Genomic DNA, 72,089 nt, shown 5'->3' with positions numbered 1-72,089 from the left:
TGATCTTCAGCCGGTTTTGCGTGAATACATAGGCTCAGCATTTGTTGTAGGACTGTCATGCCTCAGTTTGCTAATTTTAATTACAAAGAAGTAATTAAAGTGATTGCCGATATCAAGTGTTGTTTTTTAATGAATGAGCTGTCTGCCCGAAATGCGATGAGGAGGTGACATAGCATTTTGTTTTGCCTTGGTACTCCAGAGCTGGATTTTTTCATGCTGTATATTGTATATTTCCAACTTATATTTCCCTTTTAGTTTATTTTCTGTACTTTTGTTTGGTCAGACATATTTGTTTTTTGCTTTGGCACATTTCTTTCAGCCATACCAATTTTGTGGTGAGTAGAATGTCTATAAATTGAATGGGTTGATATGTACTGAGTCAATAGGCATAATGGATTACATAGGAAGTCTGTAGACTAAAGGTTTGTGAGAAGAGAATATATGGGTTATGTAGTGACACTATAGACTGAATGGGTCATGTAGTGACACTATAGACTGAATGGGTTATGTAGTGAGTCTATAGATTGAATGGGTTATGTAGTGATACTATAGACTGAATGGGTTATGTAGTGAGTCTATAGACTGAATAGGTTATGTAGTGATACTATAGACTGAATGGGTTATGTAGTGACACTATAGACTGAATGGGTTATGTAGTGACACTATAGACTGAATGGGTTATGTAGTGAGTCTATAGATTGAATGGGTTATGAAGTGATACTATAGACTGAATGGGTTATGTAGTGAGTCTATAGACTGAATAGGTTATGTAGTGATACTATAGACTGAATGGGTTATGTAGGGACACTATAGACTGAATGGGTTATGTAGTGACACTATAGACTGAATGGGTTATGTAGTCATGCTTTTGATAAATTGAGGAATATTGATGGATTAATGGATAATAGTATGTAGTAAGTATATCGACTGAATAGCTTATATAGTAAGTCTGATGACTGAATGGGTTATATAGTGAGTCTATAGACTGAATGGGTTATTTAGTGAGTCTATGGAACATTAGATATGTTAAGAACTAATTGTAATCCAGGACCGTGGACACAGCTGAATGTGTTAGGGATTATAACGCACAATAATGGATTATTCATGAGAATCCAAAACAACCTTCCGATAGCATCCTAAATGGCACATCACTCATGTACTAATGTACTCATGTACTCATGTAGTCTAAATGGCACATCACTCATGTACTAATGTACTCATGTACTCATGTAGTCTAAATGGCACATCACTCATGTACTAATGTACTCATGTACTCATGTAGTCTAAATGGCACATCACTCATGTACTAATGTACTCATGTACTCATGTAGTCTAAATGGCACATCACTCATGTACTAATGTACTCATGTACTCATGTAGTCTAAATGGCACATCACTCATGTACTCATGTACTCATGTACTCATGTAGTCTAAATGGCACATCACTCATGTACTAATGTACTCATGTACTCATGTAGTCTAAATGGCACATCACTCATGTACTAATGTACTCATGTACTCATGTAGTCTAAATGGCACATTACTCATGTACTCATGTACTCATGTACTCATGTACTCATTTAGTTCAATTTTCTGACCAGGGTCCCTTTGAAGAAGCGCTCTATAAAATATTTAACCATTTGGAACACAGGTCATTGAGATTAAAACAAAATCACTTGGATTTTTGCCAAGCACACATGACGAACATTTAGATGCGCTGCCAGCTTTCCTGGCTTTGGAGCAAAGGGGGACTAGAGCTGCTTCACTCCGCTATCAAACAAAAGCCCCAATAACCACAGGGCAGCTTGCTAATGCTGACAAACCTAGACACACATACACACACATACACACACACACACACACACACACTCACACAAACACACACACACACACACACACTGTATCACACACACACACACACTTGTTTTCATATCCTTGGATGAACCTGTTATTTGACCATAACCCAAAAATTCCTTCTCTATTTCCTCACTCTAGTTCAACACCTAACACTTAACCCTAACCCAGATTATAGGATGAACCCTTAACCTCTAACCCAGATTATAGGATGAACCCTTAACCCTAACCCAGATTATAGGATAAACCGTTAACCCTAACCCAGATTATAGGATGAACCCTTAACCTCTAACCCAGATTATAGGATGAACCCTTAACCTCTAACCCAGATTATAGGATGAACCCTTAACCCTAACCCAGATTATAGGATGAACCCTTAACCCTAACCCAGATTATAGGATGAACCCTTAACCCCTAACCCAGATTATAGGATGAACCCTTAACCCCTAACCCAGATTATTGGATGAAGGAGAGTTGAAGGAGACTACACAGCTGAATAAGCAAAATTAGTTGTTACACACATACATCATCACCAGAACAACAATCGAGTACGAAGAGTTGAGGAAAAAGAGAGAGAAAATACAGAGTAAGAGATGGAGACAGAGAGAGAGACAAAGAAAGAAAGAAGGGGAAGGAGGAAGACCAGGAGAGTGGGAAATGGATATAAAGATTTGTATATTTTTGTTTCGTATCTTCGTTATTGTAGCTTTTTTGTTTTTTTTGTTATTTGAGTTATCATAGCTTTTTTTTTTTTCAATCCAAATAAAGCCTTTAAAATGAAATGGAATGAAGGACAGCATTCACATCTTCATGCTTTGAAGGACAGCACATAGTATAAGTCTGTTACTCAAAGTCCTCTGTAGTAGTGAGTGAGCTACCACAGTAAAGTCAAGACCGATGCTTGGGTGTAGCTGGGGAAAGATGGGGTGGGTGGTGCTGGAGGGACGGGGTGGGTGGTGCTGGAGGGACAGAAATATTGTACCCCATCCCTTCTCCTCAGTAATTGTTTCAGTTCCGTAATTAATGTCACCTTGGCCCTTCTTGAATCTCCACTTGTCTCAACACACACACATGCACATACATACACACACACATACATACACACACATCAACACACATTTCTCATCACATACGTCAACACACACATATATATATACATACACGCAAGATAGACTCCATATATTTCTTCACTGGCAAGATAGATGCCATAAGATATGGCATCTTACCTCCAGATCACAAACCATCTGATTTAGCCACATGTTCTGCGCTTTTAACCAGTTTGAACCTATATCTCTTTCACATGTGACTGACATAGTCTCACACATGAAGCCTATTACCTGCCCCCTGGACACATTTCCCTCACGCCTTTTTAAAGAAGTGCTGGACACTATTTGTCCCAGTATATTGTCCATAATAAATAGCTGCCTCATCAATGGCACTGTCTCGTCATGTTTTAAACATGCAGTGGTCCAACCCCTTATTAAAAAACCTCATCTTGATTTAACTGTCCTTAATCATTTACGTCCCATTTCAAAATTGCCATTCCTATCAAAAGTAATTTTTTCCCCAGCTTTCCTCCTTTTTAAATGAAAATCATATTCTGCATAAATTCCAGTCAGGTTTTAGGGCACACCATGGCATTATTGTTGTTTAGGGACAATGGAAACTGTGCTACTTTAATTCTTCTTTATCTTAGTGCTGCTTTTGACACGATTGATCATGCCATCCTTCTAGACCGTCTTAAACTAGAAGTTGGTATTCAGGGTACTACTCTAAATCTATTTACATTTTCTGTAAATATTGGAAACGTCTTATCCTTTTCTGCATCAATCACCTGTGGGGTACCTCAAGGCTCTGTCCTAGGCCCTATCTTATTCTCGTTATATATGCTTCCCTTGGGCTCCATCTTTCAGAAATATAACATATCTTACCATTGCTATGCTGATAACACTCAGTTGTACCTTACCCTGAAAATTGATGAAAATAAATCCCTGAAATCACTCTCTGATTGTCTTAGAGGTGTTAAATACTGGCTAGCTAAAAACTTTCTTGAATTAAATATTACAAAAACAGAAGTTATTGTATTTGGCCCCACAGATTCCACCAAGGTTTTTGTTAATAACTTAGGGCCTCTCTCCACTGGCTAATATAGGATTGATTTTAAGGTTCTTTTATTTGTTTTTATGGCCCTACATGGATCAGAACCCTCCTATATGTCAGACCTCCTTAGCCAGCACTCTTCCTCAAGGACCCTTAGGTCTCTGACCTCCTTAGCCAGCACTTTTCCTCAAGGACCCTTAGGTCGTCCAACAAACTGATTTTGCATTCCACGGTCACGTTTGAAGTTTAAAGGAGATTGTGCCTTTTCCAAAGTTGTGGAACAGCCTACCTTTATATATTAGGTCCTCTGCTAGTAGCAACGTTTTTAAATCCCACCTTAAGACCTATATTTTTTCTTTAGCATTTGAGTCTGCAGATGGGTAGGACGTTCTGATTATGTTTGTCATGTCCTATAAATATGTTTAGTTGGCTATATGTTTTGACTGTACAGCACTTTGGTCGACATAAGTTGTTTTCAGGTCAGGAGTTTTTAAATGTGCTTTATAAATACATTTGACTTTGACAACAACCTATAACTTCTACAAACGATAACCACTACAACCTCTGACCACTACAACCTATAACCACAACAACCTATAACTACTACAACCTATAACCACAACAACCTATAACTACTACAACCTATAACCACAACAACCTATAACTACTACAACCTATAACCACAACAACCTATAACTACTACAACCTATAACCACAACAACCTAGAACCACAACAACCTATAACCACAACAACCTATAACTACTACAAACGATAACCACTACAACCTATAACTACTACAACCTGAGATGGATGCCTTTCCTGAAATTCAGCAGCACCTTTACTGTGTTGTCTGTGTTTAGTTACCGGGCGTTTTGATTGCAGCAGCCAGTCCACATCTGTGTACATGGATTGGTCCTGCGCAGTACATGCATTCCTGGGAGTCAGTATTGAAAACCCTGAATGCATTCTATCATGCAGCTTTGTGTCTCAAGACTAGAACAAACGTTTTGCACAGGTGATTGTCTTTTAAACACTTCTGATGGCTTGGACTTTGAAAGGCCAGTCATTGGTTAATGTTTGTATATGAAGCTGTAAACTGCAGAAACCTCGGTACAGTCTTATCCAAAAAATAAAAAGTAGAAACAGCAGTTATCAAATGTGCCTTCGAGACTGGCCAAGCCTAGAGTTGCAGCAGGTTAATTCAGAGTCAGGTAAACCTGCTTTTGTCTTGCTATGCCAGACATTGTGGTATTCAAATGTTTGAGGAAAACAACGCTTTTCAGTGTTCGCTGTGATTGCTTTTCTCAATGTGTTATAAATAGTCACACGTTGGTAAATGTTTCTTATTGCTAAAATACTGGACTCAGCTGTGAAAGAGACCTAGAGACAGATGACAGATTAAAGGAATAAAAGGGCATTCATATAAAGTGCCCCTGTAAGCTGTCAGGACACCGTCCACCAGAGCTAGTGTTTGCTAAGCCCCATCCCAGACCCATCCCGACTGGACAGTAGCTTACACATCACCTACAGGAAAGGAGCTTGAAAAGCTTAGGTGTGATTAAGGGTTGGATCAAATGCCTTCATGCCCAGTGATCCAGACAGCACATGTATTTTATGCAGCAGCCTAACATAGCAGTTATTCCACTTAGCGCGACAAGGTCGAGTGAAATACTTGCCACTATGTTTCAGCAGGTGATCTTTTTTAAAAAGCCTCTTCACTTACCCCAAATGAAAGAGGAATAAATAAAGGAGGAGCACATGGAAATAATTATACAGGAATAATCAGTAAACATTTTCACTGAAAAAGGGTGGCTTGCCCGCTTCAGGTTGGTGGAGAGTGCCTGCCTCAAGTGGAGGAGTTTAAGTATCTAGGGGTCTTGTTCACGAGTGAGGGAAGGATGGAACGGGAGATTGACAGACGGATCGGTGCAGCTTCTGCAGTAATGCAGTCGATGTATCGGTCTGTCGTGGTGAAGAAAGAGCTGAGCCGCAAGGCGAAGCTCTCGATTTACCAGTCAATCTACGTTCCTACTCTCACCTATGGTCATGAGCTTTGGGTCATGACCGAAAGGACAAGATCCCGGATACAGGCGGCCGAAATGAGCTTTCTCCGCAGGGTGGCCGGGCGATCCCTTAGAGATAGGGTGAGAAGCTCAGTCACCCGGGAGGAGCTCAGAGTAGAGCCGCTGCTCCTCCACATCGAGAGGGGTCAGCTGAGGTGGCTTGGGCATCTTTTTCGGATGCCTCCGGAACGCCTTCCTGGGAAGGTGTTCCGGTCCCGTCCCACCGGGAGGAGACCCCGGGGAAGACCTAGGACACGCTGGAGGGACTATGTCTCCCGGCTGGCCTGGGAACGCCTCGGTGTCCCCCCGGAAGAGCTAGAGGAAGTGTCTGGGGAGAGGGAAGTCTGGGCATCCCTGCTTAGACTGCTGCCCCCGCGACCCGGCCCCGGATAAGCGGAAGAAGATGGTATGGTATGGTATGGCATTTTCACTGAGTAATATCACTGATAAAGCGGTCCTTGATTCATTGCTACCTATAGACACTAATAATATCTCAGGGTTGCATTGTTTGATCCAGGCTTATTGGTTGGTGATCCTTCATTTCAGGGTTCATCTCTAAAGTTTGGACAACCACTCATGTTCTCCCGCTGCATAATCGTATGATCCTTGATTACTATTGTCTAAATCTGGGCCGGCACAGGACATTCTGCCGCCCTAGGCAAGACAGAATCTGAACCATCTGAACCCCCTACCCACACACACACACATTTCTCAGTGTCTTGTTTGCAACGCTGTATCAGTGATATCCATGTGAAATCCAAGCATCAACTATGGCACTTACAGAAGTTAACTGGTCAACCCGACTCAGGTTCTGCTGATGCAGAAACATTTACGCTTCAACTTCTGGCTACTCATTCGTTATATAATAAATAACCCAACAACAGACGGGTTCCCTGAAAGCTGCCTGGTTTAAACAAACATCTTATATTTTCAGAACGAGACAAGCTCAAATTAATAGGGACAGAATATTCCCATTAATAATATAATCTGATCTCCTCCAATATTATTGGCTGCAGCTCAGCTTGAGTATATCATGTAGAGGAATCAATAGATCCCATATGCATCAGTGTCAGGTTATTCACAGGCATTTTAGAGCTTGTTAGATCCCCTTTTGCCCTTTTTTTTAACAATGGGAATGTGATATCCTCACTCAATTCATCCCCTGGATTCAACCAAACACACCAAGCCTTTCTCATCCACTGAGGTATCAGTGCGTCAGAACATATTGGAGTATCGGTCTATACTGACATCTATGAACATCATCATTGTGTCTGTCAAACAGGTAGGCGAACCACTTATTTTTTTGTAATAGAAAGACATATGCTCCAATTTTGGCCTCTAGCTACCAAGACAGCGGGAGTGAATTACAGGAGGAGCGAGGATGAGGTGACGGTGGGAACTGAAGCCACGCAACAAGCTGGTGTCCGGGGTGCTGTTGATCAGGGGTGCTGTTGATCAGGGGTGCTGTTGATCAGGGGTGCGGTTGAACAGGGGTGTGGTTGATCAGGGGTGCTGTTGATCAGGGGTGCGGTTGAACAGGGGTGTGGTTGATCAGGGGTGTGGTTGATCAGGGGTGCTGTTGATCAGGGGTGCTGTTGATCAGGGGTGCTGTTGATCAGGGGTGTGGTTGATCAGGGGTGCTGTTGATCAGGGGTGTGGTTGATCAGGGGTGTGGTTGATCAGGGGTGTGGTTGATCAGGGGTGTGGTTGATCAGGGGTGCTGTTGATCAGGGGTGCAGTTGATCAGGGGTGCTGGAGGGAAGCAGCCAAATGTCAAGATGCTGCCTCAAATTCCAGTGCTGCCCTAGGCGGCTGCCTAACAATGGGAGGGCCGTCCTTGGTCATGCCTTGCTAAAATCCTGGAGGCTTTGATAAATCAACAGCTATATTCCTTATTATCGGACATTTGCATTTTGAACAGATTTCAATCTGATTTTCGACCTGGGCACAGTACTATCACAGAAACTGCACTGGTTGTAAATTATATTATCAAAGCTTTGGAGGACAAGCTGTGTTGCTATGTTTGTTCACCTGTCAAAGGCGTAGAATACAATGGATCAGTCAATGTACATCACATGGTCTCAGTTCCCCAGGGGGATCTGGCTGGCAGTGTGGCCAACCCCTTTAATGCTGTATACTTGGTCTAGGATTGTATCATACAGTGTAGGACATTTCACCAGTTGTTTGTATCAGGGAGTATCAGGCAAAGAAAGAAGCAATATGATAAGAGAGTGTTAGAGAAAGAGATAGAGAGATGAGGATTAGATAAGAAGAGAGGAGAAGAGAGAGACTAAGCAAGCTAGAAGTTAAACCAGATCTGTCATTCTCCTGTAGCAGCTGTTAGAGGGGGAAGAGAGATAGAGGGAGAGGTGGGATGGAGGGATGGAGGGAGAGGTGGATGGAGGAATGGAGGGAGAGGTGGAGAGAGAAATGGAGGGAGAGGTGGATGGAGGGATGGAGGGAGAGGTGGGATGGAGGGATGGAGGGAGAGGTGGATGGAGGGATGGAGGGAGAGGTGGATGGAGGGATGGAGGGAGAGGTGGATGGAGGGATGGAGGGAGAGGTGGGATGGAGGGATGGAGGGAGAGGTGGATGGAGGGATGGAGGGAGAGGTGGAGAGAGAAATGGAGGGAGAGGTGGATGGAGGGATGGAGGGAGAGGTGGGATGGAGGGATGGAGGGAGAGGTGGATGGAGGGATGGAGGGAGAGGTGGATGGAGGGATGGAGGGAGAGGTGGATGGAGGGATGGAGGGAGAGGTGGATGGAGGGATGGAGGGAGAGGTGGATGGAGGGATGGAGGGAGAGGTGGGATGGAGGGATGGAGGGAGAGGTGGATGGAGGGATGGAGGGAGAGGTGGATGGAGGGATGGGAAAGGAGAAGCAGAGCAGCAGGAGCAGGAGCTATAGATTATATAGTACATATAATTCAACAGAGATATGCTGTTAGACTGCAGAGAAATACTATTTAAAAAAAACTAGATAAACTGCTAAACAATAGAGAGAAACTACTAAAGCCATCGAGATGTTCTGTGCTATAGAGACTAAACAGTAGCTATACAGCTAAGGGTGACCTGGTGAAGGACAAACAGAACGCTGTGAAAACAGGACGGCAACAAGGACTAACAAACTGATTCAACTTTCAGTTGTTGGTTTCGAAGCTAGCCTTCGTGGCTGAAATGGTTTGAAAACGTTGGGCATTGTTAACGTGTCAGTTTCCATTTCCGCTGTCAGGGAAATTGTCAGCCATGTCACACACCCGCCAACACACACACACACACACACACATATGAACATACACAAACACATTTTAACCCTAACCCCAATCCTGTTTTCCCTAACTATAACCATAACACCAAAAACCTCAACTTATTCCCAAACCTAACCTGTCCGTTTTTTAACTAACCCTAATTTTATCTTCAAGCCCTAATTGTAACTTTTTCCCATTAACCTAACCTCCAAGGGGACAGGTGAAATATTCCCTGTAAGGTCAAACTGTCCTTGTCTTACTTTCCTTGAGGGGATTTATGGCTTCAACCATAACAGTAAAAATACAAGCACACATAACTAGCTAGTACCCTGATCCCCTGATCCCATTCACACAGCTCTGCCTTTCAACACAGCAGGGGAATGGCTGAGTGCAGAGCTCTGCCTTTAAACCCAGCAAGAGACCTTGAAGCTTAGAAAAACAGAGTTTTAAAAGAGAGGCATCCATGATTTTCCAAAACACAGCCTCGCTACTGTTTTCTAAACCGAGGCACTGAAGAACAAAACAAAACCTTTTTTTTATAAGGAAACAACAGATACAAGACTGAACAGCTTCAAACACAGGATAGCTTGCAAATCCTTCTGGGAACAAATGTATGAGAGCTCAGTGATATGTGCTATGTCGTTGCTGTAAATGAGAAAAAGTGGTACATTGAAAAGCTTAAAGAAACGCTCCGTATGAGATAACACAGAGAAGAATGCCGAGACGAGAATATAATTAAAGTCCCCAGAAGAAGGAAAAAGAAGAAAATAGTCACGGTTGAGTATAAATGTCCTTTGTTGTAGTTCTCTTCTCTCCGTGTCATATTTTACTTAACACAGAACAGATAAAGATACATGTATTAATGTCTTGGTTTACGGCACCTGAAGCTGCCTAGTTATTATTAGTGCATTTTTGTAATCTATTTACAGTTCTGGATTACTGATGATTTTAAAGTATCTGTCCATGTGAAAATCTCACTTAAAATGAATAGTAGGTAATTAACCACTATTACTTGTACTACTGCTAATACTAATACTGCTAATGCTAATACTAATACTGCTATTACTAATACTGCTATTACTAATGCTAATACTAATACTGCTATTACTAATGCTAATACTAATACTGCTATTACTAATGCTAATAATAATACTGCTATTACTACTGCTAATACTAATACTCTCCACAAATTTTCGCTGCACCGCTCGTTAACGAGATTGCCTCTTAATTTTTAGCAGGTTTAAATAATCCTGTTAGCTTTTAATATGCTTAAACAATTCCTTCTCATCGATTGTCCGTTTGTCTTTTTTATTTTGTTTTTGAGCAATGCTCACAAACTTTTTCCTTTCTGACATTTTGACCTAGCCAGCCATAACTTCTCACTAGCATTATACGGTACCATGACAACGGCCTAATGCTAACGTATGGTATGGTAACGTAGCGTCATTGGTCACGTCAAAATTGGATCAATCAGCAGCCAGAATCATGAATATCAAGTGATGGACAGAAAATTTGACTACAAAATGTGATTTTTTATTGGCTCACGATAGGCCCCTCATCTCCATGGGCCCCTGGGCTTAAGCCCCGGTAAGTCCGTGCATTAAGGCGGCCCTGGTTACACTGATGAGCCAAAACATTATGACCACTCAAAGGTGAAGCAACTAGCATTGATCATCTCCGAACAAGGGTAGATCACAGCCTGGGTAGATCACAGCCTGAGTAGATCACAGCCTGGGTAGATCACAGCCTGGGTAGATCACAGCCTAAGTAGATCACAGCCTGAGTAGATCACAGCCTGGGTAGATCACAGCCTGGGTAGATCACAGCCTGAGTAGATCACAGCCTGGGTAGATCACAGCCTGGGTAGATCACAGCCTGAGTAGATCACAGCCTGAGTAGATCACAGCCTGGGTAGATCACAGCCTGAGTAGATCACAGCCTGAGTAGATCACAGCCTGGGTAGATCACAGCCTGAGTAGATCACAGCCTGGGTAGATCACAGCCTGAGTAGATCACAGCCTGGGTAGATCACAGCCTGAGTAGATCACAGCCTGGGTAGATCACAGCCTGGGTAGATCACAGCCTGAGTAGATCACAGCCTGAGTAGATCACAGCCTGGGTAGATCACAGCCTGAGTAGATCACAGCCTGGGTAGATTACAGCCTGGGTAGATCACAGCCTGGGTAGATCACAGCCTGAGGACATCACAGGCTGGGTAGATCACAGCCTGGGTAGATCACAGCCTGGGTAGATCACAGCCTGAGTAGATCACAGCCTGGGTAGATCACAGCCTGGGTAGATCACAGCCTGGGTAGATCACAGCCTGGGTAGATCACAGCCTGAGTAGATCACAGCCTGAGTAGATCACAGCCTGGGTAGATCACAGCCTGAGTAGATCACAGCCTGGGTAGATCACAGCCTGGGTAGATCACAGCCTGAGTAGATCACAGCCTGAGTAGATCACAGCCTGAGTAGATCACAGCCTGGGTAGATCACAGCCTGGGTAGATCACAGCCTGGGTAGATCAGATGGAATGTGAACAATCAATTCTCGTAGTCAATGGAAGGTGTCACACCACACAGTACATCACACCCTGCTGTGTTTAGGGCTGTGTAGCCACAGACCGGTCAGAGTACATCACACCCTGCTGTGTTTAGGGCTGTGTAGCCACAGACCGGTCAGAGTACATCACACCCTGCTGTGTTTAGGGCTGTGTAGCCACAGACCGGTCAGAGTACATCACACCCTGCTGTGTTTAGGGCTGTGTAGCCACAGACCGGTCAGAGTACATCACACCCTGCTGTGTTTAGGGCTGTGTAGCCACAGACCGGTCAGAGTACATCACACCCTGCTGTGTTTAGGGCTGTTTAGCCACAGACCGGTCAGAGTACATCACACCCTGCTGTGTTTAGGGCTGTGTAGCCACAGACCGGTCAGAGTACATCACACCCTGCTGTGTTTAGGGCTGTTTAGCCACAGACCGGTCAGAGTACATCACACCCTGCTGTGTTTAGGGCTGTTTAGCCACAGACCGGTCAGAGTACATCACACCCTGCTGTGTTTAGGGCTCTGTAGCCACACACCGGTCAGAGTACATCACACCCTGCTGTGTTTAGGGCTCTGTAGCCACACACCGGTCAGAGTACATCACACCCTGCTGTGTTTAGGGCTCTGTAGCCACACACCGGTCAGAGTACATCACACCCTGCTGTGTATAGGGCTGTTTAGCCACAGACCGGTCAGAGTACATCACACCCTGCTGTGTTTAGGGCTGTTTAGCCACAGACCGGTCAGAGTACATCACACCCTGCTGTGTTTAGGGCTGTGTAGCCACAGACCGGTCAGAGTACATCACACCCTGCTGTGTTTAGGGCTGTTTAGCCACAGACCGGTCAGAGTACATCACACCCTGCTGTGTATAGGGCTGTTTAGCCACAGACCGGTCAGAGTACATCACACCCTGCTGTGTATAGGGCTGTTTAGCCACAGACCGGTCAGAGTACATCACACCCTGCTGTGTTTAGGGCTGTTTAGCCACAGACCGGTCAGAGTGCTCTTCATGACCCCCTGTCATCGTTGGGCCTGCCAGTGTCAGAACTGGACTTCGGAGCAATGGAAGAAGGTCGCCTGGGCCGATGAGTCCTGTTTGTTTTACTATCGTCACCTTTCTTGATAGTTATTGTATCAATGTCATTCATGATTGAAAGAAAACAATACGTTCTTATGCCATGAAATTAAATAGCTTTGGCAGATTCATTAGCAATTGCTCAATTCTTATGACTATTCCAGTAAGTTAGTAGATACTGGTAAAGCCTATTACTGGCTAATAAGCTGTTCAAACGGCCAGTGGCAAAAGCTAACAGTTCATAGACGCTATTTTTGGTGGAGGTAAACTTAGCTTTAACTCAATATCATTCACGAATGGCCAATTAGTTGTTAAAACGGCCAGTGGTAAAAGAGGATTTGTTCATAGACACAAGAGGCTATACTGACACCCATTGAACATAGAGTTCTGTGATATTATGGTTAGCGACGTAGCCTTTCATGTGGGCGACTGGGGTTTGAATCTCAAGAGGACAATACTTTCTATTGTGGTCCGGCTGAACTAGGCTTGCCTGAAAAGCCTGCAATATGTTTCCAGTGATATGTATTATTTATTCATGTGGATGTCAATATGACATGTGCCACCTATTTAACATCATTGCAGACCAGGTACACCCCATCATGGTAATGGAATTCCTTGATGGCAGTGGCCTCATTCAGGAGGATAATGTGACCTGCCACACTGCACTTATTGTTCAGGAATGGTTTGAGGAACAAGATGAAGAGTTCACACTTTTGACCTGGACTCCAAATTCCCCAGATCTCAATCCAATCGAGCATCTGTGGGATGTGCTGGACCAACAGGTCCGATCCATGGAAGCCCCACCTCGCAACTGGCAGGACTTAAAGGACCTGCTGCTAACATCTTGGTGCCAGATACCACTGGACACCTTCAGGTCCGGAGCTACTCCTAAAAGAACGGGGCTACTCCTAAAAGACCAGAGCTACTTCTAAAAATGTGGGGCTACTCCTAAAAGTTTGGGCTACTCCTAAAAGTTTGGGGCTACTCCTAAAAGGCTGGGGCTACTCCTAAAAGATTGGAGCTGCTCCTAAAACGCCGGAGCTACTCCTAAAAGGCAGAGGCTACTCCTAAAAGACCGGGGCTACTCCGAAAAGACCTGGGTGGCCTGGCCACCCCCCTGCTCCATCATCAGGTCACCATCATTTCTGTGTATCCCATTATATGTTTGTGTGTTTGTGTGTGTTTGTGTGTGTGTCATGCTGTGTCCCCTCTACTGGCTACACAATGGCCCAGGCTAATGATCTGTTATGTACTGTAAATACAATGCTTCATCATATGCTTCTTCTTTGCTCATCTTGTCTCTCCTTTTCAGACAACATCTCTTCTGTCTCCTCTTCTCCTCCCTGTCTTCTCTCCTCATCTTGTCCCTGCTCACACAAGTGTGGTTTTTCCAGACCCAAAATGTAAAAAAACTGTTTATTTGAACTCCCTCACTCATGACTCCTGTCAATGCAGGAAAGGGCAGTTATACAACAAGTGCCTATTGTAGTCCACCATGATACTCAGGTAGGTATTCTATCACCATCTTGCTCTGGACACACTTCTCTTTAGCTTTCTCATTACAATTAAATGAATAATAACAAAAGTCCCAGTTTGTGAATTCTTGCTTGGAAGCAGAACCCCAATCTTCATAACCATAGAGACTGTGACTGGAGTACGATAAGCACGGTCCTGATTGGGGAGTCCAGCTACTGTAGATGTTCGTATGTGTAGTGTAGAAGGGACTTGTCTCTCAGGTCAGTCACAGCGTTGTTGAAGTAAGCTGTGGTGTTGATGTTCAGGCTGAGGTAGGTGTCTTTGCTCCAGGGCAATGGCATGTAGGTAGAATTTCTCTCTATCTTTCCTCATCCCTCTCTCTCCCTATGCTTTCCCTCTTTTTCTATTCATCTCTGTTGTTTTCACTCACTCTTTCTACTCTCCATCTTTCTTTCAGCCTTTCTCTTCTCTTTGTGCACGAACCTCTTCCTCTATCTTAAATGTCCTTTTCCAACACAGTTCATTGTACAAGCATGACGACCAGTGTTCTGCTTTAATATTCAGTATCAGTTCATAGCAACTTAACATTTTATTTACACACTGAGACTCATTCGCTCTGTCTGTTGCTGTATATGATACATAATTACTGAATACAGAACTGCATAACAGAGTCAGTGGCTTAACACAGACTTACAGACACTCACAATGTTGCAAAGCATTGTGACGGTTTCCTATTGGAGTGCCTGGGCCAGAGACTTTACATGAGACATAAATATTTCTCCTTGGTAACAGAGATTATGTCCAAGCTTATGTGACATGCAGGGTTCTAGTGGGTTTTACTGAATGTAAAGTTGGAGAAGCAGAATGACCCCCGTGTCGGTCCCAGCGGTTCATTCATTATGGAGGAGCAACACTCCGACTCAGGCAAGTTCTGTGAGGCGTCGAGGCGGAAGGCTGTCAAAGTGGCTTACTGAAGCCTTGCGTCCTCTCTCCTTGTCTCCTACGCACATCCTCTTTTCTCCTTAAAACCCACGGGAGGAAAAGGTCAGACTGGACTCTAACTTTCTCATCCAGGGGATTTTAGAAAGGAGGAAGGAGAGAGAACTGCATTTGACAGCTTCACTAGTGTTCACCATTTAATGCTACATTTAATGCTACAGAAACCTACAAACCCGATTCCAAAAAAGTTGGGACACTGTACAAATTGTGAGTAAAAAAGGAATGGAATGATTTACAAATCTCATAAACGTATATTTAATTCACAATAGAATATAGATAACATATCGAATGTTGAAAGTGAGACATTTTGTAATGTCATGCCAAATATTGGCTCATTTTGGATATCATGAGAGCTACACATTCCAAAAAAGTTGGGCGAGGTAGTAATAAGAGGCCAGAAAAGTTAAATGTACAGATAAGGAACAGCTGGAGGACCAATTTGCAACTTATTATGTCAATTGGCAACATGATTGGGTATAAAAAGAGCCTCTCAGAGTGGCAGTGTCTCTCAGAAGTCAATATGAGCAGAGGATCACCAATTCCCCAATGCTACAGCGAAAAATAGTGGAGCAATATCAGAAAGGAGTTTCTCAGAGAAAAATTTCAGAGTTTGAAGTTATCATCATCTACAGTGCATAATATCATCCAAAGATTCAGAGAATCTGGAAAAATCTCTGTGCGTAAGGGTCAAGGCCGGAAAACCATACTGGATGCCCGTGATCTTCGGGCCCTCAGACGGCACTGCATCACATACAGGAATGATACTGTAATGGAAATCACAACATGGGCTCAGGAATACTTCCAGAAAACATTGTCGGTGAACACAATCCACCGTGTCATTCGCCGTTGCCGGCTAAAACTCTATAGGTCAAAAAGAAGCCGTATCTAAACAGGATCCAGAAGCGCAGGAGTTTTCTCTGGGCCAAGGATCATTTAAAATGGACTATGGCAAAGTGGAAAAGTGTTCTGTGGTCAGACGAATCATAATGTGAAGTTCATTTTGGAAAACTGGGACGCCATGTCATCTGGAGTAAAGAGGACAAGGACAACCCAAGTTGTTATCAGCACTCAGTTCTCTCACTTGTACATACATTATACATACAGTTTTTCCCGATTGCTTACAAGTATCGAACAGATACAGAAGCTACAGTAACAAAACTCTTCACACAGTCAGCAAAACGGAAGTGTATGTGAACCAAAATGTGAATCATTTCTCATTGCTTTTACACAAAATGCATTCAATGAAGACATTCCCCAAAATCCATGAACTCATTTCTCATTCAAACTCAACCACCTACAAAACAATAGATTCCCAGCACATGTTTTCTCAAATGCTTGCACACTGTTCTCAGAACTATTACAGTTTTTTCAATTGCTAAAACCCAATTTTGTTAACTATGCTGGTTTTATCAAAATACTTAACACAATTCACAAAACCACATACCCAAACTGCCTCATATATCCTGCAAAATGAAGCACTGCAATCAAAACTACATATAGCATTTTCAAAATCTAACTTTTGCACGAAATGGCACACACATCCCTGAATCACCCCCACATTAATCTCGTCACATGCCTTTTCCATAGCCTTCACAAGATGCATGCGCACAAAGGGCTGCCGGTCCTGTACATTCCATCACCATGCCGAAAGGAACTCTTCTCTGGGATTCAGAAATGGTGAGTATGGTGGGAGGTATTACACGAGAAATGGTAGGTGGTCAGCAAACCAGTTTTGGACTGGGGCTGCACGATGAAAGCCCACGTTGTCCCATACTACAACATACCGGTTTCTTTGAAGGTCTGCATCATTCATACACTGGTGGTATGAGAATGTTGTGGAGTCTGTCCAGAAATGTGAGAATATGGGCTGTGTTGTATGGTGAATATGGGCTGTGTTGTATGGTGAATGTGGGCTGTGTTGTATGGTGAATATGGGCTGTGGTGTATGGTGAATATGGGCTGTGTTGTATGGTGAATATGGGCTGTGTTGTATGGTGAATATGGGCTGTGTTGTATGGTGAATATGGGCTGTGTTGTATGGTGAATATGGGCTGTGTTGTTTGGTGAATATGGGCTGTGTTGTATGGTGAATATGGGCTGTGTTGTATGGTGAATATGGGCTGTGTTGTATGGTGAATATTGGCTGTGTTGTATGGTGAATATGGGCTGTGTTGTATGGTGAATATGGGCTGTGTTGTATGGTGAATATGGGCTGTGTTGTATGGTGAATATGGGCTGTGTTGTATGGTGAATATTGGCTGTGTTGTATGGTGAATATGGGCTGTGTTGTATGGTGAATATGGGCTGTGTTGTATGGTGAATATGGGCTGTGTTGTATGGTGAATATGGGCTGTGTTGTAGGGTCCAAGGTTGGCATGACGGTGGAGGACACCATGCGTATTGGAGATGACAGCACACATTGTGATGTTCCCACCACATTGGCCAGGAACATCTATAATGGCTCTGTGGCCAATGATGTTTCTGGGTTGAACCCAGCCTCTTCTATAAAGATGAACTCATGTGGGATTGCATGAGCATCCATTTCCAGTACTCCCTGAAAACAATGAACAAAAGTCAGTCAATATGGTGTTATCCAGTACACTGGGAAACAATGTTGTGTGTAGTGTACTGCAGTCAATATGGTGTTATCCAGTACACTGGGAAACAGTGGTGCGTGTAGTGTACTGCAGTCAATATGGTGTTGTTTCAAAGTTGTTTCATTCTGATTTGGTTTCGCTTGAGAATGCGAGCCAATGTGGACAGACTGATTCATTGAGTGTTGTTGAATATGGTGTTGTCTTGGATAATGTGGCCTTGAATTTCTCGTAATCTGATTTCATTATTTTCCAAAACCAAGTTTACAATGGCAGTTTCCTGTACCCCGGTGAATATTTGGCCCCTTCTTCCACCATGGTTGCATCTCTCAGTCCTTTAGAAAAACTCAAATATTGGGCTTGGACAATGCAGCCTAAAGATATTTCCCCCACAGTAGAGTACATTGTACAGGAAACTTGTACAGTTAGTGTATGACATCAGCCATTCCTGAAGTAAACAGGTGTCACCCAACTGATACACTATGACATGTGGTGTACTACATAGTGTGAAAGACATGTTGGTTACATACCTGTACTCCAGTCTAAATGTCCGGATGACACAAGCGACAGTAAAACGGCTCATGTTGGGCTGCACTTCCTGTCCAGCCTCTGGCATTGTCAGCCCATGGTTGATGACATGATCAACTAAGGTTGCTCTGATTTCATTTGAAAGTGGTTGTCTTCTTTGGCCATGAACTCCTCTGCCAGCTCTACCCCTACCTCTCACTCTTCATCCCCCTCTCATTCTACCCCTACCTCTCAGTCTTCATCCCCCTCTCATTCTCCCCCTACCTCTCACTCTTCATCCCCCTCTCATTCTCCCCCTCCCTCTTCATCTTCCTCTCACTCTTCCTCTCTCTGCAACAAATGAATTTCAAAATGTGTGTAAAGCAGAACATGTGTTTAGACTTTTGGACACTTGAGAAGAGGTTTTGCTCTCTGTGTATCAGTTTAAATAGTTGTGATGTGCATGTCATTTTAGTGTGTTAGCAACTGGAAAAAACTGGAAAAACACATTCAAAACAGAATGATGGCAACCGGTGTGCATTTGTGCAGTAACCAGATTGAAATAAAAAGAAAATGTTTGATATTTGTTAGACATTTTTTATTATGTTAGAATATTTTTTAAATCCAAACACAGTTGGTTGCAGATTCAACTGAAAACCGACCCAAGTGTTGTACACTGTGTCCTTTGAGAGAAACGGCGAATGTGTGAAAGAACTCCAGTATCAATATATCCAGGTAAGATGTCTGTTCAATAACCAAACAGGATATATAGACATTTACACATAATCTTTGTGGATGAAGCTGGATTCAACCTGGCAAAAACACATCACAGGGGAAGAAATGTGATTGGACAGAGAGCCACCATGGATGTCACAGGCCAGAGAGGAGCTAACATCCCAATGTGTGCAGCACTGTCCAATGATGGTTCACTGTTACACAAACCACTCATTGGCCCCTACAATACACGAAGTGCTGAAACCCTATTGTTATTGTACAGATTTTTATTATTATTCTTCTGCCGTAAAACGCATCGTGCAGCCCAAACCGTAAGAGCTGGAGCTTTGAAACTTTGGCATATGGTAGTACAAAAATCGAGGAGAGGTTATCAAAATATGAGCCCGATTGGCCCATAGGTGGCGCTATAGCGACCAAAAAGCGCGAAAGTGGTCATGACTCCTATGTCGTAGACTCAAGTGTCTTATATCCCTGTAATCCTTGGCTCAAGACGAACAAAACGTACATCTCCGATTTCATTTCCGCCATGATATATTTTCCGCCATTTTGAATTTTGTCAAAAACCTACTTTTGCAAACTAGTCCCTGGATTTTCGCCCGATCGGAACCAAACCAGTGTAGAAATGTTCTATTGAGTCTGAAAATCAATAATTATCAAAAAAAAGTTTAAATTTCGATTCATGGTCGCTAGGGGGTGCAAAATTTAAGTTGTGGGAGGAGCCTATTTTACTAAAAAGGCTATAACTCAAGAAGTAGTTAAGTAAACTTCACCAACCTTGGTATACATGTGTTAGAAGTCAGTCTGAGGTCACAGTAAAAAAACTGCGTCGATTGGCCACATGGTGGCGCTATAATATGAAAAATAATACGAAAAACGTATAGACACCTGACCGTTTGTCCAAATTACTTGAAATTTGGTATGCAGTGTCTTTGCCCAAGGGGCCATGTATGCCTAAGAGGATATTGGCGTATCTCAAAAAACATGGCCGCCATTGGCCAATGAGATTTGAGCACCTATTAAACCAGGTTGACATACTCTGATCAGAACGAAACTTGGTGGGCATGTTTGGCACAAGGTCCTAGAGGTCTGTAAGAATTTTGAAAGAAATCGGCCACTAGTTGGCGCTAACGAGTTTTAAGGCTCTCTAATCACGTGTTGTTACAAATTTCGTCAAAAAATGCATATCACTTGATAGATCTCCTCATGCTGAAAAACTTTGCCTCAAGAACCACTACTGTCAATCAAACTGTTCATTTAATATTCGCGAATATGTTAAAAACCTACTTTCGCAAACTAGTACCTGGACTTTCGGCCTTTCGGAACCAATTCGGTCTACGATGATTCTCTGGACTCTCTAGATCGATTTTTTCCATTTGCCTTGCTGTAACAGGATCATTTATTCAAGTGGCAGGACAAAATACACTCAAAAGCCAATAAATCCCATAGAAAAACCCCAAACTTCACAAAAATAGATGAGCATATGTGTCATAACATAGTGAAGAAGCATGCAGAGTTTTGTGGAGATCAGACAATAGGTGCAACTATAACTGTCAAAAAGCTTTGAAAAACGTACATTTCGAATGCTACAATGCCTGTATTGGCTGTGAATGGACTTTTCCATTTATTATTTCAGTGGTTAAATGCTTGCTAAATAAAATGTAATGTCTTTTGATGTTTGGGTGCTTAAAGGCCTTAACAGCTTGAACCCCGATAAATGCTGCTTGCAGCTTTAATACTATACTTGTTGATGTTTGTTTGTTTTTGTTGCAGCCCTGGAATTTGGGTAAATTCGTTTTTTGTTTGAACCTGTAATTTTTCCAAAGTAAGATTTACTATATGCAAAGATGTAGAAAAAATAAAGGATATTCCTTAAAATTGCTGTGTTTGTGATTCATTCTTGTTCCATATACTTTAGTAAAGTCATTAAAGTGAGGTGTTTTTCTTATTCTATGATCAAATACTGATTTATGTGAAATATACAATACCTACAAGATAAAACTCGGTATTGACTTCAATGACAATAATGTTGAATCTAATCTAAATTGTCCCTGTTGCCTGTGCATTATCGCCCATCTATGATCAGTCAGATGAATTCACAAACAGCTGTATGTCTACAGAAGGTGTCAACCGACTTCTGGATGATCTGTGAGAAAAAACTGTTTGTCTGCATCTCAAATGGCAGCCGATCTATGGTACTATGTAGGGAATCTGTGGTTGTGCTCTTCCCCGTGAGTTTATCCCTCCTGCTCTGTAAGCAACTCTGGGTAACAACCTAGCTAAATGACTGAGAAGTTTAACTAACCTGACGGAAATTCATCCCAAGACATACTTGTCTTCAAGTAAAATAAATCATTTGGTATTTGTTTGTTTTGACTTCCGTGAGTAATGCCGCATGTTAATTAGATGTGTGTGTGTGTGTTCCTGTTTTACTATGCTAGTGACATCCTTTATGACAGAAACATCTAACCAAATTAAAATTGAGGATATTTGGCCGGTTTTCACTTGGAAATACGTTTTATCTAACTTGGTTTTATGTTTAAGCAATAAGGATTTGAATAAGGCTCAGAATAACGTTTTGACTTAAGTTTGGCATTGCATGTGTTATGGTTAGGTTAAGTCTAAAAGGTTAAGTTGTTGAGGTTAATTTTAGGGTTATGGTTAGGTTTAGAGTTAGGTGTTAGGGATATTTTTATGATTTTCAATTGCCAGTTCTCAATTTGACAAGCAAAACTTGTGTGTGTGTGTGTGTGTGTGCGTAACTCTCTATGCAGTGCCGTCATCCACTGTGAATCAGACTACTCAAACAAACTAGATTAGACCTGGGAGTAAGGCTGTTTAATTTCAATCATCATGTTTATCCTCCTGCATCCTGTAAAGCTAAACAAGGTCCGCCCTGGTCGGTCCCAGGATGGAAGACAGACGCTGCTGGAAGTGTTGTTGGACACAAATAGGGGGCACTCTTAGCGCTGGTCCAAAGATCAAATCCCAATGACCCAAGGAAGGGAATGGGATTATGGTCTGTGTAGGATGGTGTCTTTCAGGTGGAATGTTAAAAAGGTGTCCTGGCTGTTTGGTCTTTTGTTGGAAGAGAAAGTGTATTAGTAGTGTCCTGTTTACAAGATCAATCTTGGCCCACGTATTAACATGTCTGTCTAATCATCTCTAAATTATAATAATAAATCCTGGGTTTAGTTGGGTATTCTGTCCTTGACCAAGACAGTGGTCCCAAGTTGACTATATTGTCAAAGCTTTTGTAGGAATATGTAAGTGTTCACAGTGATCTGCCACATAAATGCAAATACATGAAACCTAGGAAGAACAATGACTCAGAGTAAAGACATTTGGCACACATGCTCAAGGACAGAAGCATCGATAACCTTTAAAGAATGGTTTAGTTTGGCTGCATGGCACTTTTGGACAGGTGAAGGTGTATGCAATATCATTGATCTGTTGTTGATTGATCAAGAGTATATAAAAATAGGTTCTACATACTGTACCAGATTTGGTGCCCGTATTGCGGTTCTGAAATGTTTAAAATTGGTTTGGCTAATACAAGATTCTTAAACTAATCTTTCTTTCCTCATTGACCACAGTATGCTGGACTTTTACATTTAGTGTCCAAGGACTTTTTTGACAATAACAGAATATCAGTATAGTCTACAGATCAAGTAATCATGTCCCAAACAAGTTTGACAACCATTAAAAGACTATGAAGACGTGCAAACCTCAGTTACTAATCCCATTAAACGTGTTTCAACTACAAAGGTGCCCATCTGTCACACCCCTACACTCTCTGTCCTTGACCAATCAGTTTCATGTAGAGGGGAGTGACAACTGTTCATTCTTTGTGACTGAACAATAATTTGGTAGAACTACATTATTTACTAATCATTTACCTGAATTCATCTCCCTTCATAGCTTGTCACAGGATCACGTCACAGCCCTTGCATTTGGATGCATAATTGTCATAGTTATTTGTTAAAATAAACAGCTAATCCCTGGAATATTCTATATAGTTATAATTCAATAGATTGATTCCTGCCTCTGAAACAGGGATACCAAGCCTGGTAGCTGTGACATTAGTATGTGTGTGTGTAATTATCTCTAGAACATAATATAATTACTCTACATTGGAGTTTATTGAATCAAAGAGATAATATAAATGACAAGGAATGCGTTGTCTCAATATTTCAAAGTAATTCAATTTATTCCCGCTAAGAAGCAGTGAAGTTCACATTTGTCACACAGGGTTTACATACATGGTAGTAATCAGTTCCAACCAAAGTAATACAAAGAAGCACATCAATGGCTAAAGGTGGGAAAACAGATTCTGTAAAGGATTTTCTGTCTCTTCCTATTTCAAGTAAACCATTAAATGTCCCCTTAACATCACATTTACATGAATGTCCCCTTAACATCACGTTTACATGAATGTCCCCTTAAAATCACATTTACATGAATGTCTCCTTAACATCACATTTACATGAATGTCCCCTTAACATCACATTTACATGAATGTCCCCTAACATCACATTTACATAAATGTCCCCTTAACATCACATTTACATAAATGTCCCCTTAACATCACATTTACATGACATCACCTGGATCAGAACGATGAAAACAAAACTGGACGAAGGCCAGCAACTGCCACAGATACATCACTTCAATGCAGGTTTGGTCCTGCTGATCATCTGGTGTACTGCTGTAGCCACAGTAGACATCGTTCTACATTATCCATGTAACCAGGGGTTATGTTGGAGCCCTAGGAGGAGTTAACGCCTGTACTCCCATTTAACATTTTAGATATACAACTGGAATGAAGAAAGTAGGACTCCCCAACTTCCCAAATCCCAATTTAACCCCTGCATGTAACGTTTGAACCACAACCCATACAGTAAAATAAACATATCGGCATATGTGAGAAACTGGGGAACTCTAAAAACAGTTAAAACCCCACAGTATAATTTGTTTAGCCTTCCCAGATTTCAGTGTGCTCCACCTTGCCTGAGGGTGGGGGCTTCCTGTCAGGGGACCAGGTGTTGTCCAGTCTGACTAAAAGGCAAACGTCTCTGATGGTGTGATTGTAACCTGATTAACGTTAAATTAGTTCTGTTGGAAGGTAGCTGGTACCAGACATGAACGCCGCCCCAAATCTCATTACATCTACCCCTCTCCTTTTATTAAACCTGTCTGCCTTGGCTCATATCTTTGAACAGGCTTGTATTGTTTAGTGCTTCTTTCATCCGTGTGAGGTGCTTCTGGAGAGATCCATCCTCCGTGGGTGTGGAGAGTGCTGATTTTGCCATGTTGATAAGAGAGCCATTATAACAGCACTTCTGAAATGCTCTCGTTCTCCAGATGATTCATTCCTCAAAGAGCAACTGCATCCGCAGTAAAGTTTACTTGGCGACCATGACATGCAGCCAAACAAGACTTGTCTTGGAGGTGTGGTTTACTGTGGGTGTGTCTTGGAGGAGTGGTTTGCTGTGGGCGTGTCTTGGAGGTGTGGTGTACTGTGGGTGTGTTTACATCCCAGTCATGAAAAAAATATGGATATTGCCTTTGTCGTTTTGATGCTTTGTTGGCTTTGTCTTCCTAGTTAGAATCAATCAACGTTTTTGCTCTCAATAGGCCAGAAGGTCTGTGAAGTCATGTAGCACTTGCCTTGTTTTTGGCAGAGTTTGCTTTGTCAAGTCCCTCAGGTCATTTGGCACTGGCCTCATAACTACACCGTGACCTGGAACAACAGATAGCTTTAAGTTGAGCCTTTGAAATAGCCCGTCAGACAACCTGGGCAAGGCCAAAGCTGTTCACACACTTTTCAGCTTTGCTTTGCTAGGTTGCTTTTAATGATTTAGTCGTTAAGTTCTTTTAACTCGTCACTTTTGTTCTTTACCCAACTGTTTTTGAGTCTGATAGTCATGGCACAGAAGCCTCTCATAAGTCAAACATATCCTGAGGCGCTGTGTGCTAATGAACCCATTGGGTAGTTCGGCTGTCTGTGAAGTAAATTGGGTGGGTTTATTTTGCTTCTATGATTAGATAGCGAGCAGCTGTGATACGCTGCAGCATATTTCCAAACATGCTTCTGTGATTTGTCCGCAGCCCTGCAGCTGCCCTTTGTCAGCGGCTGTAACAGGGTTGGCCAGGCTTCCACTTGCCACGTGTGGCGTTTTGTGATTGGTTGGTCAATTTAAGATTTCAATAAGGTGTGGTGTTATTGGCTACACCTGCAGATGGGGGAGATCAAAAGGTCAATTCTTCCTACTATGACAACTACACAGGAGGGATGGGCCACTTTCCTCTCTCATATTTTTATATATGTACAAACATGTATCTTTTGATTGTTTGATATGTACATAAACTATTTGTTTGTATACCGCATGTGAATCGCAGGGGTACTCATCAATCTAGAGCCTGAAGCCAGTTCCAATCCATCTATTCACTTCGACCCCTAATCAGGGACTAATTTAGTCCCGGGACACCAGGTGGTAGCAACTAATGAGGAGGTAGAACAGAAACCCAGCAGGATCTGGGCCTCAAAGTGTATGGGTTGAAAAGCCCTGTGTACAGCAACCATCAGTTACTAGGGACTTCATATGACGTGCCTTAGCATGTGTTACACACTTGAATTATTACATCAATTTCCATACATGGTTTAGGTTCCTTATTACATTAACGAAAACAACATCTGATTACTGCATTTTATTTGTCTCAAACTCAATGTCTCCTTCTAACTGATGCAACACCAGCACATTCAACCTGAGGAGCTTTAAGTTGACCCCAAACCTGTCTGAGTAACATAGCCATCTACACATGCATATTTGGTAACACTTTACTTGAAGGGGTGTGCATAAGAGTGACATGACATTGTCACGATACTGTCATAGCCAAGAATCATTATGAACGTTTATGTATGTTGTCATTAGGTGTCTTTCGGTTGATTATGTCATTTCTTTATGCAAGGTTGACATTGTTTGGGATGTCTTTGTTATGACATCTTGACACTAATTGAGTCAGCACAACCTGTCAAAGTCTTTGTTATAACAACTTGACATTAACTAAGACTCTCTTCCCTCTCTCTCCCCTCTCTCACCCACTCTTTCTCCTCTCTCTCCTCTCTCTCTCCCCTCTCACCCCTCTCTCCTCTCTCTCTCCCCTCTCTTCCCTCTCTCACCCCTCTCTCCTCTCTCTCCTCTCTCTTCCCTCTCTCTCCCCTCTCTCACCCACTCTTTCTCCCCTCTCTTCCCTCTCTCTCCTCTCTCTCTCCCCTCTCTTCCCTCTCTCTCCTCTCTCTCTCTCCCCTCTCTTCCCTCTCTCTCCCCTCTCTCTCCCCTCTCTCTCTCCCCTCTCTTCCCCCTCTCTCTCCTCTCTCTCCTCTCTCCTCTCTCTCCCCTCTCACCCCTCTCTCCTCTCTCTCCCCTCTCACCCCTCTCTCCTCTCTCTCTCTCCTCTCTCTCTCCTCTCTCTCTCTCCTCTCTCTCTCTCCTCTCTCCTCTCTCTCTCTCGCCTCTCTCTCTCCCCTCTCTCCTCTCTCCCCCTCTTAAAAAGCATACTTTCACACAGTCCCTTTCTCTCTCACAATTAAATTCTATTCAGTTCTAATAGTATCGTCATTGGCAGGAAAATATATTAACACTGCTAAAATGTATCTATCTCTCTGCCTGTCCCTTTCTCTCAATGTACCCTGCCTATTCATCCCCTCTCTAACTATTTCCTCTTTATCTATCCCTCTATCCCTCTATCCCTCTATCCCTCTCTATCCCTCTATCCCTATATCCCTCTATCCCTCTCTATCCCTCTATCCCTCTATCCCTCTATCCCTCTCTATCCCTCTATCCCTCTCTATCCCTCTCTATCCCTCTCTATCCCTCTCTATCCCTCTATCCCTCTCTATCCCTCTATCCCTCTCTATCCCTCTCTATCCCTCTATCCCTCTATCCCTCTATCCCTCTATCCCTCTCAATCCCTCTATCCCTCTATCCCTTTCTATCCCTCTATCCCTTTCTATCCCTCTCTATCCCTCTATCCCTCTCTATCCCTCTATCCCTCTCTATCCCTCTATCCCTCTCTATCCCTCTATCCCTCTCTATCCCTCTCTATCCCTCTATCCCTCTATCCCTCTCTACCTCCCATCCACCCAGATTCTTATTGGGGGTTAAGCTTCTTTTTTTTTATGGCCAGATTAATTTACAATCTCTCTATCTCCTCTACATCCCCACTCTCCACATTCCCTCTATCCATCCACTTTCAACATCCCTCCTATCTACATCCTCTCTATCCATCCCCTCTATCCATCCCCTCTATCCATCCCCTCTATCCATCCCCTCTATCCATCCCCTCTATCCACCCCCTCTATCCATCTCCTCTATCCATCCCTTCAATCCTTGCCCTCTCACTATTTCCTCTTGCTCTCTTCTGTCAGCAGTGTTTTTCTCTCGTCCTCCCCTCCTCCTGGACCTCCAGGCGTGGTACCAGCTGTATTGTCTTCAGCCACCCTTTGACTTTCTCATAAATAATCACAGTGAGTGTATTTAAATATAAATCCTCAGTGGGCCTACACCTGCGGTATGTTGGGTGTGGGGGTTGGGCGGGGTTTTGTGTGTGTGCAATACATTACTCAGCCGTCATCATGGAAGAGATCTTCTCATCGTTCAGTCAGTGTGTTAATATTTAGCTAATTCTTTTATTTTGTGAATAACATGGCGACCCTGGTAATGTGCTGAATGGGACCATCACCAGGTGGTAGAACACCCCCTGTCTCAGTCCCAAGGTCTTACGCTGCTATACTATTGTGCTGGGGGATTGGATCAGTTCTCCTTCCCCACAAAGTTCTCCTTCTCCACTATAAATCGTAGTTGATTTGAGGAATGCATTTTCTGAATTTTCCCAGTCTTCTCCCGTTTTAAACTTTAGGAGGACATGAGGTCCTGGTCCAAACTTGCAGAGTACCTGGTTTGGGGGGCCCATTGCTGTCCCTGTCCTTGTCCATCTGGTCATACTTCTGACCTAGTCTAATTTTAATCTGGATTTGGCCCAGATACATTTATTAATTATTCCAATTGGACTCTTAATATCTCACCCGGCCAGAAGAGGACTGGTCACCCTTCTGAGCCTGGGTCCTCTCTAGGTTTCTTCCTAAAATTCTGCCTTCTTAGGGTTTTTCTTAGCCACTGAAATTAGCACTACTGTTGTTTGCTCCTTGGGGTTTAAGGCCGGGTGTCTCTGTAAAAGCACTTTGTGACAACTGCTGTTGTAAAAAGGGCTTTATAAATACACTTGATTGATTGACCAGTCTGATTCTATCAAGATGGAATGGGGGGGCGAGAGGGAGTTATGACAGTGGGGAGAGGGAAAAAGAAAGAGAGAAAGGGAGGAAGACAGTTATGATGGAAGGAGGGAGAGTGGTATGGAGAAGAGAGAGAAAGAAAAAAAGAGAGAGGGACTGTGCAAATTGTTTTGATCCAATATAACCTGATTTCAGGCCAATTTGAAGGGTTTGTTAGTGTGTTGTGTGAGTGCGTGTGTGTGTGTGTGTGTGAGTGTGTGTCTGTGAGTGTGTGTGTGAGTGTGTGTGTGAGTGTGAGTATATGCAGGATTTGTGTGCTTGAAGATACAGCTCTGTTCTACCACCTAGGAAATGAATGGTCTGTTGCTGTCCAATTTGTGTCAGCGTTTTGTCTAATTTAGAACTCATTACAACTGAACGCCTTCCTCTCATTTGTTAATTTTGGCAGAAAACCAGCCTAAACAGAAGTGACAACCTGAACTGAAGTGACAGTAATTATCTGTTTTCTGTTATTTGTTTTTATTATATCTTTACCTGTTTGATCTGCTGCAGGCTTGTTTCTGAAGTCCAGTTCAGATCACAAGACCAGATGTTGCTTGAAGATAATCGTGAACTGCCACTAGGGAGCAGTCTTCCTTCCGGTCTAAAAGGGTCAAATCCCAGGGCAGTATAAGGGACATTGCCCTGAGTAAGGAGAGGTTTTTTGGATGGGACCTTCAACAAGTGTCTTGACTCTCTGTGGTCGCTAAAGATCCCAAGGCACTGAAAGCAAAAGAGGGGTGGTAACCCAGGTGAAAAAAATTCAAAGCCCTGATACAAACACCATCAATAGTCACTGAAATACTAACTTATATGGAATGAATCAGTCTTTATCAATAATACTGAAAATAATGTTTTAAACAAATATTTACAATTATTACTAACAATTAAGACTACTAAACCTGTGGGAAACAAAAGCCTTGTCAAGCCCCCAATTTGTTACGTTCCCAAATAACAAACCAGATAAGGAACAGAAAAGAAACAGAAATCACTGACAACCGAAACAAATCAGATAAGAGTTCTGAAGTGGGAATTTAGTAATTAGCAAAAACCAACCAGCAACAACTAAAGTTCCAATTCGGTTGGTCAACCTGACCACAAATTTTATCTCATCTGTATTGGCCAAACAGGTGTGAAGCAGTCCTTGGTTTCAGCAGGAGGGGATGTCAGCAGCCTGCATGATCTGTAGCCCTGGAAGACCACTGGTCCCTGACGCTCGTGGGTGGGTTGCCTTAGAGGAGAGGGATTGATTTTCAGTGGGGAGAACAAGTATTTGATACACTGCTGATTTTGCAGGTTTCTCTACTTACAAAGCATGTAGAGGTCTGTTATTTTTATCATAGGTACACTTTAACTGTGAGAGACAAAAATCCATAAAATCATATTGTATGATATTTTTATAATTAATATGCATTTTATTGCATGACATAAGTATTTCATCACCTACAGACCAGTAAGAATTCCGGCTCTCACAGACCTGTTAGTTTTTCTTTAAGAAGACCTCCTGTTCTCCTGTAGACCTGCACAAGGTTGGGATGGGCTACAGGACAATAGGCAAGCAGCTTGGTGAGAAGGCAACAACTGTTGGCGCAATTATTAGAAAATGGAAGAAGTTCAAGATGACGCTCAATCTCCCTCGGTCTGGGGCTCCATGCAAGATCTCACCTTGTGGTGCATCGATGATCATGAGGAAGGTGAGGGATCAGCCCAGAACTACATGGCAGGACCTGGTCAATGAACTGAAGAGAGCTGAGACCACAGTCTCAAAGAAAACCATTAGTAACACATTACACCATCATGGATTAAAATCATGTCCAGGCCAGTCTGAAGTTTGCCAATGACCATCTGGATGATCCAAAGATGGAATGGGAGATGGAATGGGAGTCATGTGGTCTGATGAGACAAAATAGAGCTTTTTGGTCTAAACTCCACTCGCCGTGTTTGGAGGAAGAAGTACAACCCCAAGAACACCATCCCAACTGTGAAGCATGGAGGTGGAAACATCATTCTTTGGGGATGCTTTTCTGCAAAGGGGACTGGACGACTGCACCGTATTGAGGGGAGGATGGATGGGGCCATATATCGCGAGATCTTGGCCAACAACCTCCTTCCCTCAGTAAGAGGATTGAAGATGGGTCGTAGCTGGGTCTTCCAGCAATGCAACGACCCGAAACACACAGCCTGGGCAACTAAGGAGTGGCTCCGTAAGAAGCATCTCAAGGTCCTGGAGTGGCCTAGCCAGTCTTCAGACCTGAACCCAATAGAAAATCTTTGGAGGGAGCTGAAAGTCTGTATTGCCCAGCAACAGCCCGGAAACCTGAAGGATCTGGAGAAGGTCTGTATGGAGGAGTGGGCCAAAATCCCTGCTTCAGTGTGTGCAAACCTGGTCAAAAGCTACAGGAAACGTATGATCTCTGAAATTGCAAACAAAGGTTTCTGTACCAAATATTAAGTTTTGCTATTCTGATGTATCAAATACTTATGTCATGCAAAAGAATGCAAATTCATTACTTAAAAATCATACAATGTGATTTTCTGGATTTTTGTTTTAGATTCCGTCACTCACAGTTGAAGTGTACCTATGATAAGCTTTTTAGGTAGGAAAACCTGCAAAATCGGCAGTGTATCAAATACTTGTTCTCCCCACTGTATGTCCTAGACATGTCGCATCAAGCAACCCATCGAACGGGACGTGGGTGGACCCCAAGCCACTCCAGTGGCAGTGAGGGCAGACCTGAATCGGGGTGACCAAGTGTGAGCTGGGTACTTATACCCTGACAGGTGGTACATCCCAGCTGGCTTGACATGTGTTTGGCGTTAAAGGCGTGATCATGACCTTGAACACCTGATCATGCTGTGCGTTGGCACCTCCCCTAAATGTGTGGTCACCCATACCCTCCCTCAGGGACCCGAGGTTACACTCACAAACAAGCTCTGTGCTCGCTGCTTGTGAATATCAGCTGGTCCAGAAGAGCTGAAAGACATCCACACTAATGAGGACACCAACAGAGCTGAAACCCACTGTGTTTTAATCAACCGAGCAAATCTAACTAACAGTTATCTTGAGGACTCCGCTAGCAAAAAAGTACCTACCAATTACCAATGTGGAAAAATCCATGACCTTTATGTTTGTGTGTTGGTGTGTGCGTACAGGTGTGTACGCGAGCACAAGTACTGTGGGCGTGTCAACGTGGGCGAACCTCGTGTGGGATCTTCCTCTCGTCATTATAGCTTACGTCCAAAATGTAATGGCTTGACCTCCGAGCTACGAAGAGACACCTTTTGGCTGAATAGAGATCATGAAGATCTTGTCAAGGTGTCTGGAATGAGGGCAGATGATGATAGGAGACCTTACAGTCAACAGTCCTTGACAGCCTGACAATGTGAAACGGGAACCTAATTGAGAAGGTCAAGGGTGCAAGGTCAAGGGTGCAAGGTCAAGCGTGCAACGTTAGCGCACTATGATTGGAATAGGGTGTCATTTCAGACACGGCATGGGGGAGGTGGGGCTTAAAGTTAGCGGTCCATGACTGTTACCTGAAACTTTTCATGATGAGACACTGGGTGAGGTAGAGAGAGGGTGGGATTGAGAGAGCGAGGGAGGAAAGAGGGAGAGAGGAAAGGAGAGATGAGAAGCGTGGCGGGAGAGTGCAGAGTGGAAAAAGGGAGAGGCCTGGGGGTTAGTGAAGAGAAAAGTTAAAGTCTCAGCAAATTAGTTTTGTTTACGCCAATTCACGAAATATGTGTGCCAATTTGGTCTTGCAAGATGTTATTGTACCATGGCACATTTTACCTGCCTGACAGATAGGCTTTGCCACTTTCGCTGACCATATCATAGTGACCCCCCCACAGTGTGAAATTAAGCAGTTGGAACTCTCACCATGAACCAATCAGTGTTCATGCCTTTGACCAATCAGCGTTGATACCGTAAACCAATCAGCGTTCACACCTTTAGTCAACGTTCTTACTGTAAACCAATCAGTGCTCTCAACACCTTTCAAACAGATCCAGTGTTTTGCCGTCTCTTCCTGAGATGATGATGATACTGGTGACAGTGACAAAGAAGAGGAAAATATACATTTTGCTGGTACAGGAAGTGTTGATTATGAGCTTTGTCTTCTCTGTTTCAGGTGCATAAGGTGCAGTAATGAGGTCACATGATTGAAAACTCCCTCTCATCCTACATCCCTCCTCCTTTAGCCCTCCCTCCCTTCCTATCTCTGACACTTTGTCCTTTATCACTAACTCATGTGATTTCTCCATGGGCGTCTAAATACTGTACTTTACAAGCCCAAAGTCTCAGCTGGCCAGTCTGAGTTTGGTCCTGGACCCCCTCCTTTCTAAACACCAGGTCACTTGGCTCTGTCATCTCTCTTGTGGCCTCTCTTACCAATGCCATGTGGATTTCACTTCACTGTGTTTCTCCTTCCCTCTATCCGACACCCAAGTGGGGACACATTTCCACGCTAGACATCTTTGCTTGGTTTACATTGGCCCACATTGTCAGGCTCAACCTCAACCTGAAGGAGCTATTCTTCCACCTGGACAAGGCCTTTCTGCTACACAACCCCGCCAATGATGACGTGATCCTGGACAGCACCCTGACCTTTACACACATCATGCTAGTGAATCTTTTACGAGGGCGACGCTTCATAACATGTTCAGTGCACCATCCTGACTCACACAGGAAGTGGACCAGGTACTTTCACAGACAATGGTGACCTCGTGTCTGGACTACTGCATCTCCACGGTTGGCTGGGCTCAAACCCCTGCAGCTTATACAGAATACGTCGCATGTCCACCCAGTAACAACCTGATGAAAGGAGAACTTATGGAATGCTGTAGGTACGGAATGAATTCACAGAGGAATTTTGAAATGTTTTACCGTTTTGTGAAGTTGTGAATCTCGGCAACTATGTGAGAGCACAGAAAAGACATTGGTGAAGTTGACAACAAGCCATTGGTGGAATTGACTCAAATTAACTATAATATCCATAAGAAACAATACTTCCCGTTCGTGCCAAGCGTATATATAATGTGCCGAACTCTACTGTAAGCCTGTTTAACTACAACATACCTGTTTTGTGGGGCCTTTTAAAGTCCTGAGGAGAGTCAACGAGGTGACATTTCAATTGCGCCTTACCCCTGACTACCGTATTAATGGTGCGGGAGGTCCCTCCCCCCCTCTGGACATCGAGGGGGCCCCGGCGTACTCCGTCCGCTCCATCATCGACTCGAGGCGCCGGGCGGGGGGCCTCCAGTACCTCGTGGAGTGGGAGGGGTACAGCCTGGAGGAGCGGAGCTGGGTCCAGGTTAAGGACTTCCTGGTTCCCGCCCCCCTGCGCGACTTCCATCGCTGTCGCCCGGATCGCCCTGGGGCCGCGCGTCATAGGGGGGGTACTGTGACGACTGGATGAATCTCATTCATTCATTTCACCTGTTGTCTTGTTTAGCGCACCTGGTCCTCATTCTCATCATTCCCCCCAGTATTTATGTTCCCTCTGCTTCACCTGTCTTGGTGTGTTATTGTCTCGCCTGCTAAGAGCATTGTCAGGCTACGCCATTTTTCTAGCTATTAAATAACAGTTAACAAGTACGACTTCGTCTTCCTGCTCCTCATTTCCACCATTATATTTAACATTTTTAGTTTTTATGAATGTCTCATGTACTAGAGTTCTTATCAAATTGGTGACCTATACCTTGTCCTCTGAAGATGATTAGCTAAATTCGCCCAATGCACACAACTGCACGCACATACACACACACACACACACTCACAGATATGCAAGCACACCATCGGGCCTGCCTGCTGTCACAAATCTGTTGCCTTGGTGACAGTACCTTCCATCCACTAATATCTCTCCCACTCTCTCTGTCCTTACCCTGCTTCTCTCCCCCCTGACCTTCTTTGTCTCCTGTTCTGAATGTGACAGGTCAAATCCACCATAGCCCAAGGTAGCCAGCCAACCAGTGGGACGCTCTGAGTTCACATTAAGAAGAGATTGAAAGGAAGAAAGAGACAGAGAAAAGACAGAACTGTATACTTGAGCTTTGAGCTTAATATCTGTGTTTAAATCAAAATACTTAATTCTACATCCTGTAAATTCAAATTCTTTTTCTGAGTAAACATGGTGATAAAGAGTGAAGCCACTTAAAGTAAATGCAAAGAGTTATGTCACTAGTTCCAGTACTCTCATCATTACTCCAAATACAGAAATCCACTATACATATAAACGAAAAAGACGAAAGAATTAGTCAAACATAGCAACAGCTGACTAATATGTAGATACCTGGTCACATCGCTTTTTGTAACTGTCACCATGGGAACATAATTAAAACCCAATTACTCACCTCCTGAGGCTCCACTCAAATGAACTGTTTTAAAAAAAAAAATCTAAATTGACTGTTGGCCACTTTCAAGTAAACACACTCAGTCAGTCAGTGAGTCCGCCCATCTGTCCCCAATGTCAGTGTGAGTTTGGGCTGTTGGACTGGGGACGGCTCGGTAAGGTATTAGTGGCGATTTTCTCATTAACATTTGCCGCAATTAGCGACCGGATCTACACATCTGGCCGGGCTGGCTCAGCGTGCTTCGAGTTAGGCATGGTGGCCACATTTCTAGTCCTGTAACTGCGGGAACATCTCTCCGTACTATGTTCATTGACCCCTATAAGATTAGCATGTGCCGTACCCACTGTACTCCTTTGTCCAACCTCTGGACGGTCCATCAGGGTCGTAGCCAGACCTTGACGCAGAGAGGAAATAACTCTCTGTCCCTAAAAATAAAGAGACGTTTTTCCAGTTCTTGCGTGGCAGAGTTGGTTATTGCACAAAATGTCATTAAAAAGTCCTGCTTGTGTGTTTAATCACCACCAGACAGTCAATTCAGGCAAGCTCTCGCGAGAGAGAAATATACTCTGCTTGCTATCCCAGCGAAAAGGAACAGTATTCCAGTTCACTGTCACCAGCTTGAGTAACAGTTAAAGCTCGCTATTGCTTAGCACTAACGGCTGCTCTTACTTGCTACTGTAGTAGCAGTTAGTAGTATTAGACCCCAGTGGGATGACACGACACTGCAACGTTCTCAAGCTGTGTTAAGCCCCGATCATGCAGCTGCCAAATAGCAAAGAGGGACTCCTAGCTCATAACATTGTCTTCTACCTTTGATGAGGCAACTCTCTGTAGTCTTTTTACACCAGTTCTCATTTCTGTCCATAAGCCACCATGTGAGGAGACTGTTGGGGCCTCAGGGCTGACAGTGTCAAATTGTATAGATGTACTGTGCACTTTCAGCAGAAGCTTGTAGGTTCAGTGGTCCCAGTGGCTAAACATGCTTTACTCCCTTCCTGTCGGTGACTTACCCAGTGGTGCACTAATCGTGCAAAGTGTGGGCACAGTACATTATCGCATGACGGCCGTGTACATTATCGCATACTGCACGACGGCCGTGTTGATTAATTATTCATACCTAGAATGTGAAACCACATCTAGAGGCGATACTCATTCTCCAGTGTGATAATGTGGGCATGTCTAGAGGCGATACTCATTCTCCAGTGTGATAATGTGGGCATGTCTAGAGGCGACACTCATTCTCCAGTGTGATAATGTGGGCATGTCTAGAGGCGATACTCATTCTCCAGTGTGATAATGTGGACATGTCTAGAGGTGATACTCATTCTCCAGTGTGATAATTTGGACATGTCTAGAGACGATACTCATTCTCCAGTGTGATAATGTGGACATGTCTAGAGATGATACTCATTCTCCAGTGTGATAATGTGGGCATGTCTAGAGGTGATACTCATTCTCCAGTGTGATAATGTGGGCATGTCTAGAGGCGATACTCATTCTCTGAGTAGAGTAAATTCCTGCCTGCCAGAAATCTGACTACATTATTGATTCCCAGCGTGGATAATTGATACATGCCTAGTGTAATACCTCCGCAGGCTGACACAACCCCCAGTATGCTTTGCTAGTTAGCGACTGTGCCTTTCATCTTGTGTGGTTTTGTGCGTGTTTGGTTGTGTGCATGTTAGGCTGATCCTTTTGTGATGTGAGGCCTGGAGGGATCCAGAGGCCTGGGCCAGTGTATGTTTCTTGTGGCATTTTATCACTCCATCCTTCCTTACTCTCTCCCATCCATCCACCCATCCTCCCATCCATCTACCCATCCTCCCATCCATCCACCCATCCTCCCATCCATCCATCCACCACCCATCCATCCATCCATCCATCCACCCACCCATCCTCCCATCCATCCACCCATCCTCCCATCCATCCATCCATCCTCCCATCCATCCACCCATCCTCCCATCCATACACCCATCCTCCCATCCATACACCCATCCTCCCATCCATACACCCATCCTCCCATCCATACACCCATCCCATGAACCCTTCTGCCTTGTCATCAAAGAGCAAGAAGTGAACATACTCTTGACTGAACATGAAAGTCCATAGACATCTTCACGAGCGCAGTTTGTGAACTTGAGCTCAGATTTGAACACCACTGTCTTCCAAGAAGTATTACGAAACTCTACAACTTTCTCACCTCAACATATCCAGCTCTGAGTCACTGACTTTCTGACCAACGGCACAACAACACAAAGATGGCTGAGGACATCTCGAACGCTTCGTCCCCCCCAGAACGACATGTCCACACAGCTCTTCTCCTTCTCACTCAACGCCAGCGACTGTCCCTACAGCAATGCATCTGTCGAGCTACTCGGATTACATCACTCCAGATGGCCTCAACACTGACGCTGATGTGTCCATGGCGATGTGTCCGTGGCGATGTGTCCGTGGCGATGTGTCCGTTGCGATGTGTCCATGGAACGGATAGGGGTTGCCCAGCGAGTGGCCTGGTGCATAAAACATGACCTAGAATGCAGACAAAACCAATTTCAGGAAGTGGCCCCTACCTCTTCCCCCTTGATATCAAAAGCTAAGCTGATAGTTTCCCAACTATAAATCTGGGTATGTTATTATTACGTCAACTTTGCATATATCTACTACTAGCAGGAGCCTAGCATTAGGCACCTTTCTGGGAATGTTTGTTTACGTTGCAAAAACATTCAATTAATGGTGACTCTGATAAGATGCACTCCCTTAGTCATTTTGTATGACATATCTTCGTCTCACGAAAACACATATTATGTTATTACAAAGAAAGGCACTTTTACTTTGACGTGAAGACAAATACTCACCTCCAAACACGCATTCACAAACACACCCACACACACACACACACACACACACACACACACATAGATAATCAACCTAAAGAGAAAGTGGTATGTTTGCGGTAAGATATGTCCTTTATTTGCAATGCATAACCACTGTTATCCTGGATTTCAAGCCGCAGGGAGGAATTCAGGCGTGTATGCTGTATTTAATGTGAGCGTGCTCAAACCACCACCTGTCTTTCAACCAACCAATCCCTCTGGGCAAACCCGCTACGGTGTGGTTTAAGATCCATCAAAGGCAGGGTGCCGAGAGGAGGGTATGATGTCACCTGGGACATACACAACATGCTCACATTCCTCCTACCAACCAGAAGGGAAACTGTGATAAGATATTCATGCTGAACGCAAACTACATTTCATGCCTCTTCCAAAGCCCTGAAGTGACACTACCTGTTTCTCATTGTCCTTGTCGCAGTCAGTTTCCCAAAGGCAACACCAACTGAACCAAAGACAGTTACAACCAAAGACATGTCAGGTTAAAGCAGAGCTCTGACGGTTTGAAAGCGTGCTGTCAAGATTCATGCACGACCATTTCTTCTTCACCTGTTCTTTTTTCTTCTTCACCTTTTCTTTTCACTACCTTTTCGCTTATCCTCTTGTAGTTATTCTTCATTTCAACCATTACATTTGAAAAACAGTATGTTTAGACGGAAGGTACAGTACATGTATATTTGCGTGTGTGTGTGTGTGTGTTTCAATATTGCACCAAAGTGCGGGAGTATGATGAAGGTTTCTGTTGACACACTGGGGCCAACAGAGCTGCTCTGTAGGCGTGCATTATTTATATATGACATTATAGTGGTATTTTGGTTAAAAATCTGGTCCAAAGCAACTCGCAGTCAGTACATTCATCTTACGTTAGCCAGGTGGAACAGCCACATAAGACGTAAGTAGTTGCTAGTATGACAAGACAAATGCACTTTCCTTTTATTTTTATGTTGCTTAGTGTTTGCAGTGAATACATTGATCTGTACCCCTACATCTAATTTATTGATTTACAGTGAGGGAAAAAATATTTGATCCCCTGTTGATTTTGTACGTTTGCCCACTGACAAAGAAATTATCAGTCTATAATTTTAATGGTAGGATTATTTGAACAGTGAGAGAAAGAATAACCAAAATAAATCCAGAAAAACGCGTGTCAGAAATTGTATCAATTTATTTGCATTTTAATGAGTTAAATACATTTTTGATCCCCTCTCAATCAGAAAGATTTCTGGCTTCCAGGTGTCTTTTATACAGGTAATGAGCTGAGATTAAAGGGAGGGCTCCTTATCTAAGCTTGTTGCCTGTATAAAAGACACCTGTCCACAGAAACAATCAATCAATCCGATTCCACACTCTCCACCATGGCCAAGACCAAAGAGCTGTCCAAGGATGTCAGCGACAAGATTGTAGACCTACACAAGGCTGGAATGGGCTTCAAGACCATTTTAAGAACATTCCTTGTGGAGTAGCAATGATCATGAGAACGGTGAGGAATCAGCCCAGAACTACACGGGAGGATCTTGTCAATGATCTCAAGGCAGCTGGGACCATAGTCACCAAGAAAACAATTGGTAACACACTACAATGTGAAGGACTGAAAACCTGCAAGGTCCCCCTGCTCAAGAAAGCACATGTACAGGCCCGTCTGAAGTTTGCCAATGAACATCTGAATGATTCAGAGGAAAAATGGGTAAAAGTGTTGCGGTCAGATGAGACCAAAATCGAGCTCTTTGCCATTAACTCAACTCACCATGTTTGGAAGAGGAGGAATGACGTTCATAACCTTTACATGTATGCATTTGGTCAACAAACCAGAATTGAAATCCAAACAATCTGGAGGTTACAAATGGGCTCAATCTTATTGTCTCTTTCTCTCTCTATGCTGTGTGTTTGTCTTTCTCTTTGTGTCCCACTGTTTCATCATGCCTACAGGAATGATTGTTTATGTATTACGGTAGTCCCATCTTGTTCAATTCTTTTAAATATTTCAACCTGCTTTGCTAAGCGTACCTGCACCAAGTGGAACGCCTGCAGAGCACCAACCACTCTGAGCCACTCAACAAACCCCAGGGGATGTAAAATAGGACAGAAAGATATAGCTAGCCATACCATTCGCGACAAATATGGCGAGAAGCCTGACATGACATTGGGCTCTCTCTTAGGGGTGGCATAGTGGAACACAAATAAACCCATATGTACGTAGCCCATGTCTTCTAAATGGACAGTTAGCTATGCTAACGCCAACAGGGCCTTAGCTTACCTTTTGTGGAATACAGATGTTTATGTTATACAGCAAATCCCAAAAGGTTCTACTGAGACTAACTGAGGGATTTGTTGCTCCTAGTGCAAAGTCTCCACTTCAGCTCAAACTCTTCAGGCATTACAAATGTTTTTGTGACTTTTGTCTTTTTTAAAACTCTGGCACAAACACTGGATTCCACAAGTCCACTGCTATGCAATGCATGATTCATTACACTGGCAGAACACGACCAACGCAAATATTTCTAACAGAATGTGATGAGCTTTCTTGTGGTCGAGAGAATTACAGCCAATTTACTTGACAAAAGAGATAATAAGATTTTTTAATACCACAGTAAAGCAACTTTGACTTTAACAAATTGAGAACACTAAAAATGACTTGTTTTATATTCAAACCAGAGCCTAGGTCAATGATGAGACACTGATTGTTCAATGCAATGAGGAAGTCTGCATTATATGCAAATAGATTTTCCAGTGGCAAAGCTTCAAGGATGTGCAATATGGCTGCCAGCCGGTAATTCGCAATGCACAAAAATCTCACGATTATTTTGAAGAACCTTCCTGATGCTCGCTCATTGTAAAAACAAATAACATTTTAATTGTACATCCAGATTACATGAATCCTTCATTCATTCATCTTCTTCCGCTTCATCCGGGGCCGGGTCGCGGGGGCAGCAGTCTAAGCAGAGATGCCCAAACTTCCCTCTCTCCAGACACTTCCTCCAGCTCTTCCAGGGGGGCACCGAGGCGTTCCCAGGCCAGCCGGGAGACAGTCCCTCCAGCGTGTCCTAGGTCTTCCCCGGGGTCTCCAGGAAGGCGTTCCGGAGGCATCCGAAACAGATGCCCAAGCCACCTCAGCTGACCCCTCTCGATGTGGAGGAGCAGCGGCTCTACTCCGAGCTCCTCCCGGATGACCAAGCTTCTCACCCTATCTCTAAGGGATCGCCCAGCCACCCTGCGGAGAAAGCTCATTTCGGCCGCCTGTATCCGGGATCTTGTCCTTTCGGTCATGACCCAAAGCTCATGACCATAGGTGAGAGTAGGAACGTAGATTGACCGGTAAATTGAGAGCTTCGCCTTGCGGCTCAGCTCTTTCTTCACCACGACAGACCGATACATCGACCGCATTACTGCAGAAGCTGCACCAATCCGTCTGTCAATCTCCCGTTCCATCCTTCCCTCACTCATGAACAAGACCCCTAGATACTTAAACTCCTCCACTTGAGGCAAGCACTCTTCACCAACCTGAAGTGGGCAAGCCACCCTTTTCCAACTGAGGACCATGGCCTCGGATTTGGAGGTACTGATTCTCATCCCCACCGCTTCACACTCGGCTGCAAACCGTCCCAGCGATTACATGAATCATTTTCTCATTAATTTTCTTTTCCATACCACAGTCTATGTTCTTACTGTGATAGTAATTTCTTGCGTGTGTTATTTTATATAACTCTTTTGGAGAAACTGTGGGGTGCGAGGGCTTCAGCGTTTTCATTAGTCTGGCTCTGACAAAAACACACATACCACTGTTTTTGTTCTTTGTCTCTGTGCTATCAGAGTTAAGTGTCAGGGTGAGATGACGTGCTGTAGAACTTTGGCTAAGGGGACCATTACGTGGTGGTTACACTTGACATCTGGAAGCGCCGGCATTGAAATGTGTGAAACCACTTCCTTTACCGCGGCACCATTCAACACCGTCAGCCCCGAAATGGTGCCTGGTCTCTTTATCTCTCCATCCCTCTGTTCTCTATCCATCTCTGTGGTCCTTTATTCTCCATCCCTCTGTTCTCTAGCCATCTCTGTGGTCCTTTATTCTCCATCCCTCTGTTCTCTATCCATCTCTGTGGTCCTTTATTCTCCATCCCTCTGTTCTCTATCCATCTCTGTGGTCCTTTATTCTCCATCCCTCTGTTCTCTATCCATCTCTGTGGTCCTTTATTCTCCATCCCTCTGTTCTCTATCCATCTCTGTGGTCCTTTATTCTCCATCCCTCTGTTCTCTATCCATCTCTGTGGTCCTTTATTCTCCATCCCTCTGTTCTCTATCCATCTCTGTGGTCCTTTATTCTCCATCCCTCCGTTCTCTATCCATCTCTGTGGTACTTTATTCTCCATCCCTCTGTTCTATGTGCATTGCTTAAGCCCGTCCTCTCTCACCCCTCATTTTTATCAACTTTCATCACCTCTGTTCCATTTAACACCCTTAATCTAATCACCATTGTCTAGGTACCTCTGTCTCTCTCTCTCTCTCTCTCACTCTCTCTCTCACTCTCTCACTCTCTCACTCCCTCCCCTTCATCTCCCATCTGGTTTAGAAGCCCTGGGCATGAAAACAGAGATAGGTTGACATTTTCTTTATTTTATTTTTTTGTTGAAAAGGCCAAAAACGCCAACAAATTGACATTCACCGTCACAATCTGGAAATGAGACGAGTGGCCATACATTTTACAACCTCGCAGAGCTTTAAAACTCCTTCTAAAGGTCCTTTCATCACAGACTTCCATTGGTTTGTCAGACTTGATGCACTCTGTACATTTTTCTGAGATTAAGGAGCATCTGCTACCATGGAGCTCATTACATGCATTGTGTAATTTCTATGATCGTAAAGACTTAACAAAATATTCAGAATAGCTTGTTGTATCTTAAACTAAATGCTATTGAAGTTAAAATGTGTACACTGTCAAACATAGTGGCTAATATTCACTGATGAGCCAAAACATTATGACCATCTGCCTAACGTTCTGGTGGTCCTCAATGTGCTGCCAAAACAGCACTGACCCACCGAGGCATGGACTTTACAAGTCCCCTGAAGGTGTCCTGTGGTATCTGGCACCAAGACATTAACAGCAGATCCTTTAAGTCCTGTAAGTTGCGAGGTGGAGCTGTAGTGGTTTGGACTTGTTTGTCCATCACACAGATCTCACAGATGCTTGATTGAATTGAGATCTGGGGAATTTGGAGTCCAAGTCAACACCTTGAACTATTCATCTTGTTCCTCAAACCATTCCTGAACAATGAGTGGGTTGTAGCAGGGCGCATTCTCCTGCTGAAAGAGGGCACTGGTGCTCACAGGCCCATTGCAGGCCCTTTTGAAGGCACAAGGGTCAGCATGGGCACTCTGACTGGTCTGCGGCTATGCAGCCTCATACGCAGGACGGTGTGATGCACTGTGTGTTGTGACAAAATCCTCCCGTAAACATCATTAACAGTTTCTGTGACTTGAGCCACAGTAGACCTACTGTTCGTGTTCACTCTTGTCCTTCTAAACATCATTAACAGTTTCTGTGACTTGAGCCACAGTAGACCTACTGTCCATGTTCACTCTTGTCCTTCTCAGCATAGTTGCACGGGGAAAGACATATTTCAGACTGACGAATAAAAAGGAAAACTATTCTAAAAAAAAGGCTGGAATCCCGGAGTGGCCCCTTTACTGTTCACATTGAGACTGGTGTTTTGTGGGTACTATTTAATGAAGCTGCCAGTTGAGGAGTTGTGCACTGGGGTCTCCACACCTCCTTCTATTGTGGTTAGGGCCAATTTGCGCTGTTCTGTGAAGGGAGTAGTACACAGCGTTGGCAATTTCTCACATGGAATAGCCTTCATTTCTTAGAACAAAAATAGACTGACAGATTTCTGAAGAATGTTCTTGGTTTCTGGCCATTTTGAGCCTACAATTGAACCTACAATTGATGAACTATTCTAAACAAGGCCAGTTTTATAGCTTCTTTAATCAGCACAACAGTTTTCCTCTGTGCTAACATAATGGAAAACAGGCCACATAGTCTTATAAAACAATAAACTTGAATTAACAAACACAACGTGCCATTGGAACACAGGATAGATTTTTGCTGATAATGGGCCTTTGTTTTCATATGGAGATATTCCATTAAAATCAGCCATTTGTACTGATTTGCATTCATGGTAGTAGAAGGATTTATGCGCAGGGCTTAATTTGTTTCATTTTCTTTCATTGACATTTCCTTCCCATAATTCAACAAAAAAAACAAACAAGCAAGAGCGAAATAAAACAACAGACAGGATCTAAACTAATGCAGGCTAAGACACTGAACACTTTAATAAAAGACACACCGGAAGGTAGCCAACAGGTTGGGTAACTCGTAGGCTATGACCATAAACACAAAACAGACTATCAATGCTTCCACAAGGACTGTAGGGGAAACACTGGCAAATAAAGGGTTGAACTACATAGGAACAGGTGTAAACACTCAAGACCAATACAAACTGGGGTGACTAATAAAAAACTGGGTACAAGCTATATTCAAGACACAAAGATAGACTAGGAAAGAGAAGGTGTGACCAGGAACATAGAGGTGACTAGGGGTGACCAAAAACAAACAGGCAGGACTAGGAAACACAAGGCAGGATCAGAAACATAAAGGTGGCTAGGGGTGACCAAAAACAAATAGGCGGGACTAGGAAAAAGAACCTGCGACATTTCCAACTCATTTACAGCATTAACAATGTCCACACTGTATTTCAGTATACATATATATATATATATATATATATATATATATATATGTATAAAGCATATATATATATATATATATATATATATATATATATATATGTATAAAGCTGCGTAACTAGATTTTAACCATATATGCTAGGAGCTTCTTTTCTACCTCAGATGAATGCGGAGATTCTGTCGAAAGCAATCACATTTGGCATCTTTGGACCAGAATGACAGCCGGAGATATTCAACCCCTGTCCCCAACCCACCTCCACCAACCACTCCACCTCCTCAACAGAGGACATCTGATGAAGCTCACAGAGATGTGAAATGTCTGTCATGGTAACTGTTAACTGCTTCAAAAACTCTGGAATGAGGGAGGATATCCCATCGGAAGGAAGACCGTGTTATAAGCCTAAATGTCCAAATAGTTCCAGAACAAATTAAACACTTTTAACCTTAAGGGTTAATATCCATTGTGTCCTTTTGATCACGTTTCAATGATTCCAAGAAGCTCTGAGATCAAAGTGGAAAGAAGTAAGGGCCTTTTCAAATGTGTAAGGTCACAGTAAGGTCACACCCCCACCCCCCTCCCCTGAAAACCACATATTCAATTGTGACGTACTACAGCACGAGATTCATTAGGAGATTGGTCTGCCACTCTGAGGGACTGCCTATATGTGTGTGTGTGCGTGTGTGTGTGTGTGTGTGTGTGTGAAGGATTTATGACCAGGGGCATGGGGAGTGTCATCATTGAAATTATATTATTTTCTCGAAATGTGTCCCTCTATGCATGATAAACCATACACACACACACACACACAAGCACACACACATGCACACACACACACTTCAGCAGCTTTATTTGAGTCCATAAATCAAAATACAATTCAATAAGGACTTCACATTATTTGTAGGCTGCCTGTATGGGAGGAGGCCAAGATGAAACGAGAACTCCTCTTCCATGCCACACGGGGGCGCATGACCTCGGACTCTCAATAAACACAATCCAGTCTCCCTGACACACACACACACACACACAGCAGCAGCAACACCAGAGAACACATCATCAACCACTTGTATCAAGGTCCCAACGCTAAAGAACAGCCTCACCAACCTCAGCATTCTGATACATGGAACAGAGATGTCCACTGAGTGAGGAACTATTCTTCATCCACTGCCACAATACTCCAGCCAGTGACAGCAACTCAACTAAAACTAGAACACACAAACACACACACAACATGGAATTTATAAACGGATAACAGGATATCATGGTGAGCTTAGTAAAAGCTTTCTCCACAGAGACACAGGGCGGGGTTGTGCTGCGTAGAATAAAATGTCATGTATAACATCAAGCAGAAGCTTTTATTCAAAGTGACTTTTGGGCAGGCCTTCAGTTTCCTAACGCGTTTTGGTCTGGTGTGGTGTGCTCACAGAAAGACAGAAAAAGAGGGCAAAATTCTGGCTGCACAGTAGAAAGTAGCTATGTAAATAGCCTGGGTTTTCTGAATACCAAGCTGCCCACCAGCTAGGTTCATAGCTTGACTGGGGCACCCCCCTGGGGGAACCCCATGGGCAATGTGATTTCGTCAGCAAGGACAGTGGAAGGAGCAAAAAACCAGCACGGCAGAAACAGCAGAAATGCAGTAGATATTATTGGATGTGACCGAATTGGAGAAGGGGCAAATATATAGTTAGGTCCAGAAATAATTGGACACTGTCACCAAATTTGGTATTTTGGCTGTTTACCAAAATATATTCAAGTTACAGTAAAATAATTACTATGGCCTTAAAGTGCAGTCTCTCAGCTTTAATTTGAGTTCATTCACATCCAAATTTGAGGAAGGGTTTAGGAATTAAGACTTTAATGTGTAGCCCCCTCTTTTTCATGGGACATAAAGTAATTGGACAATTGACTCAAAAGCTGTTTCATGGACAGGTGTGGGCTATTTCTTAAATTTCTTCCTCAACAATTAAGCAGGTAAATGGTCTGGAGTAGATTCCATGTGTAGCATTCACATTTGAAAGCTGTAGCTGTGAAACCACAACATGCAGTCAAAGGAGCTCTCAGTGCAAGTGGGCTGCAAAAAAAGAAATCCATCAAAGAGATAGCAGGAACCAGAGGTGTCGCTAGGATCACAATACATTCGGGTCTTAGCCCCCTCTCCATCAGAAAGTACAGGGTTTTGAATACATGCGGAACATTTCAATGTAGACGCTAGGGGCCTACACGTCTACATTGTCATAATGCGCGATCAGAATTACAGATGAATAGATCGGGGGCTATTTTTTTCTTTTTATAATTTTTTGGTCCGTTTGAGATCCGGGGCTATTCATAAAAGACACCCAGGGCTAACGACACCACTGGCAGGAACAAGAGGAGTGGCTAAATCAAATGTTTGGTACATTCTGAGAAAAAAAGAACACACTGGTGGATGATTGTAGGATTGTTTCCATGGTAAAGAAAAAGCCCTTCACAACATCCAGCCAAGTGAAGAACACTCTCCAGGAGGTAGACATATCATTATCCAAGTCTACATCCAGAGAAGACTTCACGAAGGCACAGAGGCTGAAGAATAGAAAGGCCAGATTAGAGTCTGCCAAAAAAAGCAACAAAAGCCAGCCCAGTTCTGGAACAGCATTCTTTGGACAGATGTAACTAAGATCAACCTGCACCAGAACGATGGGAAGAAAAAATAATGGAGGTGGCTTGGAACGGCTCATGATCCAAAGCCTACCACATCTATAAAACACAGTGGAGGCAGTGTGATGGCATGGGCATGCATGGATTCCAATGGCACTGGGTCACTATTGTTTATTGATGATGTGACAGAAGACAGAAGCAGCCAGATGAATTCTGAAGAGTATAGGGATATATTTTCTGCTCAGATTCAGCCAAATTCAGTGAAGATGATCGGAAAGCGCTTCACTTTATAGATGGACAATGACCCAAAATATACTGCAAAAGCATCCCAAGAGTTTTAAGGCAAAGAAGTGGATTATTCTGCAATGGCCGAGTCAATCACTTGATCTCAACCCGATTGAGCATGCATTTCACTTGCTGAAGAAAACACATAAGACCCACAAACAAATTACAATGGAAGACAGCTACAGTGAAGAGGAAACCCAGCATTTGGTGATGTCCGTGCGTTCCAAGTAGTCATTGTTTGCAAAGGATTCTTGACAAATTATTAAAAATGAACATTTGATTTATGATTGTGTTCATTTGTCCAATTACATTTGAGGCCCTGAAATAAGGGGACTGTGGATGAAAATGGTTGCAATTCCTAAACGATTCATATGATATTTTTGTTTAACCCCTTGAATTAAAGCTGAAAGTCTGCACTTCACCCCTAGTGGACGGTTCATTTAACATATCGTTGACCTGGACAAAGGTTATCTTGACTCGGATCTGTCAGAACCCACTAAAATAAAATAAACCCTGCTGTGTTTCCCTTCTAAGTTTACACCTGTCCTCTGGGACCAGCCAGTGTTTAACCATGTTCCTGTGGACATGGGCCATCTCACCCAATTAGTTGGCGAGTTGGATCAGGTGTGCGAGCTTAAATAGGTAACGTCTGTGGAAAGGAATGAACATCCCAGAGGAAATCAGAAACCCCTGATCAACACAACAGGCCCTTTTCAGGAGCTCGGCTTGTGAATCTCTAAAATGTTGGAAGTCAAAATCAACTTTACAATTAGAGGTGTGTGTGTGTGTATGTGTGTGTGTGTGAGGGGGGATGTTGATCATAATTGGTCTGATTTTCTAAATGCAGCTAAATGGACAAATGAATTAAGAAACAGAAGTATGACATTTCTGACCTCTTGTGTTGAAGTGCTCTAGACGTCATTGGCCTTGGCTGCGGATGTTCCTGCCCATCACAGTGGAACGGTCAGGGGGTGGAAAGACCCTGAAAGGAGATGTCAGGAGGCTGACAGCGATCTGTGGAGAGCTGTGTCCCGCTGTTATTCTGACAGTCTCTATGTCCTCTGTATAATAGTGCGGCAATAGTTTCTTCTCAATCTGCTCTGAGGGTGAACAGGGTCCCTGACAGCTAATCATGCCACAAATCCCAACCCACACTTGCTTGAAGGGGCCACCGGACGCTCTAATTAGCCCATAAACCCTTTTGACCATTTTCACTCCCTCAGCTTTGGGTGCAAATGGCGGAGGTGCGGGGGTGGAGGGGTGGAAGGTGGGTCCATCTGGGATTTCACAGCCTGCGGAGCCCGTGTACTGCCGCAGCATGGCTGCCACAGGAGTGATGGTGTGTTCGATTCACTCGTTACGTTCCAAAAGGGCCAATGAATAGCAAAAACTTTGCCCTAAGTGTTCTGGTACTGGTTGATCTACTATGCACAGACAAAGTAAAGTGGATTCTCTTTTTTTGACATTTTGCCGTCACTGTTCTTGGTAGATCCCTTCTCCACTTCCCCACTCCGGTCGTTCTACCACTTCTTTGTGTTCTTCTCTCATTCCCTTTCTTCCTTTCCATACACTATCAGCCCCTACCCATGTCTTATGTCACTGCAAAACTCCTCCTCTCTCTCTCCTCCTCTCTCCTTCTCCTCTCTCCTCCTCTCTCCTCCTCCCTCCTATTGTATCTCCCATCTCCTGAATGTCGCTCTCTTCGTTCTCCGACTCTCCGCACGTGTGTCGGGCAGCTGAACAGAAATGCTCTAGAATCCTTCTAATCACTCCTGAAAACCTTCTCTTCCACACTAATTGCTGCTAAAACCAGTTTCTGTCACTTTAAGTTGCACTGGTTTGCTCACACGCCGAACACGGCCGTGCGTCAGCCTATTCCACCCCTCTAGTCAGATGATATCCTGCTGCTAAAAGCTGACCGCCCAACCACATGCCCTCCTGGCCTATCCCAACCTACCTTTTACTATTCCTGTTCCCCAAGTCCCCGTTCCTGGCCTTCTCCCCTTCTATACATCTGGTCACGCCTCTGTCATATACTCACATGGTCTTTCCTATCACTGCAATGCAGATGACTCACTTTTCTTTTCTCCTTTTTCCCTTCGGACAACACGCTGGTCTGCCCTCCAGGCTGACATCTCCGCAGGCATGTCAGCCCACCACCCCAAGCTAAACCTGCTCTTCTTACGCGGGAAGTCCTCTCTGCTCCAGGAAATACCCAACGCGGCTCCAGGACATACCCATCATGGTTGACAACCACAGAGTGTCCCCCTCCCACGGGGCAAGTAACCTTTGCGTGACCCTAGACGACACGCTGTCATTCCCTGCTAACATCAAGGCAGTGCCTCGCGCCTGCAGGTTAATGCTCTACAACATTGGTAGAGTACCGCCTGACCTCACACAGAAGGTACGACCTTTCCTCACACAGGAAGCAGCACAGGAACTTGTCCAGGCACTTGTCATCTCACGTCTGGATTACTCACTCTTGTTTGCGCTCCCGGCGTTGGCCACCAATCAGTTGCAACTTATTATGAATCCAGTGCAACTGCGTGGCGTTCAAGCTTCCCAAGTTCTCCCATGTCACCCCGCTGCTTCACACACTTCACTGGCTTCCCTCTCTAGCTCATATCCACTACAAGGCTATGATTCTTGTCCATGGAAGAACAAGACAAGCTTCAGGCAATGCTCAAACCCTACACCCTTTTCAGTCAGCCACCCCAGGTCTATGCCTTTCGGCCACTTCGAGACATCCTGATCCACGCAGTCAAAGGCTAGGAAAACAGCCTCGGTCCGTTTTACGAAAACATTTGAAAAGCCACCATTTAATTTGCCTGAATGACTTCCACTCCCACCACCTCTGCCGGTTGGCTTTTGTGAACTTAGCATGTTATGCTTATTGTTTGTACAGTCTTCTATCCAGCACTGAGTGTTGTCCACATGTAACATGCTAATTACAACGTTGTGGTCGTTTCACTTTGCTTTCATAAAATGTATGAAAAGTCGATCCGGATGAGAGCATCTGCAGAAATGTCTAAAATGTTTATTTTAAATTATATGTAATTTCCACGTGTCTTTACCTGATCCTTTAACAGACAGACCAAATATCACAGTGTACACCCTGTGTCCTATGCAATCCTCATGCCAGCTTGAGAAAGCCTCTGTACCTGTCAGTCATGTTATAACACAGATTGATCTAGCATGTTATAACGCAGATTGATCTAGCATGTAATAACGCAGATTGATCTAGCATGTTATAACGCAGATTGATCTAGCATGTTATAACACAAATTGATCTTGCCACATCAACAGAAAGAGCACGTTCATAGATATGTCATCTTGTAGAGGTTTGGACACAGGATACATATTTATATGACATGTTATACAAACTTTCCTCTGTGATTTAAAACCATCCTGCAGGATTTTTCTTTTCCTTTCAAAATCCTGTTAGGGAGTCTTTTGCAAATCATACATAGTTTGTTCCTTATAAAGATAATGGCATAAGAATAGTCCAAAAAGATTCATATATGATTAGTTCCTACAAATGTATGCATAACAATTTCCAGTTTCACAACTCCAGTAAGAATTCTGAGATTCTGAGGTTTGTCATTTCCACTTGAAAACATGCAACTTGATTTCCCCCTATGAAAACCACCTAATCAACAGGATTACAGACAAGCTGACAATTAAGATCCTGAATCTGTACTTGCAATTTCAACCACAGCAATTAAATATTGCCTATATCAAATGCAACCATCAGCATGATGGAACGTGGGTAAAGCTTGGGTTAGATGTTGAGCTGAGGCAAAGGCTGGTGATGTCAGATGAGATGGAAGCAAGGGCACATTCAGACAAAACTAATTAGCCGTCCGGCATTATGCACAAACACTTTGGCACAGAGACACAGCAGCCATGTTTATGTTCTGATTGTAAAAATGCAAGCTTTATACCGATTGACTAGACATTGTGACCAGATTGATGTCAATCAATCAATCAATCAGTCAAATTTATTTATAAAGCCCTTTTTACAACAGCAGTTGTCACAAAGTGCTTTTACAGAGACACCCGGCCTTAAACCCCAAGGAGCAAACAACAGTAGTGTTGAATTAGACTTCGCTTATCTGTGGTGAAATTTTTTAAAAGACTAAAACAAACCATTGATTGTCTTGATGCAAAGACACATGTACAGTAGGTAAAAAAATATATATACAAATATTGTGGATTATAAACTGAATTGCACCGTGGTATTAACTACTATGGTGCATACAAACGTGTAGCCCTGGCTGAGGCGCCAGAGGCATGGGAGGGAACAGACAGGACCCATTAATGCAATCTATTTTTCTCACGCATACACAAGCCACTTTGGTCAAATCAGCTGGTCGTCTTTGTATTCTTTTCCATCTGACATTGTGAAAAATACACTATATATATATATATTTTTTCAGCGTCATTTCAACCAGAAAGAAGCCTTTTCACTGTCAATAGCATCTTATTCTCCCCACAGTTTGACCTCAGCCACAACCTCCGAACGGATCGTTAACAACACCCAATTTTAACCCCAGACACCCTCGCAGTTTACACCACCTCTGCCATAGCTGCCCCCCCCCCCCCCCCCCCCGAGAGGACCTTTGTGTTAATGTCATTGTTGACCCCAGCCAGTAATGACTCAGCCCTGGCAACCAACACAGAAGGAAGCTGTTGGTGGGGAAACCGTTGGTGGGGAAACCGTTGGTGGGGGAACCGTTGGCGGGGGAACCGTTGGCGGGGGAACCCACAGACCAAGGACATGTTTCCTAGGATAAGTCATTTCGCCTCAGGCCATGTAAAAAGCCCCTGTGTGTGTGTGTGTGTGTGTGTGTGTGTGTGCACAGGGTGTGTGTTTGAGCACAGTGTGTGTGTCCTCCATGCATGTGAGTATGTGTGGTTTTCTGGGTGTTCTTTCATGTGAAATTAAATAAAGCAATATTTTCTTAACATTATTCTTCACTTAAAATCTATTTCAAATTCAAGCTGAATTTAGTAATATAATTTACAACATAAAGGAAGTGACATTAATACCAACGTGGAAGTGTGTCCTCTTTTTTGCTGTGTTTAATTAATTGTTAGTAATGATGAAAAATAGAAGATGGATGTTTTTTTAAATGTAGTTCATCAGAAATGGACCACCTCTTTACCCAATAGACAGGGAACAATATTTTTTGTAAAAGTGCAAATAGCATTCGTTCAAATTATTTATTTCCCTTTATTTATACAATCATCTGAGGTCTCTTTTACAGCTGAAACAATATCAACACTTACAAAATGAAAATAAAATAACCTTCCCATTCACAACAAGGAAAAACATATTGGTTTGTCTGTTGTATTGAATGACGGGAAACATAATACTTTTATTGAAGCATTTATGAAACAGTTTTGTCCAGTTATGGAAAAGCTCCCAATAAGAAAATCAAATGGATGTACAAAAACTGTATGGCAAAAAGGGAAGATCTACAGAAAAATGGAAAATGTATGAGTGATTGAAGTAATTATAAAAACAGAAAATGTAATAATGTAACAAATATTGATGATGTTTTCATTGAGGTAGATAGAACACTGATATGTATTATTGTTGCATTCCAGTTAAATTCGTTTTTGTTGACAATATTAGCTAAAGGCGAGGCACAACAAGAAATATTCATGCATAACTTTCAAAATAATGAAAGATAAGCGCTGTAATTTGGATTTACACAAGGTTGTTGTGGAGGAGGTGAATACATTAATGCTATCCACCAATAGGAAATAGCCACATGGTAGAAGCCACATGTATGGTAAATTAACTGGGTTGGTAGCAGATGATTTTGCCGGTTTACCCAGTTTTTATCTCAGCTGAGAAGGAAGAGACTGCCCCAGGATCTGGTGGTCAATCCAAAGTAATTCTGCTATCAAAGAATCTGCACAGGAAGACCAGAGTTGAACATTACACTCAAAATGCAAGCATACTAAAGGAAATTATAAAATATTACTGAATATGTAGACCTTTTTTTACACTTTTCAGATGATTTGCTAGTAAGAAGGCTTTGTGCGGTAAAGGTATGGTTCAGCTAATTAATATGTTAACCTAACTATTCATTATGGATCAATACAACTTTTTTTAAAGGAAATTCATGGTAATGAGGCATTATGTGTAGGTAATACATATTGATGTTTAATTATAATGTCTCATTTATTAACAAAGTACCGCATTGACCTTTGCATATTTGCATAATGTTTTTGGAACTCAGTTTGCTCCAGAGACCTGCCGCACCACAAAAATCTGTTTAATTAATAAAAGCATGTTTTCCCAATTTGGCTTTGGCTGCGGATGTTCCTGCCCATCACAGTGTAACGGTCAGAGATTTCAGGGACTGACAGCGATCTGTGGAGAGCTGTGTCCCGCTGTTATTCTGACAGTCTCTATGTCCTCTGTATAATAGTGAGGCAATAGTTTCTTCTCAATCTGCTCTGAGGGTGAACAGGGTCCCTGACAGCTAATCATGCCACAAATCCCAACCCACACTTGCTTGAAGGGGCCACCGGACGCTCTAATTAGCCCATAAACCCTTTTGACCATTTTCACTCCCTCAGCTTTGGGTGCAAATGGCGGAAATGCTCCAGAGACTTCCAAGACCTGCCTCACCACAAAAGTCTTTTTAAAGAATAAAAGCATGTTTTCCCACATTTTCAAGGTTTCCTCCAATGCTAGGATGTCAAACTGACAGTGCTGACCCAGTAGCGGGTCGGTCAGGAGTACAGCCGGCGTCGTGGACCCGGCGTGTCCTTGACCGCACATGTTCTCCCCATCTTCATCCAAGCCTCCGGGTTCCCCCATCATGCCTCAGGTCATTGAACCATTAAAGGTACCCTGAATGACCAATAGGCAGAGTCACCTAATAGCCACCTGACACAACCATTGTCCTCTAGGTTGTGCTGAGGGACACAGACTGCCAGGGGAGGTTTTTGGAGTTCATTCATTCAGAAGCTCCAACAGCAGCTCCAGTTGTTTTACACTTTTAAGGTCTACCTTATGCATTATATTTAGCAGGCAGAGATTTCAAGGTAACATTATGCCACAACACAGCAAGTGTGCTTTTTGTCATTTCCTGGTCAATCGTTTTGCATTTGGGTTAGAGTGTTGCAGTCCTTTAAGATGAACAAGAGCATTTTGCAAAATGCGAAACCTCACTCTTCCTTAATCCAATGATCTAAAATAAACAAATGATAATAGATGTATAGTATGATAATATATTCATTGTGAAAGTAAAACATTATTGGTCTTTGAATGAAGTGTGAATTTGAAAGGTTTTGAACCATCTGCTCAAGCATCTGGCTCACAGTTTGGAGACGTTTCAATACTATACAGGACAGGCAACCTGAGGTCTCTTCAAAGCACCCAGGTCCGAAACAGAGGCTGGGACAAGCACAGCATTAAATAAAGCCATGAACACATTAAATTACTTGCCACTTCAGGAGACCCATTCTACCATTAAACCACCCCCCACCCCCCAAAATGAAAAAAAGATCCCCTTATAGTGACTGAGAAAAGACTTGGAAGAGACACATACAGACCTACTTTCAATAACATGCTGATGTGCCAGGTAGCCTTGTCAGAGCATTTCACCTGTAATCAAAAGGTTGATAAAATCACTGAGCTGACAAGCTGTGACCCCAGTCTTCAGCGGGATCCCCAGGTTGTGACCCCAGTCTTCAGGGTGATCCCCAGGTTGTGACCCCAGTCTTCAGCGGGATCCCCAGGTTGTGACCCCAGTCTTCAGCGGGATCCCCAGGTTGTGACCCCAGTCTTCAGGGTGATTCCCAGGCTGTGACCCCAGTCTTCAGCGGGATCCCCAGGTTGTGACCCCAGTCTTCAGGGTGATTCCCAGGTTGTGACCCCAGTCTTCAGGGTGATTCCCAGGCTGTGACCCCAGTCTTCAGGGTGATTCCCAGGCTGTGACCCCAGTCTTCAGCGGGATCCCCAGGTTCTGACCCCAGTCTTCAGGGTGATTCCCAGGTTGTGACCCCAGTCTTCGGGGTGATTCCCAGGCTGTGACCCCAGTCTTCAGGGTGATTTCCAAATTGTGACCCCAGTCTTCAGGGTGATCCCCAGGCTGTGACCCCAGTCTTCAGGGTGATTCCCAGGTTGTGACCCCAGTCTTCAGGGTGATCCCCAGGCTGTGACCCCAGTCTTCAGGGTGATTTCCAGGTTGTGACCCCAGTCTTCAGGGTGATTCCCAGGCTGTGACCCCAGTCTTCAGGGTGATTTCCAAATTGTGACCCCAGTCTTCAGGGTGATCCCCAGATTGTGACCCCAGTCTTCAGGGTGATTCCCAGGTTGTGACCCCAGTCTTCAGGGTGATTCCCAGGCTGTGACCCCAGTCTTCAGGGTGATCCCCAGGCTGTGACCCCAGTCTTCAGGGTGATTCCCAGGTTGTGACCCCAGTCTTCAGGGTGATTCCCAGGCTGTGACCCCAGTCTTCAGGGTGATCCCCAGGCTGTGACCCCAGTCTTCAGGGTGATTTCCAGGTTGTGACCCCAGTCTTCAGGGTGATTCCCAGGCTGTGACCCCAGTCTTCAGGGTGATTTCCAAATTGTGACCCCAGTCTTCAGGGTGATCCCCAGATTGTGACCCCAGTCTTCAGGGTGATTCCCAGGTTGTGACCCCAGTCTTCAGGGTGATTCCCAGGCTGTGACCCCAGTCTTCAGGGTGATCCCCAGGTTGTGACCCCAGTCTTCAGGGTGATTTCCAGGTTGTGACCCCAGTCTTCAGGGTGATTTCCAAATTGTGACCCCAGTCTTCAGGGTGATCCCCAGGCTGTGACCCCAGTCTTCAGGGTGATTCCCAGGTTGTGACCCCAGTCTTCAGGGTGATTCCCAGGCTGTGACCCCAGTCTTCAGGGTGATTTCCAAATTGTGACCCCAGTCTTCAGGGTGATCCCCAGGCTGTGACCCCAGTCTTCAGGGTGATTTCCAGGTTGTGACCCCAGTCTTCAGGGTGATTCCCAGGCTGTGACCCCAGTCTTCAGCGGGATCCCCAGGTTGTGACCCCAGTCTTCAGGGTGATTCCCAGGTTGTGACCCCAGTCTTCAGGGTGATTCCCAGGCTGTGACCCCAGTCTTCAGGGTGATTCCCAGGCTGTGACCCCAGTCTTCAGCGGGATCCCCAGGTTCTGACCCCAGTCTTCAGGGTGATTCCCAGGTTGTGACCCCAGTCTTCGGGGTGATTCCCAGGCTGTGACCCCAGTCTTCAGGGTGATTTCCAAATTGTGACCCCAGTCTTCAGGGTGATCCCCAGGCTGTGACCCCAGTCTTCAGGGTGATTCCCAGGTTGTGACCCCAGTCTTCAGGGTGATTCCCAGGCTGTGACCCCAGTCTTCAGGGTGATCCCCAGGCTGTGACCCCAGTCTTCAGGGTGATTTCCAGGCTGTGACCCCAGTCTTCAGGGTGATTCCCAGGCTGTGACCCCAGTCTTCAGGGTGATTCCCAGGCTGTGACCCCAGTCTTCAGGGTGATTTCCAAATTGTGACCCCAGTCTTCAGGGTGATCCCCAGATTGTGACCCCAGTCTTCAGGGTGATTCCCAGGTTGTGACCCCAGTCTTCAGGGTGATTCCCAGGCTGTGACCCCAGTCTTCAGGGTGATCCCCAGGTTGTGACCCCAGTCTTCAGGGTGATTTCCAGGTTGTGACCCCAGTCTTCAGGGTGATTTCCAAATTGTGACCCCAGTCTTCAGGGTGATCCCCAGGCTGTGACCCCAGTCTTCAGGGTGATTCCCAGGTTGTGACCCCAGTCTTCAGGGTGATTCCCAGGCTGTGACCCCAGTCTTCAGGGTGATTTCCAAATTGTGACCCCAGTCTTCAGGGTGATCCCCAGGCTGTGACCCCAGTCTTCAGGGTGATTTCCAGGTTGTGACCCCAGTCTTCAGGGTGATTCCCAGGCTGTGACCCCAGTCTTCAGGGTGATTTCCAAATTGTGACCCCAGTCTTCAGGGTGATCCCCAGATTGTGACCCCAGTCTTCAGGGTGATTCCCAGGTTGTGACCCCAGTCTTCAGGGTGATTCCCAGGCTGTGACCCCAGTCTTCAGGGTGATCCCCAGGTTGTGACCCCAGTCTTCAGGGTGATTTCCAGGTTGTGACCCCAGTCTTCAGGGTGATTTCCAAATTGTGACCCCAGTCTTCAGGGTGATCCCCAGGCTGTGACCCCAGTCTTCAGGGTGATTCCCAGGTTGTGACCCCAGTCTTCAGGGTGATTCCCAGGCTGTGACCCCAGTCTTCAGGGTGATTTCCAAATTGTGACCCCAGTCTTCAGGGTGATCCCCAGGCTGTGACCCCAGTCTTCAGGGTGATTTCCAGGTTGTGACCCCAGTCTTCAGGGTGATTCCCAGGCTGTGACCCCAGTCTTCAGGGTGATTTCCAAATTGTGACCCCAGTCTTCAGGGTGATCCCCAGATTGTGACCCCAGTCTTCAGGGTGATTCCCAGGTTGTGACCCCAGTCTTCAGGGTGATTCCCAGGCTGTGACCCCAGTCTTCAGGGTGATCCCCAGGTTGTGACCCCAGTCTTCAGGGTGATTTCCAGGTTGTGACCCCAGTCTTCAGGGTGATTTCCAAATTGTGACCCCAGTCTTCAGGGTGATCCCCAGGCTGTGACCCCAGTCTTCAGGGTGATTCCCAGGTTGTGACCCCAGTCTTCAGGGTGATTCCCAGGCTGTGACCCCAGTCTTCAGGGTGATCCCCAGGCTGTGACCCCAGTCTTCAGGGTGATTTCCAGGTTGTGACCCCAGTCTTCAGGGTGATTCCCAGGCTGTGACCCCAGTCTTCAGGGTGATTTCCAAATTGTGACCCCAGTCTTCAGGGTGATCCCCAGGCTGTGACCCCAGTCTTCAGGGTGATTCCCAGGTTGTGACCCCAGTCTTCAGGGTGATTCCCAGGCTGTGACCCCAGTCTTCAGGGTGATCCCCAGGTTGTGACCCCAGTCTTCAGGGTGATTTCCAGGTTGTGACCCCAGTCTTCAGGGTGATTTCCAAATTGTGACCCCAGTCTTCAGGGTGATTCCCAGGCTGTGACCCCAGTCTTCAGGGTGATTTCCAGGTTGTGACCCCAGTCTTCAGGGGTGCCAATGGGAGAGCTGGTTGCTTAACAATATCAACACTGACTGTAGTAATATTATTATTGGTATTACAGTAGCACAGAAACACAGTGACAGAAATCAATACTTCAAAAGCAGTCAAATCATTCTGAGATAATATAATGATAGACATAATATAGATAGAAACTTCACAGTCCATCATCAGAGATTGGTGACTGAATACGAAGACAGTCTCTACTCTCTTCCTTCACATTTCTTTTTAAATTCTACAATGTCTTTTTCAGTTTTTCTCTTTCAGAACATTACCCAAAGCATCACACTGCCTCTACCGGCTTGCCTTTCCCATAATGCATCCTGGTGCTGTGTGTTCTCCAGGTAAGCGACGCACACGCACCCGGCCATCCACGTGATGTAAAAGAAAATGTGATTCATCAGACCAGGCCACCTTCTTCCATTACTCTGTGGTCCAGTTCTGATGCCCAGGTGCCCATTGTGGGTGCTTTCGGCAGTGGACAGGGGTCAGCATGGGCACCCTGACTGGTCTGCAGCTACACAGCCCCATACACAACAAACTGTGATGCACTGTGTTCTGACACCTTTCTATCAGTACCAGCATTAACTATTTCAGCAATTTGATCTACAGTAGCTCATCTGTAGGATCGGACCACACGGGCCAGCCTTCACTCCCCACGTGCATCAATGAGCCTTGGCCACCCATGACCCTGTTGCCGGTTCACCACTTTTCCTTCCTTGGACCACATTTGATAGACTGACCACTGCAGACCGGGAACACCCCACAAGATCTGTAGTTTTGGAGATGCTCTGACCCAGTCGTCTAGCCATCACAATCTGGCCCTTGTCAAAGTTGCTCTGATCCTTGCCCGTTTTTCCTGCTTCTAACACATCAACTTTGAGGACAGAATGTTCACTTGCTGTCTAATATATCCCACCCACTGACAGGTGCCATGATAACGAGATTATCAGTGTTATTCACTTCACCTGTCAGTGGTCATAATGTTATGGCTGATGGGTGTATCAGTGTTATTCACTTCACCTGTCAGTGGTCATAATGTTATGGCTGATGGGTGTATCAGTGTTATTCACTTCACCTGTCAGTGGTCATAATGTTATGGCTGATGGGTGTATCAGTGTTATTCACTTCACCTGTCAGTGGTTATAATGTTATGGCTGATGGGTGTATCAGTGTTATTCACTTCACCTGTCAGTGGTCATAATGTTATGGCTGATGGGTGTATCAGTGTTATTCACTTCACCTGTCAGTGGTCATCATGTTATGGCTGATCAGTGTATTGCAGCTATTTATAACAGGATGTCCCATTCAACCCTGACCAAACACCAACTGAGCAAACACCAACTGAGCAAACACCAACTGACCAAACACCAACTGATCAAACACCAACTGACCAAACACCAACTGAGCAAACACTAACTGACCAAACACCAACTGAGCAAATGCAAACTGACCAAACACCAACTGACCAAAGGCCAAGCCGTGTGTAATACAACTGACCAAAGGCCAAGCTGTGTGGAATACAACTGACCAAAGGCCAAGCTGTGTGGAATACAACTGACCAAAGGCCAAGCCGTGCGGAATACAACTGACCAAAGACCAAGCCGTGCGGAATACAACTGACCAAAGACCAAGCCGTGCGGAATACAACTGACCAAAGACCAAGCCGTGCGGAATACAACTGTCTGCTCAGCCTTGACTGCTTGTTGCAGAGGATCAGTACAACCTGCCAATAATGGGCCTAGTCACTGGAACTGGGTTTATGGTGGTGGAGAGAAACACTTGACACTGCTGCAATCCTGTAGCTGAACATCAAGAACTTGGACTGACAAAGCAGAACGGAAAATCTCTGAAATACCCAAAGTTTGTGATCAATGAAAATACACAAACACTTGCCACGTTAGAAATTAGCCGACATAAAGCAAACACAGACAAACATTAAACCATACATACACATACGACACCACACACATACACACACGACACCACACACATACACACACGACACCACACACATACACACACGACACCAAAAATATACATACGACACCACACACATACACACGACACCACACACATACACACACGACACCACACACATACACACACGACACCACACACGACACCACACACATACACACGACACCACACACATACACACACGACACCACACACGACACCACACACATACACACACGACACCACACACATACACACACGACACCACACACATACACACACGACACCACACACATACGACACCACACACATACACATTTTAAACCAAGCATTGACACACATTAAACCGCACACATACACACCTGCATGACCAAGAGTACACACACATTTCAGCGACACAGGTGGTGACCTTCCAAAACATCTTCTCATCAGGCATCCAACAGGGCTACTAGATCAAAGAGAGGAACGAAAACAATAATTACAGTCAGGACCCCAATCATCGAGTTCCATGGCAACGAGAAACGTGTCGTGTTTTCGACCACAGGAAGAGTGGCCACTGCATTGGCAGTAGCTAACGAGTCTCCTTACGTACATATAGATATGTATACAAGAAAGCCAATACATTTGGACCCCAGGAATAATTGCTGCTGTTTTAGCTGAAGGTAATGTGAGGAAAATTAAAGCTACACACAAACACCCTCGCACGCAAGTACACACATCAGTTGAGACACTGATTCAAACACACACACGGACACACACTGACACACACTGACACACACCGACACACACAGCAGGCAAGCTACCAATCAGTGGAGTCCCATTCCAGCCTCCAATCCTCCGTGAAATCCCCGGTCTTTTTACATTGCTGTGTGGAGCGGAGGCCATAAAGATGAAATATCGAGCACAGAAGGGCCATTTATATCTCCTACATTAAACCTCCTATCACCCACACAGTCAGACACTTTGTGATAAATGGTCGCTGTTCGTATTTTTGTCCTTATTTCTGAACATCTTTTAGAGATGAATGTCAGAACAAGAGAATTGATTCATAACTATATTTGTTTCTGCTGAGGTTCTCTAAGGTGCCTGGGAGTATATGTTGTATTGCAGCTCCCTTGGAAACTTTGAGTTCATAAAAAGTTTGAAAAGTGTCCTCAATAGTAACCCTGTTTATAGGTATGGACTGGGACTTATTTTGAGCCACGATTAAGCGTAAATGTAATTTCGGTTCATTATTCTTGTTCTCTGTAAATACATGTTTCCCATGAAGCCATATAATAATTAAGTTGTTACAATTCCAACTTAAGTATTTACATCGACTAATTATGTATTCATACACCTCCATTTGCTGCATTGAAGTGACAGACCTATTTTGTTTATTAACCTCACAACTGAATAGATTAACCTTAATTATATTTGTATTTATAAACCTCTTTTAAGCCCCTTTAAACCACACCTACACAACAGGTTAGACCATCATTAGACCATCAATGTGAAAAATAACTCAAGCGTAACGTTGCCCTTCCTGTAGCTGGAGCTCTTCAGGCTGAACACCAAACACTTCATCATCCAGAGGAGCAATATGGCGCCAAATGAACTTCACTTTCAATTTCGCCAAAATCAATCAGGCTGACTTTTAGCATTTTGTATGGTTCCAACTTACACATGGTTCAGCTGCGGTTGTCTTTGATAAGAGAGTATGTTTTGAGTTTAGGTTAAAACCGAATATCAGGTACATATATTTCCATATTGATCACAAACAGGTTTTTCTTAATTTGGCACCATATCTTAATTTGAGCATACACAGCCAGCGATGGGAAACAATCTGTAATGAACAAAGCAGGTAAAAAGAATTGCTGTCTGGGTGCTTGAAGGAGCAAACACTCCCCTGGTGGGTAAAAAATCAGGAAGAAATGTTGTCAGGTAGACATTGATGGCTAGGGGATGTATTACTAGTTTTCCATACACATTGAATTAACAATATACTTATAGGAATTGAGAACTTTTATTACCATTTATTGTCTTGGAAAAACAGGAAATGTTTTATGCATGTTAATTCTCCAACATAATCACCTATGTTTGATGATGATTTTGTTTTCTGAAGGAGAACGATAGTCACATCACCATGCGCCTCCACCTGGCAAATCAATAATTGGTTGAGAAGCCAAAATGAGAGTGACAAACAACTCCAGCTTATTGAAACAGACAGAGCAGAACACCCCCTCTCCCCAAACTAACAGCTGCACACCTGAACCACATTTTGTCTTACGATTACTGCTGATATGTCTGAGACGAGGCCTAAACAGTCCTGGTCATCACAGAGTTGTCCGGTCCTCGTCAGCGGTCCCCATCTAACACACAGTCCGTAGACTGATTCGGATTCAAGACATTTTAACTGCCACTCATTCTGCCAACTCGTCTGGACACATTACACTCAGAACATGTCATAATACACAAACTGTGTATTATGACATTATCACAACCGCTTCCTCTTCTGATGGAGACTGAAGTAAAACTATTGTATTATTTCTCTACTTGTGGCTATAACATTTCAAATTCTGCGTGGGTATGGTGTATTGAAGACAATGCATTCAATAAGTTGAGCCTGGGAATAATACCAAGTATAATGTTAAAATAGTCTTTCAAAAAAAGCAAAAGGAGAAAAGCATCAAGTTAAAAAAATATATAAATGAATAAGACTGGCAAAAAAAAGAGAGAATCATTCTGATCCCAAATAACCAGGATAACATCACCAAATAATATTCTCTTCTGCTCAAATCCCGCCCACTTACATAAGTCACTTTCGGGGGGTCTGACAACCTTCCTAGTGTACCCCAAAAATCCACAGCAGGGACGTTCGTTCCCAGAGAGTTCCCCGCCAATGGGAGGTCAGGAGGTCGGGTCGTGGTCATCACTTTTAACCATGGCCAAAAAGGTTCTGGAGACAAACTTTGGAATAAAAACCACGACTCGACCTCCTGACCTCCCATTGGCGGGGAACTCTCTAGGAACAAACCAGAACGTCCCTGCTCTAGATGTTACAGTTTGTCTGTTTACTTAGTTATTTGTCTGTTCCTGTCCCTGGTTTCGGTCAGAGGAACGGCTCCTCTCCCTGTGGTCCATTAGTTCTTGGTGTACATAGCAGAAAATACACGGAGACGCTAACACAAACAACCACACACGCACCATGTTGTGTACAGAGCAGAATGATATAATGAGGCGATGCTGGTTTAGACAGCTGGTCTCTGGGGCATGAAGGCTGAGCTGACAGACTGGAAGTAACTATGCTTAAGACAAACTTACACACACACACACACACACACACACACAGACAGACATGCAAAAACACCCACAAACCCACACTAAGAAACAAGTGAAGCTCTAACACACAGGCTGTCATTATAATAGCAAGCCTCGATCAGCCAGAATCGTCACAGGGTTTGACAACTCATGGGCAGTGGCAACTCCAGGCTGTCAAGAATAAAGCCTAGCAGGCCTCTTAGCACCCCTGAGAAAGAAAAACCTACAACATATTTATATTTTCAAAAATTCTGATCGCATAAACAAGCTCAGACTGCTCACAAGCACAGCCTGGGCTACCTAACACCAGTGAAGGGATATCATTAACTGAACTCTCCAGGAGAGGTGCTGTATGCAAAAGATAAAAGTTGACTGCATTTTTTAGGACACTGGCAGGCTTGCGTACATGAGCCTGTGCCCTGTTATAAACCTGTCTCCTGTTATAAACCTGTGCCCTGTTAAAAACCTGTGCCCTGTTAAAAACCTGTGTCCTGTTATAAACTTGTGCCCTGTAATAGACCTGTGTTCTGTTATAAACCTGTGCCGGTATAAACCTGTGTCCTGTTGTAAGGTTGTGACCTGTTATAAACCTGTCCCCTGTTATAAACCTGTGCCCTGTTATAAACCTCTGTCCTGTTATAAACCTGTGCCGGTATAAACCTGTGTCCTGTTGTAAGGCTGTGACCTGTTATAAACCTGTCCCCTGTTATAAACCTGTGTCCTGCTATAAACCAGTGCCCTATCATAAACCTTCGGTTTGGGGTAGATATTCCAATCTGCATCTACACCGCATCACTGACGGCAAGCGGCAACACAATGACCAAGCAGCCACACGGCTTCCTGTGTGAAATATTCCTGGCACTGCAGCAGGTTATGAGTCTGCAAGGAGATCCCTGACACCTTAGTGTAGTGTGTAGTGTGTAGTGTGAAGGGTGTAGTGTGTAGGGTGTAGGATGTAGTGTGTAGGGTGTAGGATGTAGTGTGTAGGGTGTAGTGGGAAGGGTGTAGTGTGTAGGGTGTAGGATGTAGTGTGTAGGGTGTAGTGTGTAGAGTGTAGTGTGTAGAGTGTAGTGTGTAGTGTGTAGTGTGTAGTGTGTAGGGTGTAGGGTGTAGTGTGTAGGGTGTAGGGTGCAGTGTGTAGGGTGTAGTGTGTAGGGTGTAGTGTGTAGGGTGTAGGGTGCAGTGTGTAGGGTGTAGTGTGTAGGGTGTAGGGTGTAGTGTGTAGTGTGTAGGGTGTAGGGTGGAGTAAAGGACAGCCAGACAGAGACCGATGAAAGACATGGGGAGGTCAATAATGACGAAAGATCAAGTCGAGTAGTGGCGCCAGAGACAGCCTATCGCCAGAGCCATGAGACAGGCGGGTTTGGTGTCAGGGGTAAATCTCCAGTGCAGTTACATCATCTTCTCGAAGCCTCACATGCCTGGTGTTTTACAATACATGGTTACAGATATCAAATCTGGCATGAACAACTGATGTTTGAAGTTTGTGACTGTAGACCGTAGAGAAACTCCAACATTGCAAGACTGCTGTTGCTATGACTCCACAGAAAAAAGGGTCTTCTTCTCCCCCTAAAGATGGATTCTTCCAGAGACGTACGCCTTGATTCAATTAGGCTTGCTTAGCCAGTTAATCGGCTGTCTCAGTTGAAAGAACGATGGAATGGCACTGCAGCCTCATGATGGGCCGGCATCGCTGTGTGGTCTGTCCCTCAGTGTGACTAACACAGATAGACAGGGAGCAAATATGTTGCAGAGGAAGTCTGACACACTCAGTTTGGTAGTTTGATTTTTATCTTTATCTTTTATCTTTCAATTTCTCCAAAGAGATGGTTTCACTGCAATCAAATTAAGGTGCTAAAATTGCACACTGCTACAAAATGTTGCAGATTGTCACAGGTCTGGGGGCAGGACATAGTATAGGGAATACATCCTTTTAATGTTTCTTTTAACCAAACTGAACCCAGAATAACAAAAGGAGAGTATGACCATGAACTGAAGCGCAGCCACACAGACAACTGACACACAACTAAGGAACACACAGGGCAACTTAAATAGGATCGCCTATTAGAGACAACGAGATGGGAAGAACCGAAAACAGCAATGCAGAAATGAGGGAATGAGTGGGTAGCAAGACAGAGAAAGAGACACCTGCTTGTTCAGCAGTCACAGTAAACCATTCAGTTACAGTAAACCATTCAGTTACAGTAAACCATTCAGTTACAGTACATCATTCAGTCACAGTAAACCATTCAGTTACAGTACATCATTCAGTCACAGTAAACCATTCAGTTACAGTAAACCATTCAGTTACAGTACATCATTCAGTCACAGTAAACCATTCAGTTACAGTACATCATTCAGTCACAGTAAACCATTCAGTTACAGTAAACCATTCAGTTACAGTACATCATTCAGTCACAGTAAACCCTTCAGTCACAGTAAACCATTCAGTTACAGTACATCATTCAGTCACAGTAAACCATTCAGTTAAAGTAAACCATTCAGTTACAGTACATCATTCAGTCACAGTAAACCATTCAGTTACAGTAAACCATTCAGTTACAGTACACTATTCAGTTACAGTAAATCATTCAGTTACAGTACATCATTCAGTCACAGTAAACCATCCTCACAGATGGTCGACAATTTAACCTTCAGGTGGGAGTAATATACAGGGGTCCTCCCATCCCAGCCGGACCTTTGAATCTAGTTGTATTTGGCCTCCCAATAGAGGGACTGTAAGCCTGAGTATATTTTTTTTCTTTGTGAAAAGAAGTTACTGTCAGCTTGCACACTGCGGTTCTAAATTGTCTGCATGACTGAAATACGTCCATGTGATATTAAAGGGACTAGTTTTAAGTAAATCACCAATTCATTACCACATTAAATGAAAGCTGAGATTGTAATGAATCTGTGGATTTGCCAACCGAGTCTGTTTCATGTGCACGGAGGGAGAAAAACATGCAAGATTTGAGAACTGGGGAATGAGTCAGATTACATGAAAATATATATTAGAATAATAAGACAGCTGACATTGTACAGCATGTCTGGTTATTACGCTGAATTACACATGCACCCACTATTGTTGCATTTTGAATTGTGAAGATATTCTTTAAAATACTATTCATACTGTGTGCTAATGGTGAACGCTAGTTCAAATGGGCATGTAAATCATAAATCAGTGATGAAAACCACAATTCCACTGTGCATCATGATAGTGTCCGAGCACACTGTTCTCCAGAGGTAGCTGATACAACCCTCGTCTAACGTATGTTCAAAAGACATGCTGCAATCACGCTTGCCAACAGCAACTTAATGGAGGTGGAACAGAAATGTCTCCCCAGACTCTTTTTCCTAACATCCATCAGTCTCTCCCTCCGCATCGTTCTCTTCACCCCTCTCTCGTCCTTCCTCTTTCCTACCATCCATCAACCCCTCTCTTTCTGTCTCTCTCTCTCTCTCCTTCCCTTTTCCTTCCATATAATTATATCTTTCTCAGTATTCATAAGGCAGGCATTAATTGATCCAAGTTATTCCAAGAACAACTGCAATCACGACTTTTGCAAAGAGAACACCCCTTTATGACACATTTTCTCAATATGTTATTACTGTTCATGCATTCAACAGGGGAAGATTTTTCAGTTTCTTCATTTTGATATAATAGAAACTGCATTTCTAGTAAATTATTATTGACATTTTGGATCCATTGACCTAGAAAATAATTTAAGCTCCACATTAAATTCAAAATGCCAAATGTAGTGCTAACAAAATCCATTTAGGTAATCCAACTGGATGAAATGTCAATTTGTAGGACTGTTGTCTTGACTTAATGGCTGGATTGCTTAACATTGCAAGTCTCACTATATTACAGATCTTTAGGCCTGCATGAGTGCAGATTACAATGGCTGTCATTTGCATGTAGGCATAAGAGTAATTGGAATAAAGCACACATCAATCAGTTCATGGATTTTCTTGCATATGTCTTTCGTAGGTTACATTTGCCATTAAACGTCATACAAACTGACATCAATGTATTTGATACACTTCAGCCTCTTTTGTCTGTATATTTGTTTATATGTATGTATACTGTATATATATATTTATTAATATACAGCTTTGGAAAACATTAAGAGACCACAGTAAAATGATCAGTTTCTCTGGTTTTACTATTCATAGGTATGTGTTTGAGTAAATGTATTTATTTATTTTTGTTTTATTCTGTAAACTACGGGCAACATTACTCATCATCATCATCATCTTCTTCCGCTTATCCGGGGCCGGGTCGCGACATTACTCCCAAATTCCAAATAGAAACATTGTCATTTAGAGCAGTTATTTGTAGAAAATAACAATTGGTCAAAATAACCATAAAAAGATGCATTGTTTTAAGACCTCAAATAATGCATTGAAAACACATTCATATTAATTTTTCGACAACAAAATACTAATGTTTTAACTTTAGTATTTTGGAAGAGTTCAGAAATAAATATTTGGAATCACCCTGATTTTTAATCACAGCTTTCATGCGTCTTGGCATGCCCTCCACCAGTCTGTCACATTGCTGTTGGGTGAATTTGTAGCTCGGGTTTCATCACTGATCATCCACCAAATTTCACAGTGGGTGCAAGACACTGTGGCTTGTAGGCCTGAAAGTTTGACTCGTCAGAGAAGATGACCATACTCCATTCCTCTACGGTCAAATCCTTATGGTCTTTTGCAAACTTCAGCCAGGCTCTTCTTTGCTTCTCATTGATGAAGGGCTATTTTCGAGCTTTCCACGACTTCAGCCCTGCCCCTAGGAGCCTGTTTCCAACCGTCCTTGCTGTGCACTTCACCCCAGCTGCTGTTTGACATTCTTTTTGTAGGTCACTTGATGTCATCCTACGGTTGTTGAGTGACATTCAAATTAGTTGACTGTCATCTCGGTCAGTGGACAGTCATTTTTGCCCTCTGCCAGTCTGTAGCTTTGACTCCAATGTCTGTTGCTTGACATTGTTCTTATGAACCGCCGTCTTTGAAATTTCCAGGATGGAAGCAATCTGACTCTCACTGTATCCCTCTGTCAGTAAAGCCAGAATTTAACCCTTCTTTTCTTCACTCAAAGCTTTTCTTTTCAACTATTTTGTCATGCTGAATAGTTATTTTTTAATTCAAATGACCTTTTGAGGTACTACTTGTCCTGTTCTTGCCATCCAGCTGGTCCTATTGCAAGAGGATAGTGATGACCACAGCAGTGGTTTTTATACTTTTCCTCGTTAAATTACTGATTAGGTAATCACCTAAACAGTACCTCATCTAGTGAAATGAGGTGTGCTTTTTTTGGAATTTAACAGACACTGGAATGGAATGGCTGCCATACATGTAGAGATGCTGATTTAAGAAAAATTAGGAGTGGTCTCTTAATTTTTTCCAGATCTGTAGATATATATATATGTAAAACATTGGTGGGGCACAAACCATTTCAAAATATAGGATACATACCAGTAAAGCTACAAAACTCCCTCTTGCACCTGATGTGTTTATTTAACACATCAACAAATAGCGTGGCTCCACAAAACACTTTTAGCGGCCTCTACCAGGTGTTGTAGTACACATACTGGAGAGAGAGAGAGACCTTCTTGTGTAATTGCTCTCCTTCTATCTCACACACATGTAAAATTACCACTGTCACATTTACAAACCTAAATTAGGAATACAACCAAGCTCAGAATAAATGTGCCTACAGGGCCATATGCAAAGAACAATGAGCTCAACACCTCTGAAGGCCACAACAAAGTGGAAATACAACGATTTAGAGATACAGACCCATTCTATGAAAATGCTTAATAGATAAGCATGGACACTGACACTCATCACCATCTATGTCAATCGATCCAGCACAAACATATGACCAATGCACGAACCAGCACCACAAAGGAAGGATGATAAAATATGCTTTCACTCACCAAGGCTGAGGGCTCACTTGAAGAGAAAGGTGGCACGGTGGTTTTCCTCTGGGCAAACTTTTCAATGACTTTGGGAATGAAGTCATGTAGCTGCTGAATCAGCTGGCTTTCGATGGACAACATGGCCAATGCGTTGAGTTGCAGCTGTCCCATGGTATTGAGAGTGAAGGTTTTTACCCTCTTCAAGGTGGAAAAGTTCCCTTCTGACTCAGATGTCATCATAGGTGTTGTTATGATCATTTTCAGCAGAGTGACGGTCTCAGCAAAAGCCTCCTCTAGGTTCTCATGGATGGATCTTAAAAGAGATAGGGCTGTCTTACCAGTGTGTGAAGCTCAGTGTGGCGGTACAGAGTGGTCAGCTCAGACTTCAACTTTTCCTTGTTTCCTAGAGGCAATAGTTTCACTGCACAGTCAAGCTCAGGTGTAGGGAATGACAGGACAAATTGTGGGAAGAGCGAGCTGTCAACCATCTTGGCAGCGATCAGGTGGTCACTTTGTGAGAACCTCTGCTCCACCTGGGAGATGACTGTGTTGCATGCCTCCTTCATCACCAGCGCTGTGTATACTCGTCAGCCTGGCTCGTCTGTTCCATCGTGAACGGTGGCAGCCCATTCATCAGTTAGCTTCCGCATATTCTGAACATTCTCCTTGAAACGGGTGAGCGCACTGCTAATCCCAGATGCATCGATGCTCTGTTTTTGCAGAGTGTTGTATAAAACATCAACTTCTGGCATAAGGAAGAAGAAAATTCCAGCAGCTGCAGAAAGGCTCAGAGTTTTTTTGACAGGCCGTATGCCTCACTTCCCATCCTGGTTGTGATCGTATGTCCTCCATACACAGGAGCAGCGCAGCGCGGTTTCCCAAGCTGCATTGACAGCTCTACTTTTAAAGTTCCATCGTAAGGCAGGTGGTCTTGGAATGCGTCTCTGTGTTGCCTCAGCAAGTGCCGCAACATGGTGGCAAAAGCAGTTAAATCTTCAGGATGCTCATCATTGCTGAACAAAGTTGCTGCAAGGTCAGGTTCAGCTGGTGAGCATAGCAGTGAACAAACTGGGCATGTGGGTATGTCTCTTTCATTAGCGTCTGTACCCCTCGGACGTTTCCACTCATTACAGCCGCACCATCATAAGTCTGAGCGATCAGCTTTTTTCCCAGCTTCAGTGGTTCCAGCACACCCTTGATGCTATTAGAGAGGCAGAGTCCAGTTTTATCTTTGACTTTCACAAACTCCAAAAACCTCTCTGTCACTGTATTGTCAGGCAACATGTATCACAACACAACCATCATTTGTGATTTACAGGAGACATTAGTTGTCTCATCTGCTTGTATAGCAACAAATGATGTCTTGTACACTTGCTTGGCTATCTCCCCCTGTACACTTCATACATACAGTCTAACAGTTCGTTTTGTACAGTGCTAGATGTCCCTTTGAAGATGGGCTGAGCGTCATAGTGCCTCTGAAGTTTCGAATCGCCCTCAGTCTCGAAAATGCATCTGAATATTCCAGGATTCAGGGAGTCCACCGACTCGTCGTGCCCCCGCAGTGCGGTTTCACATTTTCCACACAGTTTAATAAGTTATGATCCAACTGAGAACATACTTGCTTTCCTCTTTTTACCTGTTTGTTATGCTGCTTAATGGAGCGCCTGTATGCACTGTCAACTTGGGCTGTGACATTTACCCTTCCAAGTAGCCCAATTTCACAGCATTGTCCAGATGACTCCCGCTGCTCTCATGTTTTGCAATCCTCTCAGAATTATTTTTAAAATTTTTGTATCCCGTCCTCGACCAAGTACCATCTCCACCAAATAGCAGACATGGAAAACAGAAGAGTGCCTTCTTTTGTGTGCTAACCGTTATCCTCTTTTTCTTCAAAAACCACTACAGGTCAAACCTGCGGTTTCTTTCACCGGCAGTTTGAGTGATGACAATATCCCGTGTCTGATGGGCACCAAGTCGTTTTACTTCAAGTTTCTCCTCCTAATTAAGGGTTTCAAACCGGTGCTTGAGTATGAAATCCACTTTATTCAAGTTATCTGGCGTTTGTGAAGCTAACATGCTAGCTAAGACAATCTACCCTCCTCACTCTTCTTGCCGATTAATGTTGGCGCCAGACAGACATACAGCCAATCAGGTCTGAAATACAAAATGACAGTGTAGTGGGGCTACCGGCTGTCAGCCCCACTTGGCATCAAATTAATGTGATCTAAATCACACTAACATTCTGAGCATGCGTATTAATATTTTCACACGTACATTGTACATTGTATTGTGAGAGAGGTGCTAGCCCCACATTCACACTTAGCTTATGGCCTACTACTGCAAACTTGAATCGGCA

This window comes from Esox lucius, chromosome 12, assembly GCF_011004845.1.
Source record: "Esox lucius isolate fEsoLuc1 chromosome 12, fEsoLuc1.pri, whole genome shotgun sequence".
Classification (NCBI taxonomy): Eukaryota; Metazoa; Chordata; class Actinopteri; order Esociformes; family Esocidae; genus Esox; species Esox lucius.
Note: the sequence above shows the minus strand (reverse complement) of the source record.